This window comes from Stenella coeruleoalba (genome assembly GCF_951394435.1).
Source record: "Stenella coeruleoalba genome assembly, chromosome: 10".
NCBI classification, from domain to species: Eukaryota; Metazoa; Chordata; class Mammalia; order Artiodactyla; family Delphinidae; genus Stenella; species Stenella coeruleoalba.
This window is the reverse complement of record NC_137156.1, coordinates 34,658,827-34,719,774: the sequence shown is the minus strand read 5'-3', so window position 1 is coordinate 34,719,774 and position 60,948 is coordinate 34,658,827. Positions and strand designations below refer to the sequence as shown.

The 60,948-nt window shown below is 56.9% G+C and overlaps 2 protein-coding genes across 4 annotated transcripts; one reads left to right on the top strand and one right to left on the bottom strand.

The window, feature by feature from the left end:
• Window positions 1-539: 539 nt before the first annotated feature.
• MDFI (MyoD family inhibitor) lies at window positions 540-14,424 on the top strand. Of its 3 annotated transcripts, none has more exons than XM_079934382.1 (5): window positions 540-750; window positions 886-972; window positions 8,024-8,201; window positions 11,270-11,494; window positions 14,016-14,424. In XM_079934382.1, exons 2-5 carry the CDS (start codon window positions 943-945, stop codon window positions 14,270-14,272), a joined length of 690 nt encoding a protein of 229 aa, XP_079790508.1. In that variant the 5' UTR covers window positions 540-750; window positions 886-942; the 3' UTR covers window positions 14,273-14,424. The 3 variants fall into 3 exon arrangements, with proteins under 3 accessions (XP_079790508.1, XP_079790506.1, XP_079790507.1); XM_079934380.1 differs by having other exon boundaries at window positions 8,019-8,201; XM_079934381.1 differs by lacking the exon at window positions 540-750 and having other exon boundaries at window positions 812-972; window positions 8,019-8,201.
• A 24,302-nt stretch (window positions 14,425-38,726) lies between these two features.
• Window positions 38,727-45,145, bottom strand: TFEB (transcription factor EB). The gene is made up of 8 exons (XM_079934075.1): window positions 44,930-45,145; window positions 44,595-44,849; window positions 43,941-44,018; window positions 42,293-42,413; window positions 42,146-42,202; window positions 41,563-41,638; window positions 40,805-40,952; window positions 38,727-39,808 (listed from the first exon to the last, which is right to left on the bottom strand). Exons 1-8 carry the CDS (start codon window positions 45,131-45,133, stop codon window positions 39,320-39,322), a joined length of 1,428 nt encoding a protein of 475 aa, XP_079790201.1. The 5' UTR covers window positions 45,134-45,145; the 3' UTR covers window positions 38,727-39,319.
• Window positions 45,146-60,948: the final 15,803 nt, after the last annotated feature.

Genomic DNA, 60,948 nt, shown 5'->3' with positions numbered 1-60,948 from the left:
GATTTCCCGGAGGGACAACTTCTGGTCTGTGCCCAGGCTTAGGACCCCGGGGCAGAGACCAAGGGGGTGGGCAAAGGGTGCCTGAGAAACTTGATCACTCCCACCTTTGGGACAACGAGATTTGGGGGCCACAAATATTCAGACAATTGGCTCGAGGTGGTTGTGGTCACCATGGTTTCTCTCTCTCTCCCTCGTTCTCTTGCTTTTTCAAAAACTTTCGCAGAGTTTAGGACAGGCGAAGGGGAACGCGCGCGGCCCCTTTTGCACGCCCCCCGGGGCGCTGGGCCTGGGAGGGGGGCGGGGATCTGGGGAGACTGGGCCCAGCTCCGAGAGCGCGGAGGAAACGCGCGGAGCCGGCTTCCTGTGGGGGCTCCAGCCGCAGCGCCCCGCGGACAGACGTGTCCCGCCCAGGCAGCGCCAAGTCCGGCGCGGGGGAAGGGACGTGGGTGGGGGGGCGCCTGGGAAGGCGAGGAGGGGGCGGGGAGAGGGTGGGCCGGGGAGGAGGGGAGGGAAGAGGAGAGGCAAGCAGGGGAGGAGCGAGGGGGCTACAGGGAAAGGAGGCAGAAGGAAGCGGGCCAGCGGCGCGCGCTGGCGCCGAAATGGGAGAAAGGAGCGAGTGAGAGGGAGGGGCGCGGAGCGAGCACAGTGGCGCCGAGTTGCCCCTGGGCTGGGGCGCTCGCGGCCGTCGTGCATGGCAGGCCCAGCGCAGTGATCCCCGCGGCGCGAGAGAGCGGCGCGCAGCTCGCTCGAGTAAGTCGGTCGGGGGCCGGACTGGGAAGGGATGGGCGCACGGCTGCCGCTGGATCGCCCTCTGCCCGGCCCCCTTTTCCACTTTCGCGCGCGCGGGGACCTTCCGCTCCGCCCGCTGAGCCCTGTTTCCCGCAGGTCCCGGGCCGATGTCCCAGGTGAGTGGCCAGTGCCCCCCTCACTGCGACGCGCCCCATGGAGCCCCCAGCGCAGCCCCCGGCCCAGGTAGGACCGGGGATGGAGAGCTAGACTGGACGAGAGCCGGGTAGGGGGTTGGGGGCGGTGGTCATTCTCCCCCCTCCTCCCTGAGAAGCGGGGAGAGGGTTCGGGTAATCTTGAGTGGAGGTGGAGGCGAGGAATCTGGGTATCGGGGACCGGGTCCAAGGAGAGTGGAGGGCTGAGGCGATGGGGGTAGGGCCCGAACGGAGGCGGTGGCCGCGCCAAGTTGGCTCCAACTCCCCACTCCCAACACCAGACACACACACACCGCAGTGTCTGTCTGTCCGTCTGAGATTTGTGTCCCAGCCTTTTCTGCCCAGTGTGTAAATATTTATGGGGGCCTCAGGCGGGGTGGGGGTGTCTGAGTCTTTCTCTCCTTCCCTTCCCCCAACCCAACCAGAGCCTAGTGCTTCCAGAAAACTTTTGTCCGACAGGACCCGGCCCCTCCCCTCCTTGCCATTTCGTCTCGCTCGTCTTCCTCCCCACCGGGGCCCGGCCAGTCCCCACCACCCCTACCCTGCAGGGACACGCGCGCGCACACACACACACACACACACACACACACACTCACACACACACGTTTTATCTCCTTCTCCGCCTCTCTCATTCACTCACCCTAATCAAGTGCTCACCACCCGAGTGAAACACGCCTTCCCTCAACTCACAGGGTCTGTAACCTCCCTGGGATTCCTACAGGCGCCTCCCAACCCGGGAGGGTTTGTGACTTCCTGAGGGGGTCCAAGGAGGGGGCAGAGGGGAGTCCTGGGGCTGTGGCTCTCAGTCAATCCCCTCACCATACACATGTGAGCTGAGGCTCACAATGGACCACAGGGACAGGGAGAAGTCAGGAACATCTGGGATTTGTTGCGGGGGGCTGGAGGGGTTGCATGCAGGAGTACAGGCCCAGATTTCATGCCTTTAATCCCAGCTCTAGGTTAGTCTAATCTTCTGCCTTCCTCTCACCCAGCCCCATTCGCCCTTTCTCCCCTCGTTGAGTCTCTGAATAACGGAGGTCTGGTCCTGGACCTCTGACACTAACTCCCTGCATGGCCTTGGACAAGTTCCTTCCCCTCTCTGGCCTCAGTCTCCGTATCCGCCCATGGGAGCTGGTCTGCCCGTTTGGAGAGGCCCAGGTCTACCTGGTGTGGATGCTGGCCCTTTGGAGACCCAGGGCTGTGGAGGTGCGGGGTGAGGCTGGGGGTCTCCTAGAGTGAGGACAAGTGGGAGACGTTTGGTCAGGGGCCGGCGTGTACGTGAGACTAGTGTGTCTGCTGTGCATCCCACCAGCCCTCAGATTCCCCCCTCTGTGGGGACCCTGGAGTAGGGACTTCTGGGGAATAAACTCCGCCAAGAGCTGGGCTCCTGCAGCCTGGAGAGAGGGCTAGGGGCAGAGGCCTGGGAAGGCTCTTTCTCTGTCCCTCGCCCCTCCTCTCTTTCTCAGCCTCCTGCTTCTCTCCAACTCTCCCATTCTTCCCCTGCTTATCCATTTTCTCTGCTCTCGCCTCCACTCCTTCCTTCCAAGATCCTCGCCCCTGTGTGACCCATTTCGAGCCCCAGTAGGGAAAGAAGGGGCTGAATGTGCTGGGGGCAGGGGCAAGGGCCAGGGTGGGCCACTGGGAGGGTTAAGCCCTGGGCTGTAACTTGAGGCCCCCCAGTGCCCCAGCGAGCCCCCTCCCCAGCCTGGGCTGGGCCAGACAATGTGGCTTTCATAACACGAGGAGGCCTGGCTCTGCTGCCTTGGGAGAATGAGCCTGCTGCCCAGGAAGCCCAAACCGCAAGAGACCGAGCCAAAACCCCACAGACGCCTAAATCGGAGCCCAGAATCCCCCACGCTCCCTGCTGAGCGCTGACAGAACAGCACGGCTGAGGCCCTGCTGGCAAGCTAGCCAGGGAGCAAGTCAGCCCCTCCCGCAGCCACCCAAGATGCAGACAGGGGTGCAAGGGGACCCAGGGCAGCTCTGGTAGGGGAAGGTGGCCAGGCCCGCGCACCCTTGGCTCCCCCAGTGGCCTCTTCCCCGTCCAGCCCCGAATGCCCCAGGAGCCTGGCTCCCTAACCCACAGATTTCTGTCCAGCACTGTGGCGTCACGTTCCTGCTCTTGGTTCTAAATTGAATTTCCTGGGGAATTGGAGCCTTCAGACCTAAAATAAAACCAACTGGACCCAGCCTAACTGGCCATCTCAGGCCCTCACAAGTCCTTAGCCTGGTGACCCGAGCCTGTGACCTGTGTGTCACAAGTGTGTATCAAGCGAGTCCACATTCTTGCCTTCTTGGTGCTGGGCGCCAACCCTAATTCTCACCTTCTCGTTCTCTCTCCTCCTGACCTGGGGCTCCAGGCCCCAGAACTCAATCCTCAGCAACAGACATTTGCTAAGCAACTCCTGGGGGTGCAGAGACAGACCGGGGCTGCAGTCTGATTGAGGACCCACACTTCACTCCCTAGTTACTGTTCACAGCAGGGAACCCTGGATGCTGAGTTCTCAGTAAGTGGCCACTCCGAGGAGAGACTATTGGCTCGAGGGTCAGGGAAGGCTTTCTGGAGGAAGAAGTGAAACTCCAGCTGGGTCACGAAGGATGAGCTGGATTTGGGGAGAGGGGAGAGGTAGGACATTCTGATCAAGGGGAACAAGATAAGCTTCCCCTTGTTGGGGAAGCTTGGATGGATGGGGCAGAAGTCCCTGTGGTGGCCTGGGGCCATGGAGAGGTCGGCCGCCCTGGAACATAGGATCCTGGTCCATTGAGTAGGCTGAAGATATAGACCAAGGCCTTGGATACCAGGCCAAGGATAGATTGGAATGTGGGGCTTTGGTCACTACTCTCTGAGCAGATCAGATCCTGGCCCTCTCTCTGCAGAGATGGTCGGAGCTCCAGAGGGGAAGGCTGGGTCCACTGTCCACGAAGACACGAGAGGGCTGGGCAGGAGGCACCAGGCACTGGAACTTGGGGACGAGGGCCCTGTGGACACTTTCCAGGCTTGGAATGAACGCTTCCCACCTGGAAGAGGTCCCCCGAACTCCTTCTCCATCCAGGAACAGCAGGCGGAGGGAGCGCACAGGGTCTGGCTGAAGTTTGAGTCTCTCTGCTTCGCTCTCGGGCTTATGGATTTAAACGTGACTTTTCCACCCTAGAACTCAGGGCATTGACCTGAACCTTATCCCGTGTTGGGGATGAGAATATGTCGAGGCACACGGGCTCTTGCCTTTCTGTGTTTCCCCCTTGGAGATGGGGACTCTTGAGAGAAGTGCAGGGCTAGGGCTTCTGCTCAGAGACGCCACCAGCGTGGCTGGCCCGCTGTGCACGTTATTATTTTTTTAAGTTTATTTATTTAGTTAGTTTTGGCTGCACCGTGCTGCATGCAGGATCTTAGTTCCCCAATCAGGGATCGAACCCGTGTCCCCTGCAGTGGAAGCGCGGAGTCCTAACCACTGGACCGCCAGGGAATTACCCCCTGTGCACATTAGAAAAAGGTGGCTCTGGTGGGGCCCCAGCCAGGGACTCCAGCCCCACCCCCACCCGGGGCAGATGCCTTCACACACAACTTGCGTTTCTTGTCCACACAGTGGCCCTTGTCCTTTGCTGGCCTCCCATCCTCCTGGAGTTTCTCCTCAGAGATGTTCTCCTCTCTGTGGCTGGGCAGGGGTCTCCTGGTCGCAAGAAGGAAAGCTGGGCTCTTTCTGTCTTCTGATGGTTGAGCACGTGGGCTCCGCCTCTAGTCTGGTTTTTCGGCTCCGTGTGCTGCAGGGAGAGCCAGTTCTTCTCCAGCATCTTGGCGTCGGGGCCCCTGGGCAGCATGTCACCCGCAGACCAGGTCCTCCTGCCACTTCTTGCTCCTTCTCTGCCTGCTCCCACATCTCTGGGCCCTCAGCACAGTTTCCCCTTCTGCCCTCAGCGCTGCTCCCCCAGTGTCTGCTGGGTCCCCTCCGCAGCCCTTCCGGCTCCAGGAGGTCTGTCCCTCAGTGTTTCCAGGTCAAGATGACTGGACTGGACCTGGTTTCCTTCCAAGGTCTGATGCTCACCCCAGAATGGCAGGTTTCCTGCAGGAGGGGCCTCCTCGGGACTTTGTCTGTGCTCTCTGTAATTTCCTGTTCCCACCAGATTCAAGGTCACCAGCCCTATAGGTGACTTAAGAGAGACTACCCAGAGAGTGGCAGGCCACACAGGGGTAGGAGGGCCCAGGTGAGGACCAGTCTCCTGACTCCTAACCTTCCTCCCTCTTCAACCCTGGGGCCCAAGACGCTACAATCCTGGCTCCTTCCACTGCAGGACTGACAGTGTCACCTCTGTGTGCCCTGGTGACCCCAGGAGAAAGCCTGGGAAGTGACCACAAGGCCCACCGTGCCTCAGTGATCATTCTAGTCTCCCCTCGTTCATGCCGTAGCTGTTCACACTGGGCTCTTGGCTTCTGCTGGTTTTCTCGAAAGGTCCTCTTCCCCTTCTTTGCTGACTGATTGATTATTTAATACCCAGCGTAGGCATTGCCTTCTCCAAGCAGCCTCCTAGACACACACACACACACACACACACACACACACACACACACCCCTGGGGTAAGTGCCCACCTTCTGTGCTCCCACAGTTCTTAGATGCCCCTGCTGTAACTCTTGCCCTGCGGTGTATGTGACCGACCCCAACCCCGACAGAGAACTCCTGGGGGAGTGACCAGGTTTTCTCATTTTGGTCCACCCAGTGCTTGACGTATTGAGAGGTGCGTCGTAGCTGTTACACCAAACAGCACAGGAAGGAAGGAGGAAAGGAAGGAAGGGAGAGCAGGGAGGGCAGGCAGGGGGATGGGCAGGTGGAAGGGTATGTGAGTGGCCCCCTGCATGCCACGCTCTGCTGAGCGTTTCATTTACTCTTTGAAACCCTGAGGGACGAGCATGGTGAGCCCCCTTTCACACACGGTGACCCAGTTCCTGGTAACTCGCCCAAGCTGGTATCTGGTAAAAACCAGGGCTTGGGTCTTCCAGCTGCTGGCTCAGACCTTTGTCACTACACCACCTGGGAGAGCCAGCACTCCGCTTCAGGGCTTTGGCAAGACGCCTCTAGGGCCAGAGGCTGGAGCTGGGCAGCCCCCTCCCTTTCTGGGAATTAGGACTCAAGCCGTGAGCCTCCCTCTCCAGGCCAGATTGGTCGTGGCCCTCCACTGTCCTGTCCCGTCTGTGCTGCTGTAGACCAGGCTCTGGGCTGGGAGAGGCGCCATGGAGCAGGTGGCCTGGATCCCCCTTGGGGGTCATCTCTGCTTCCCTGCTCCCCCTCGTCCGAGCCCTGCGATCTTCCCAAAGCCATTTGACCTCTCATTAACGCACAGAGCTCTCAATAGGCCCAAGGAATGGATGGGGCTGGAGGGACCTGCCCCCTGCCTCCCTGGGCACCAGGAGGGGTTCCCAGCACAGAACTGCCACCGTTCAGGAGTGGTGGGAGCCCCAGCCCTCCCTGCACCCTGTCCCAGCTCCAGGCAGGGTCAATGGTTTCCCTAGGCAGGTGGGAGCATGCCGGCTGCTCTCTGTACCACCCACGTGGGGTCCCTGGGGCCTCGGTCCCCCTGGCCGTGGGGGACCAGGGTCTTTGGAACGAGGATTGTTCAGGGGTCTCTGAGCCCCTGGATCGTCCCCTCCCCTCAGGATGCTCCCATCCCCCAGACCTACTTGCCCAACCTGCATTGGTCCCTCTAATGGTCTCCTTCCCTACCCCTCCGCCCCCATTTGGAGACGGCTCAGGGAAGGAACCCCTGTGTAAGGCCCTCTGCTCTGATTCGTTCTGTTACTGTTTCCAAGACCAGCTCTCGTCTCTCTCTGTCGCTGTGGGCGTGTCTCGTGATTTCTGTGTGTGGTGTGTACGGGTGGGCGCTGACCCGTTACTCTCTGGGTTTCATCACCCTTTCTCTTCATCTTTCTCTGTGGCTCCCTGTGTCGCTCTCCTCTCCCTGGGCCCTTTGGTCTCTGTGTCTCTCTGAGTCTCTCATTTCTGTCTCCCCTGCTCCCAGTGCGGCTTGGGGGAGGGGCACCTTCTTGAGGCCCCTGTCATTCCCACTGCACGACCTGGGGGCTGATGGGAGGCCCAGGCTGCACCCTGTCATTGCCCAGCCTGGCCCCTGGCCCCATGACCCTGGGCTTCACCCTTCCCGTCCACCCTCAGGCCTTCCCACGCCCAGTCACCTTTCTGCCACCCTGCCCCACCTCTCAGCCCCCAGAACTTTCCTCCCCTGGGCCCAGGGGCCCCTAGTCCTGCTGCTCAGGAGCCGTAGGTGGCTCCGTTTCTGCCTTCCGCCCACCCTGCACAGAGGGGCCGAGCCATTCACTGTAATTACATGTGGCTGCCGTAGGCCTCTTCCAGCCCTCTTGGGCCGTCTCCCCGTCTCTCTTCCTGCCCGGAGCCCCTCCGCCTCACCCCCCAGGGTTCTCTGACTCTTTCTCTTGCTATCATCCTCTTTCTCGGCCCCAGTTGCTCGCTGTCTGTCTCCCTCTTGCTCTGTCTGTAGCCCACTCCCTCTCCATCGCCTCTGCCTCTGATCTCACCTTTATCTTTCTCTCCATCGCTGACTTTCGCTCAATTGCTGAGTCTCCTGCCTGTCCCGGGCTGTCTGTCACTGGGCGTCTGGGGCGCCCTCCTCCGCGCCCAATCTCCCACGTTCTGATGCACTGTCTGTCTTTGCTTCTACCTTCCACTGTGCCTTCGATTCTTTCTCTCTCCATGTCACTCTGGATGCCTGTCCCTGTCTCCCCATCACTGCCTGTCTCTTCTCTCCTGCGCTGTGTTTCTGCCTCCCCCCACTTCCCTTATACCATGCATCTCGGGCCTCACTCCCTGACGGTGCGCGCGCACACACACACACACACATGCACACGTACACACCCTTGCTCGTTCACGGGCTGTGGTTTGGGAACTTTCTATTCTAGAGTCTGGCACTGTTGCCAGATAGGGTAAGGGCTGTGTAACTGGTACTGAGTCCGAGAATGAGGGCTCACGGCATTCTGGGCCACGGGAAGGGGACCAGGGCTGGGCAAACAGGAAGGCACCAGGAAAATGTCCTTCAGTCGTCTTCTTTTTCCCTAGCTCAGACCCTATCCCTCCTGCCTGGGCTGGAGGTAGTGACAGGATCCGCTCAACCTGCGGAGTCAGCGCTAGAGGAGGGCTCCCTGGAGGAGGCGGCACCCTTGATGCCCCAAAGCAATGGCCCTGGGGCCTCCCAGGCCCTGGACAGCACTGACCTCGACATCCCCACAGAAGCTGTGACACGTGAGTCCTAGGGGTCAGGGGATTGGGATGGCAACATGTAGGGGTTGCTCTAGGGAATCCAATGCAGATGGGCTGGCAGAAATGCCGTGGGTGCCTGTGGGAGCCTAGCGGTGGGCCAGGACCTTGAGGTGTGGGCAGTGGAAAGGTATAGGACGTTGCCCTTTCTGTCTAAGAAGAAGACCTCCCCATACAAAATGATTCGGATAAATTAGTTCAAAATGAGTGTGGACAGGCTCCAGGCAATGTGGTTCAGGACAAGAGAGCGTGAGGCCAGGGCCAGGGAGCCAGAGCCTGAGGCAGCCCAGCCTTCAGCGTGTCAAGAGCAAACCGGCAGGAGAGACACCCGCAGTTGCTCTCTGCAGAAAGGAGCAAAACTCAGCTCTATTCCCAGGTTTAGCTCAGTGTCTCCAAGGAAGTCCTGGAGGGGGAGAATTCGCCACTGTCACCCTCAGAAGCAGGGGAAGGGACACCCAGAATCATTTTGTGATTACCAGTAAGATCCGCAAGATCTACGGACGCATCGGCACTTCCCAACTTTCTTTCCCTGCGTGATCTCACGCACTTTCCAAATTGGCCTGTATTGAGGCAGCAGGATAGCCCTTGCCGAGCGCGTTTTACAGATGAGGAAACTGAGGCACAGAGACCCACTCTCCCTGAACACAGGCTGCGGAGCTCAGGTCTCCTGGCCCAGTGCTCTTTCCTACGCCTGCCTGCCCAGCTGGCCTGGCCGAGGGTGGAGCCGCCTTCAGCCAGGGCATCTGGGGTAAGTCAGGGTTACTAAATCCTGCTAGTGCACTGCCCTCCAGACACACCCACCAGCAGAACTGAGAGAAAGAGGTGAATGCCGTGGTCACGGAGGAGGGGGCCTGGATGGGAGTTGGACAGACACCCCTGTGTCTATGGGCCCTGAGTGTTTGCTTTGTGACTCAGCCACCACGACCACTGCCACGGCCATGGCCACAGGCGAGCTCTGTGTCTGCCCCAACTTCCTGGGCCCTTAGCTCACCACACGCTCCCGCCCTCTGGTCACTGTGCCCATGTTTAGGCAGCAGGGCAGGGGGCACCGAAGCTGGCCAAGGACTCTGCCCAGTCACTCACCATGGGGCCAGGAGGTGGGGGCAGGATGATTCAGGCCTGGCCACTTCCCCTGGCCTTACCCCTGTTTACCCAGATGCAGGTCAGCCACTGCTCAGGGCCAGAGGCTCCCAGCACGGTCCTCCCCAGAGCCCTGTCTCCCATTGTATCCCTGACTCCCCAGCTTGTCCTCAGCTCCTTTCTCCCAATCTCCATCCCCTCCCCGCTCCATTTCCTAGCTGTGGAACCTCTGGCAAGTTTTACCCTTTCTGGGCCTCAGTTTTTTCATTTGCAAAATGGGCTAGCAATAGTAGATCTGTTTGATGCTTAAGGAAGTTACTACTGGGAATTGCTGGTGGTCCAGTGGTTAGGACCCAGCACTTTCACTGCCATTGCCCAGGTTCAATCCCTGGTCAGGGAACTAAGATCCCACAAGCCACTCGGTGTGGCCAAAAAAAAAAAAAGCACATAAGGAAGTAGTTACTACACTTAGAGCTCTTAACACTGTGTGTGTCTGGCACCTAGTCACAGCTCAAACCATGTCAGCTACTAGTTATGAGAGTAGTGATCCCGGCTCCTTGCCTCTCTGCTCTCGGAGTCCCAGCTTTTAGCCTCCAGGCTGGTCCCACTTCTGACCCTTCGCTGTGTGACCTTGGACAAGTTACTCTACTTCCCTGGGACTCGACTTCCTCATCTGTAAAAGGAGGATACTGCCCTCTAGAGATACTGAGAACAATTTGCATGCCAAACGCTCCGAACAGTGCCCGGCGCGCACTGCGTGCCCAGCGTGTGCTCCCACCATTACTAAAAGGCCCGGCCCCCTCAGTTAGGGGAAGCGCTGAGGCCCCCTTTCGCTCTCCTCAGCCTCCAGCTCCTGCCCCAGACACCCACTCCTGCCACAATCCAAACCCAGAGACCTGGCCCAGAGGGAGCTGGGGATCTAGACCACAGGGCCTGAGAGATGTAAGTGCCCCACGTTCACGTTTACTGAGGGTCCTCAGGGCCAGAGGGTCCCGCCCAGGAGTCAGGGGCCCTGAGCAGAGGGATCCTCGAACTCTTGTGACCCCTTCTCAGACTTCACACACACACACACACACACACACACACACACACACCCCTGCCCTCATCTCTTGAGACACACACACACACACACACACACATCCCTGCCCTCATCTCTTGAGAACAGAACCATGCCATCCAGGTGGGCAAACCTGAGGGAAGGAACGGGGTGTTTGGGGGGATCTCCAGGGCCAGCCTCCCCACAGCCCACTGATAAAGCTGCTTTGTTTCCTCAGCCTGGGATGGGGACCCAGGGTTCCCAGCTTCTGGGGTCTCCCTGCTTGGCCTCCCTTTTCCCTTCTCCCCCTCCTCAGACCCAAGGGGCCCCTCAGCAAGCCCTTTCTGCAGGTGCCCCACAGAGGCTGGATGGGGCGGGGAGCTGGAGGTGGAAGGAGCGGGAGATAGGGGGCTGCTCTGAGGAGCCCCTGATTCCAGGGCCAGGGCATTCATCTCCAAACAGATGTTTCCAATCAATCACCTGGCACACGAAGGGCAAAAGCAGCAGGGGGCTTGGCAGGGGCCGAGGTGACGCTTAACTGCTTCCCTGCTGCCCCTCCACCCCCAACTGCCACTGCTCTCGCCAAAATCCCAGGACCCCAAGAGCAGGAGAGTGGATTTCACGTCGGGTAAGAAGGTGGGGTCCAGGGCCCTGAGCCTCTCCCTTTGCCTTGCACCTCTGTCTTTTCTGAAATGAGCATGGACCTGGGAGTCAGGAGCCAGGCTCGACTCTGTGGCTGTTTCATGATGTGCCACTGGGCAAGTCAGTTTCCCTGGGCCTCAGTTTCCCCATCTGCAAAATACAGATCAGCTAGATGACCTGTGGTGTACTAGGAACAAAGCAGGCAGGATTCAAGCAGAGCCCCGGGAGGCTGTGCGGGGACTCCCCCCCCACCAGCTTCCCCTTCCCCCATTGCCCTTTCTCATCATCTTCCTAGGCCAGCCTCAGGGGAACCCCTTGGGCTGCACCCCACTAGTGGCGAATGGCTCTGGCCACCCCTCGGAGCTGGGCGGCACCAGGCGGACAGGGAACGGTGCCCTGGGTGGCCCCAAGGCCCACCGGAAGTTGCAGACACACCCATCTCTAGCCAGCCAAGGCAGCAAGAAAAGCAAGGGCAGCACCAAGTCTGCTGCCTCCCAGATCCCTCTCCAGGCGCAGGAAGGTAAGCACCCCATCTCGCCTCCCTCTGGGAGAAGCCTCCAAAGCTGGCTTCCTCGAAGTCTGATGCAGGGGCCAGCGGCAGCATCTTTGCAAGGTTGCCGGTTAGAAGTGCAGCATCTCAGCCCCACGCCAGGTCCACCAGATCTGAACCTCTGGGTGGGGCCCGGGAGTCTGGGTTTTAACAAGCCCTCCAGGGAGTCTGATGCAAGACTCTTAAATCAGAGAACCTTGCAGAGGACACGTGTTGGGTAAGGTAAGGCACGTGTGAGTTCTCAAGGCCAACCCCTTCTCATTCCCTACTCTCCCAGAGTTGCTCTAACAAGAAATGGAGCCATCTGGGCTCGTCCAGCTTAAGCCACCTCATTTCTGGAAACAGAAATTTTCCTTGAGGAATGGACCATCTGTTGAGTGAGAGCACAGCACTTAGCGTAATAAAATGACGCACCATCAGATGCTTAATTGGGGGCGGGATGGGGGCTGCAAGTTTCAGTGGGAGGTCAGAGCACCCAGATATACCAGCCATTGTTCCTGCCACACAGAGGTCCTCTGAGGGACTGACCTGGGCAGCCAGGTCCCCCTCCCCACCAGGCATCAGTTCGGCAGGGGTGACGGCTACCTGTAGCCCAGGGATGCTTGACCTTCACCCCAGAACTTTTAAGTAATTTCTGCCGATGCTGGGGGACTCTGGCTGGTCCTCTGCAAACAGGATTCAGTGTACACATTTGCACACAATGTGTTCATGACTTTCATCCCCCAGAGCACATTCTGCCCAGCAGGCTTGTTTATGAAGGGGGTATTCATGCATCTGAAGTGAACTGGGCATCTGCTGTGAGCCAGGCACTGTGCTGTGTGCTGGGTACCCAGGCCATGGCCTCATAAAGCTCTCATCAGAGAGAACCAAACAGGTCATCACTCTGTGATGTGATACAAGATAAATGATGAGTGATGACGTGAACTCAGGGGGACACCCACACCAGCCCAGAAAGCTGGGGAAGGCTCCGCAGGTGTCTGAGCAAGCCTTAAAGGATCCATAGGGGCATCTAGCCGGGGTGCCTTAGCACAGAGCTGAGAGCTGGCTAGTGTGGCTAGATTATGAAGTTCCAGGTGAGGAATGGTGGGAGGTGAGACGACTCCCGCGGTGGAGGGTACATACTAAGCTGGATAGTGGGTCTAGACTTCATCTGGAAGACAGTAGGGAGCTTCGAAGGGTTTTAAGCAAGGTGGTGACCTCATCAGATTTGCACCTGAAGAGAACTTCCTTATCCAGTTTGCCGATAGATGGCAGGGGTTCCAGCTGTGCGGGCCCCCATTCCCTGTACACAGGACTGGGTGGGGGCGTCAGAGCCTGCATAGTGATGTGAGACTCCCACAGGACCAGTAGCCTCGAGCCAGGGGCCCGCCTGGTCAGGGGAACTGGACACTGCCCATGGCCCGACCCCTGCCAGCCCAGCATCTTGGCAGCACGCCAGCGGTTCAGAACACCGGCTGCTGAGCCAGCACCACCGCGTACCAGCTGGGTGCCCAAGGCAGGATCGTGTGTTAATTCGCTTCCTGTGTATTTACTCAGCACCCACGATGTGCCAGGCACCGGTCTAGGGACCGTAACAGCCAAAGACGCCGGCCCCTGCGGTGCTTGCCCTGTAGTAGGCGGGGAGAGCTGTGTAAGCCGCGGGAGGTGCTAAGTCCTGGGCGGGGAGGCAGAGCAGGCGCCGGCAAGGGGGTGGGGCTGGGGCCCGGCAGTATTGAAGAGGGTGCTCCCGGAAAGCCTCCCCGAGAGGGGACATTTGGGCAAAGACGGAGGGGACAGAATGAGCAGAGCACGTATCTGGGGCTGGAGCACCGGGGGGACAGGGGGCAGTGCCTGCATGACCAGGAGTAGCCAATGCGGCCACAGCAGAGGGGTCTGGGGAGGGGCCGTCGGGGCTACTGGGAGCGCTTGGGCTTTTCCTCCTGTTGAGGCGGAAGCCACTAGAGGGTTCTGAGGGCAGGAGGGGTGGAATGCAACAGAGGTTTTTCAAGGGTCCTTCCAGCCTCCATGGGCGGAGTAGGTGCGTGCGGGCCGGCAGCAGTAGTCAAAGGCAGGGAGTGGGGAGACCAGCGAGGATGCAGTTGCTGTCACCAGGCAAGAGCTGAGCAGAGTGGTAGGATTCTGGAGAGATTTTGAAGTGACTTCTCTGTGCCTCAGTTTCTTCATCTGTAGAGAGGGGCTAATACAGCCCCACCTCAAGGAGTTGTTGCAAGTTTAAATGAGTTTAATTCGTGCACACTTAGAACAGTGCCTGGAACACGTCATCCCTCCGTGTTCGTTAAATAAATGACCGAGGGTGGTCAAAGCAGGGACTCGGGATCCAGGCTGCCGGGGCTCAGACCCTCACTCCACGTAACTCTCCGTGTCTCGGGGTCACCTGGATGGTGGGTCCCCATTTCACGGAGCCGGGGGAGGGCTGCACGAGCGTTATCTCTGCATTCAGTGAGCCTGCCGCCCGCGGCTGGTCCCCGGCCCCTGGCCATCTCGCCTGCAGACTGCTGCGTCCACTGCATCCTGTCCTGCCTGTTCTGCGAGTTCCTGACGCTGTGCAACATCGTCCTGGACTGCGCCACGTGCGGCTCCTGCAGCTCCGAGGACTCGTGCCTCTGCTGCTGCTGCTGCGGCTCCGGCGAGTGCGCCGACTGCGACCTGCCCTGCGACCTGGACTGCGGCATCCTGGACGCCTGCTGCGAGTCGGCCGACTGCCTGGAGATCTGCATGGAGTGCTGTGGGCTTTGCTTCTCCTCCTGACCCGCGGTGCCCCCGGCTGTCACACGAGGCTGGACCGCCCCCTCCCCCGGGCCTCTCCCACCCTCCCCGAGCCCTCTCGGAACCCCAGCCCGGTGAGAGGGCGGTGCTGGTCCTCCTTGCTGGTTTCCCTGGACAACAGCACCTAAGACCTGGGGGGAGGGGGGACCGTTCCTGGCTCAGCTGCCAGGGCTGCAGAACACTGTGAAAGTTGGGGGAGGGGGCCGGGACATGGGGGAGGCTGGGGTGCTGGGGCTGTGCGCTTTTCTACCTCTCACTGCCCCTGTGCCTGCCTCCCCCCTCCCCTGCCCCCAGGCTTAGAGGACAACAAAATGTGAAAAGAGACGCCCCACCTGACCTCAGCTAAGCCCCTCCCCGGTCTCCCCTCCTGTGGGGCCTGACCCATACAGTGACCCCAGAGGGCAGGGCTGGGCTTGGGCCCAGGGTGGGGTGGGAGGGGGGAAAGGTATAGAAAAGACTGGTAGGGGAGAGGGAGGGAATGGAGGGAAGGTCTGTTCTATTTGTTGCTGTAAATAAAGATATGGGTCCATCTCACATTTCCTCAGGACTCATGAGTGATGGCCATGGACCACGACTCTGAAAACCAAACACTCCCACAACCCCCTACAAAGTCCCGAGACGGATGGGGCTTTCCTGGCCTCCGAGGTCCCCTCCCTTGTTTCATGTTCCCCCCTGAGGGAGGGAAGGAAGACGGGTACACACGCCCCACCTTTATTTCCTTCCCTGCCGAAGGGACGGAGAAGCCCAGAAAGGGAAGAGTTAACCCTTGGCATAGAATTAATTAACAGCAGATGTGTTCAGGTTTTGATTAATTAATCTCCTGCTGACTCCTGCTTCTCGAAGCCATGGTGGCTCCAAGGCATAGGGTGACGCCTATGTCAGTGGCAGAGAAGGGCCTGGGGAGGGGGCAACCCTGGGCCCCCGCACAGCCAGGGCTGCACTGGGAGGCAAGTTTGGCCTGAATGGAGGTCACGTGGCCCAGCCTCAGTTGTCCCCCTGATTTCCAGGGGCCCTGAGATAGAAGAAAACTGTCAGGGCTGGCGGGAGCCTCAGAGGTCAGGTGTCCAGAGCCCTTGGGTGCAGGAAGGAGGGGCAGACCAGAGCACTGAGGCCGACAGCGGGGAGGGCTGTGTGGACCAAACCCCTCTCCACCCCATCCTGGACCTGGAGGAAGCCAGGAGGGGTCCAGGGTGAGTGAGAGGACAGCTCATGGTTGGACTTGGATTGTCCTGAGGAGAAGACATGGCTGAAGAAGGCCTTGAAAAGTGGAGACCTCATGGGAAACCGGTGGGCTGCTGCTTCCAGGAACAAAGGGTGGAGTGGCCCTGACGGATTCTGGAGGGGAGGAGGGAGCTCAGGAAGAGAGCCAGATGAAATCCGAGCTCTCTTAAGGAATGCCACATTAGGGAACAGCCCATGGCCTTGGGCGTGGGTTGCAGTGTCAGCAGAAGGAGGTGACAAGAGATGGTGAGAGGGACCCCACCCCCCTCCCCTGCAGCCCCTCCCCTCATACACGTGTACACAGGCCTCACTTTGCCAACACCAAGGTTTTCCAGCTTCTGGGACCACATAGGAAACTCAGGACACAGAGAGGAAGTGACCTCCCCAGGGTCACATAGTCAAGATCAAAGCCAGGAGAGAGCCCCATTTTCTTGGCCCCCTCCATGTTCGTCTGTCTCAAGGGTTTTTTGTGTTTTTTGTTTTTGCTTAGTTATTGTATGCTCGAAGTACAAAAGGTTCAAAAGTCTCATCAAAAGTGCACACACAAGCATTTACCCATATCATTTTTCTTTTTTTTTACAAAATGTCAGAATCCCATGCACGTTGCACCATTTTTATCACTTGACCATTTGTTTTGGGGCTCTTCCTTACCAGCACTTTGAAGAGCGGCCTGGAGCTTCACGGAGGGATGAGCCACACATGACCCAGCTGCCCAGCTCCTGCTTACTCCCTTCCATTAATTTCTCTGTTATAAACAAGGTTGCGTGAGCATGTCCTTTTGCACAAATGAGCTGTATCTGTAGAATATTCCTGAAGGTGGGATCACTGGGCCTCAGGGTGTGTGTGTTTGTGACTCTGACCTCGATGAGGGGATGCCAGTCTGCCCCCATGGCTGCGGGGAGCATCCACGTTTCTGCTGCACTCCTTTGTCCACAGGAGGATGGATGACGGTGGGAGGGCCTCCGTTCAGTCCCCGCTCAACCCAGCTTCTCCCCAAGGCTGAGGTTCGAGGGACGTTAGGGAGGACCAGCGTGGGGGGTTCGCCTGACCAGCTCAAGGTCTGGTCCAGGTGGGCAGGAAGGCCCCTTCCCGGCCCTCTCCCCTCCGTGGCGGCCGCTGCAGGAAGAGGCACCTCTGAAGTCCAAACAGCGGTTTCCTGCAGGACAGGGGCTGAAACCCGAGAGGCTGAGCTGGGTAGGGGTGAGACAGAGGCGGGATTCAGCCACACACACACAAACACACACTCTCCTTACAGCCACATACTCACATACATTCCACAAAGACACACACATACCGCACACACACACACACCAGACATAGACACACACATGTGCTCACACACTGCACATTTCAGAACCTGCAACGCCACCAGCCCATTCAGCCTGATCCTTGTGTCTGCTACCCGCCCCCCTGCATCCCACGCCTTCTCCACCTTCCCCAGCCCCGCGTCCTTGCCCAGGGGGCCTCATCTCTGCTGGGAAGCAGACGGCATCTATCTTAGAGGGCACTGACCCACCCAGCTCTGCCCACGTGTCCTTCCGGGGAAGCCCTGGTTCAGGACCGTTCCCCTCCACACCGTGGCCCTTCTCTGTTGGCTCCCAGTCTCTGCTTTCTGACCAGCTGATCTGAGCCGGGTTCTGCTGTAGGTCCTGGGGAAGAGGCCCTTTCACTCTCGGGGCTTCAGTCTCCTTGTGTGTACCATGGAGCAGCGAGGAGGCTCTGGAAATCGAATGGCGGCCACAGTGTCCAGGGAAGTCGCCTGCTTCTCTGGTTTTCTTTCAACCCTGGAGCAGCAGATCAGCACCCCCCTTTGCCCACGAGACTTCCTGAGGGCCACTCTCCTGCCCTGGGTCGTCTAACTCAAGACAGGCATTACCACATTTGTGGGAAGACAAGGTGGTGAGGCCAGGCTGAGCTGTCCCTGGCCAGGACCACCCATGACCCCTGGGTGACCTGGTGTGTTTGCCCTGTAACCGAGCAGGCGGCTGAGCCAGGGGCTGGCTTGTGTGGGGAGGGGTGCTCTGCCCGCCACGCCCCGGCCTCCTGAGCCTGCATCAGCTTCTCCCCATTCTTTGGCACATTTAGTCGGCATTCTCTGTGGTTGTACTCAGAGCTGGGCCAACTCCAACCCGGCTTTGGGCCTAGACACCCCATGTCTCCGGGGCAAGGAGGGGACACCTTGAAGCAGCCCCAAGGCTGGACTGCCTGCAGCCAGCCATGCCCTGGGGCCTTCACCAGCTCCCCGGGCAGAGGAGGCAGTGGTGGGGGACTGAGCGCTGGTCCCCAAGGCTCAGGACAGCTGCTGCAGACACTCCCCGTCGCTGAGCGGGGGCAGCAGAGAGGACAGAGATCACAGACCTGGCCCCTTGTCACTTCCGTGTTTATGTTCCTTTCCACATTCTGACTTTCCTAGAATGATATGGAGACAGGCATGGGATGGTACCTCCCACAGCCCCAGCCCTCCCCTCCCCCCCACCTCCTCCAGAGAAAAGCCCCTCCCAGCCTTCCTTGCCCCGCACCTGGTTTTCCTATCTTTCCCCGACCCTGTAGCGGCCTCTGTACCCCACAATTCCTACCATCCCTGGGTTACAGCCTCATTCCCTTGTGATGCGGACAAGTGTCCAGGGGTGCTCGGGGGCGGGACAGAGAGGTGTGTTCGCGTGCTGTGTCTCAGGCATTTCTCAGTCTTGCCACCTCAGGGGGCCCGGGGAAGGCAGTAAGGCCCATCCCTGGACCAGTCACCACGTCAGGGGACAGAGGGCTACAATGAGCCAGGCCTTTGTGGCCAGAGACGGTGGGCTACGTGGCTGCCCTTCCAGAATCAGGTGGGCACATTTCCCAAAGAAATAGGGGTGCTGTGACAAAAAGTTGGGGGAGGATGGCAGATTAAAACAACAGAGGTCACTATAGGTGGATCGAGAGGAGGCACCTGGGCTGGGGAGGCCTGGCTGGAAACCTCGAGCTGCACAGGGCATCTGGCTGGAGAGGGAAAGACAAGGACAAAGGCTTTCAAAAACCTGCAGCCTGGGAGGAGAGTGAGGCTCAGTCTGGGGCTCCAGTGGCAGAGGTAAGACCCAGAGGCAGAGGTGATGACACGGGGAGAGAGATCCCAGCCCCGGGCAAGAGAGAGAACCGCCCCAAGGAGAGCGCACTGCAGCAGTGGTGGGGGACCTCCCGCTTCCAAAGACTGTTCCAGGGGAGGGGGTGTCCAAGGGGTCCCTGCCCTGGTGTTGACTGTTGGCAGGGAGGACAGGTGGAGGAGGGTGGTTCCAGGAGGCGCCCACAATTCCTGCTGAGTCAGACCCTGTGTGGCTCAACCATGCAGCCAGTGACCGCCTGGTAAGAGAGAAACGGAGACTGAAGGTAGACAGACCGGAGATGGAGTGAGATGCAGAGAAGGAGGGGAGGAGACAGCGAGGCAGACGGGACAGTGCGGACGAAGCCTCCCCAAGCCGGAGACAGAAAAGCGAAGCAGGGAGGCTGCGGGCATGCATCCCTCGGCTGCTCCCAAGGTCACCCGCCACCGGGGCTTCGGGGGCAGTGGCGCCCCTCCTTTTGGTCCCGGGTCCCTCCCGTGCCCGGAGCCTCTACAACGCTGGGCAGTTTGGCACTAATTAGGGGCCTGGCTAATGGCTCGGAAGATTGGCCCGTTCCAGGGACGCTGCTGGATAGAGGCCTCGGTGAGATTTATTCCTAATTATCTCATTTGTCTCCCCCCATTACTCTTTACGGCTGGGATTTATGGGGCCATTAATGGGGCCTGGCCAGGCCGGGATGAGTGTGAGCCTTGAGACGCTTCATAATAATAACAATAACAACTCTCACCCTGGCCAGATTAATGGGTTCTTGCCCTCCCCACCCCCTGTCCTTGGGACCCCAGCTACCTGCTGCCTAGAAGTCCCTCTCGCTTCTGGGACCCCTGGCCCTCAGCCACCTGTGGAGTTTGAGCCCATGGCCCCTCCTCCGCCCCCCTGCACCCCAAGCCTGTGTCTTAGTCCTTCTCTGGTGTCACTAATTGGGAGCTTCAAGGTGGTAGCAGGAGTGTCGAGTCCAACGGTAACACCTCTGGGACAAGGCCTGTATCAGCAATTGATGAGCTCGGCTGCAAGCAGCGGAAAACCCAGCTGCAGGTGGCTTAGTCTATAAGGACATGCACTGTCTCCTTAACAGAAGTGCAGAGGCAGGTGATCCCAAGCTGATTGGGAGACTCAAAGATGCTGTCGAGGAAGCTGGCTCCCATCCTTTCACTCTGTCATCCTCATCGTGCGGTCCAGGTTTCCCCTCCTTGTCACAAAGTGGCTACCGCAGCTCCAGGCATCAAGCTCACACAGCATCCACACAGAACAAAAACAGCTGAGCGGGAAAGAGAGACCTTCTCCTCCTACGCCTTTCACCAGAGGGGCGAAAAGCACTTCCAGAAGCTTCTAACAGGTCTACTTACATTTTTGTCCAGACTGGGTCACATGTGGTCTTAGGTTAGCTCCCCCAGAAGCAGGCCCTAGACAAGGCTTCAAGTGCAAGTAGGTTTGTTCAAGAGGGGATTCCAGGAAACATCAGTAGGGGAGGAGGGGAGTGAGACTGGGAGGGAAGGCAGACAATGAAGGGTGTGTTATCAAATTGGTTACCACTGTGGGTGGATAGCACTCGGTCCTGCCTCTGAGGGAGCTGAGGTATTTATACACCAAACCCACCATCACTGGTTGAAGGCTCTTCCCAATGGAGTGTCAGTTTTCTGGTGCTTGCTGTCTGGTTGGGCTGCTGAAGGAAGCCCTCCGGCAAAGGGGCAGAGCTGCAGAGAGGCAGAGGTTGGCCAGAGAGCTCTTCACTAGTAATGCCTGAGGGGACAGGCAGCCCCATCACCTGCAATGCGTGTGCAGTGACTAACAGACAGACCAACCTGGTCCACTGCTGGGCAGGGAGAAGGGGGCCGGCTGTTGAGATCACCACAGGGTCTGCCACAGCCTTCGCCCCATCTCTCCAGGGCTGAGACTCTGCCACCAGAGGCCAGTCACAGGGGCTGAGCAATTTCCACATCAGTGTGAGGGGCAAACCCCACAGAGAGGAGGTGAGTTTCAGCCCCGGTGCTGTTGGAATGTGGAGCTGTCACCTCAGCCTCCTCTACCTGCTTAGCTCACGAGGAGAGCAAGAGACGGCCCTTCCAGACCCTTCCGTGGCCACCCTCCCTACAGGCTGCCAGTCCCCCTCCATCCCCATTCCCGGGTGTGGTTGCCCCCGCCTTCCCACTGCCACCCACTCTCAGGGTGGAGAAGTCCAGCTTTTTCCATCCAGGCACCAGCTTCCCCCCATTTTGCTGTAGGTAGAGACTGTCTTACCTCATGTTTCAGCACCAAGAACCCTTGTACGCAACCGCTGGCAGTGCATCTCCTTTGGCAGAATAGACATGCATGAGCCATTCAACCCAGCGATTCAATGCCCTTCGGGTGACATATGAAAAAGGTCTAGGTACACACACGCTCCAAAAGGCACAGACTAGGATGTTCACCACAACACTATTCATAGTGACCCCCAAATGGAAACCCAATTGTCCAGTAATGGTGGAATGGAAAAACAAACCGTGGTGCAGTCACCTGATGGAATTTTGCACAGCAGTGAGAATGAACAAACCCGACTCAAGGGAAGAAAGCCAGACACAAAAGAGCAGACTATGTGATTATTTTTACATAAAGTACAAAGACAGTGGAATCAATCCGTGGTGTTGGAAGTCAATTACTCTTTCCCATTGTTTCTTCCTTCTCTGTTTGCTGTACCTATATGAGATGATGGGTGTTAGCTGAACCTATTGTGATAATCATTTCACAATATATGTTAAACAATCGTGCCATACCCCTTAAACTTACATATATCTCAATGATTTCTTGATAAAACTGAAAAAGAAAACATACTGACTGGGCTTCCCTGGTGGCACAGTGGTTAAGAATCCGCCTGCCAATGCAGGGGACACGGGTTCGAGCCCTGGTCCAGGAAGATCCCACATGCCATGGAGCAACTAAGCCCGTGCGCCACAACTACTGAGCCTACGCTCTAGAGCCCTCAAGCCACAACTACTGAGCCCGTGTGACACAACTACTGAAGCCCACGCGCCTAGAACCCATGCTCTGCAACAAGAGACACCACCACAATGAGAAGCCCATGCACCACAACGAAGAACAGCCCCTTCCATCGACAGATGAATGGATAAAGATGTGGTACATATATACAATGGAATATTACTCAGCCATAAAGAGATATGAAACTGAGTTATCTGTAGTGAGGTGTATGGATCTAGAGTCTGTCATACAGAGTGAAGTAAGTCAGAAACAGAAAAACAAATACCATATGCTAACACATATATATGGAATCTAAAAAAAATAAAACAAAAAATGGTTATGAAGAACCTAGGGTCAGGACGGGAATAAAGACGCAGACGTAGAGAATGGACTTGAGGACACGGGGAGGGGGAAGGGTAAGCTGGGACAAAGTGAGAGAGTGGCATATACACACTACCAAATGTAAAATAGATAGCTAGTGGGAAGCAGCCACATAGCACAGGGAGATCAGCTCAATGCTTTGTGACCACCTAGAGGGGTGGGATAGGGAGGGTGGACGGGAGATGCAAGAGAGAGGAGATATGGGGATATATGTATATGTATAGCTGATTCACTTTGTTATAAAGCAGAAACTAACACACCATTGTAAAGCAATTATACTCCGATAAAGATGTAAAAAAAAAAAAAAGAGAATCCCCTGCTCACTGCAGCTAGAGAAAGCCCACGCGCACCAACGAAGACCCAATGCAGCCCAAAATAAATGAATAAAAATAAATTTAAAAAAAAAGAAAACATACTGACTGATCTACTTCCCGTCTTGTGACATTAGTTGCTCTGTGAGAGGAATGAAGAGTTTGCCCCAAAGTCTTACTTTCCTGGCGAGGAATCCAGAGAGCTCTGCATCTACCATGCCGGTGACAGAAATCCTATGCAAACCAACTTAAACAAAAAAGGAATTTATTGGCTCTCATTGCTGGAAGGAACACTCTGGTATTTGAAAAATTAAAGAAAGATCTTCAGCAATCGGTGGGAGCTGGGGACCGAATGCCACCAGGATTCTGTCTCTCTCCTTCCCTCTGTCTCAGGTCTGTGGCCCCCTGAGTGTTGGCCTCAGCGTCTCCTGTTGCAGACACATCTCCTCCATGTTGGTGGAGGGGGAGAGAGCAAGGCGGATAGAAGCTAGAGATGCCAAGAACCCCAGTGAGGAAAAGAACTCTAATCCTAGGATAGGACTCAGGATGGCTCTCTGGGATCACATGTCCATCCTCTGGTTGGATCACTGTTGCCAGAAGCATTGGCTATACTAATTGATGGGCCTGGATCATCTGTTTACTCCTGTTGGGGAAGGGGCTTTGGTACTTGAGAGCCTCATCAGAGCCCCAAGGAGGGGAAGAGGAGCAGTTCCCCAAAGCAGGGACATTATTTTAGAAGAAGGAGAGAAAGGTTGCTGGGAAGACAAAAGAAGAGTAGATGCTTAAGACACATCCACCTGCCCAAGGAGAGAAGCCCCCTCTAAGGGGTTCTTTCTACTAAAATTTGCCCTGCATCTCGCTGGTACATTGAAACCAACCCCACTGCCCAGAGAAGTACTTCCCATTGAAATCCTCCAGGGGCCACTGACCCCTGTGAATGGTGCCTCTTAAAGCCAGACAGTGTGTGGCAGCCCTGAACTTGACCATGTCTGGTTGGACCAGGGATGGCTGGCTGAGCCATGAAGGAAGCATTGAAAACGATGAAATACTTAGTGATAAATCTGACCAAAAATGTGCAAGACTGTTTCACTGAAAAATTAAAATATTCAATACATTGTTGAGAGAAATAAAAGAAGAAATGGGTAGACTGTGTACATGGATCAGAAAACCCAATATTGTTAACATATCAATTCTTCCCCAAACTGATCTATAGATTCAATGCAATCCCAATCAAAATTCCAGCAGGCTTTTACATGGATATTGACAAGCTGGTTCTAAAATTCATATAAAGAGACAAATGACATAGAACAGCCAAAACAACTTTTAAAAGGAGCAGCAGTTTGGAGAACTTACACTCTTGGATTTATAAACCTACAGGAATCAGGACAAATTGATGGAACTGACAGATGGACAAATGAATCAATGGAGTAGAATAGAAAGTCCAGAAATAGACACATGCATATATGACCAATTTATTTTCAACGAAGTTGCCAAAGGCAATTCAAATCTCAAAGGTGGCCCCTTCCTAGTCCCTGACATACAGTAATTCTATGTCACCAAAACCTGGTGGGATGCTACAAAGGCAAAAATACAGATGACCCCCACATCCCTGTGGTGTCGCCTGATGGTTTCCAACTGGATTGCCAGCTTCTGGAGCTCAGGCAGCAGGACGGGGACACAGACCGGTGGGAGGCATGAGGAGGACCAGGCCTCCGCGGGATATCGAGGGATGCGGGGTTAGAGGCAGGAGAGCTCAGATCATCTAGCTTGTTTTCTGGGCAAAGCCCCCAGGACAGAGAAAACCAAAATGTTCTGATAACATATTCCTTCCCCAGATTTCATCCTGGTAGAATTACTGGCCAGTAATTACCTAGCAAATTAGAGAATCTACCAGAACTGGTCCCTAATTAGAGAAAGTTGTCAAATGGGAACAATTATCTCTGTTCTGTTTCATTTCCTCCCCCCTCAAGCCAAATGTCTCTGCTTCCCCTCCCCCACTGGGCCTTCCTGCTACTCTTGAGACCGGGGGTTGGGGGGCTTGAGGAGGTAGAGGCTCCTGTCTGTCGCCACCACTAGCACCAGCCCGGGAGGTAGTACCAGGGGCCTATCCTGTGTTCCCAGGAGCCCCATGCCCTCACCACCTTGTTTTCGAAGGGCTTGTCTCTTCTCCCATTAAACTACCGGCTCCCTGCGGGCATGGGTTCGTCTTAATTCTCTTCCCATCTCGGGCTCTAGCCCAGGGCCTGGCTTCCAGAGAAGGCTTAGCAAAGATTGTTGAAAGGACGGCTCTGGGTCCCAGAGTGATAGCCTCCATCCAAGCACAGGGGAGGGGCTGATCGCCTGACCTCAGCCGCTCTGCCATAGCCCAGAAGCGCCATCCTGCCCACATCCCGAGGAGGAAGCCTGGCAGGAGGTGTGTGACCTCAGCCAGCCTCCTGCGTTCTGTGTTGCTGTGAAGTTGGAGACGTCGCTTCTGGGTTGAGGGCTCAGGGAAAGCTTCACGGAGCAGCTAGTGTTTGGTTTGGGGATTTTGAGTTCAGAGGAAATGCCCACAGAAGCAGCACACACAAAAGGAGCTTGGTCTGGCTGAATTAGTGGAAGTTTGCAAGAGGGAAGGAAGGCAGGAAGCCACGAAGGAAGGCCGGCAGGCAGGCAGGCAGGCAGGAAGGAAGGGTGGAGGGAGGGTGGAGGGAGGGACGAGGGAGGAAGGGGGCTGGGCTTGTGATAAACCTTCAAAGACCACCAAGGAGTGTGGGCTGCCTCCCATAAGCCTTGGGAAGCCATCCGGCAAAGACACTCCTGGAAGCTGAATCCAGAGTCGATGCTCACGATGGAAGCAAAAGGAGAAAGATGAGCGGCAGAGAACGGAGGCCTGAGGTGGGGGCAGGGGGGAAAGTACAGGAACTAGAGGAAGGTGGCTGTCACCTGTCATGGGGCAGGGATACCCCCAACAACTCTGATCAGACAGTGAAGGCAGGAGGGAGTGGGGAGTCAGTTAAACAAAAAGCCTCAGCTTCTGTCCTAGCAATTTCCCTTTTAGGAATTTACTCTGAAGAAATTATTCAACATGTACGTGAAGATCTTGAGTTCCATGATGTCTATCACAGTATTTTTTTTTCTTTTTTTTTTTTTGCGGTATGCGGGCCCCTCACTGTTGTGGCCTCTCCCGTTGCGGAGCAAGGCTCCGGACGCGCGGGCTCAGCGGCCATGGCTCACGGGCCCAGCCGCTCCGCGGCATGTGGGATCTTCCCGGACCGGGGCACGAACTCGTGTCCCCTGCATTGGCAGGCGGACTCTCAACCACTGCGCCACCAGGGAAGCCCTATCACAGTATTATTTAAAATAGTATTAACAAGAGAGGGGAAAACATTATGCTAAATAAAAGAAGCCAGTCACAGAAGACCCCATCTTGTTTGGTCCCATTTATATGAAATGTCCAGAGCTGGCGTATCTGTAGAGACAGAAAGCAGATTAATGGTTCCCTAGGGCTGGGGTTGGGGGTGGAGGGTGGATTAGAGGGTGACCACTAATGGGTACAGGGTTCAGTTTTGGGGGTGATGAAAATGTTCTAAAATTAGATTATGGCAATGATCAGATAACTCCAAATGTACTAAAAGCCACTGCATTGTACATTTAAAATGAATGAACTTTATGGTTTGTAAACTGTACCTCAATAAAGCTGATCAAATTGTTAAACAGCGCAGGGGGATACTGTGTACTGTGAGGAAAGTGGTTTCTGCTCGAAGCCGTGGTCAGCCCTGGACCCCAACAGAAAACGAAGCCACCTGCATTAGGAGATGGCGCCCCTCTGGAAGAGAGAGGGATGAGGTAGCGGGGGACGGGAGAGCCTCAGGGAAAACAGCTGGCTGGGAGCTGAGGGTGAGAGAAGAACCCGCTGAGTGTGATGCTCCAAAGATGACTGTTATCCCAAGTCCCTCCCTGTGGACAGCCAAGCAGTTGGGGCCCAGCTGCCATGCTCTACTGCACGGTGGCTCTGCACCCAGCCACCAGGTCAGGTCCTGGCTGAGAAACAGAGGAAGGTGGGGTGCTCAAGTAGGGGCAGAAGAGAGAAAAGCAAGAAGAAAGAACCCAACAGTCTTGGAGTTGAATCCCAGATCTGCCACTTAATTGGCTGTGTGACCTTGAGCAAGTTACTTAACCTCTCTGTGTCCCTGTTTCCTCACCTTCCTCAGAGGAGAGCCGCTGAAGTTACTGGCTTTAGCAGGTGTAGAGAATGGGGTGCAATGCCTTAAGGGCCCTCTGTCATAGGAGCTGTGCAGGGACCTCATCACTCGCTGGAGTGAGCAAACCCTGGTGATGGGGGAGAGCCTCATGAGGTCGCCAAACCTCCATGACCAGAGTCAGTGGGGGGTGGAGCCAGGGGTCAATAAATCACGGATCCCAGAACTGCAGGGGGCACAACAGGAGGAAGAGGGGCTCCCCTGAAATGCCTGATGTCTCTCCTAGAATCCACCTCCCCACCCCACCACCCCCACCTGCCATTCCAGAAGCTTCCAGCATGAGGGTCTTTCAGGCTTCTCTGAAGAAGACACTAATTAAACCTTAATTGACACAGCACTAATTAGCTTCTTAATTACATGGGCCCACATGATTAGCCACTCAGCAGACACTAATTGCTCATTAGGAAGCAGCCTCCCCTCTCCCCCTTCCCTTTTCTAGACCCTACCAACTAAGGCACCTGAGGGGCCTATGGTAGGCGGTGCCCCCGGAGCCCAGCCCAGCCTCTGGGCCCATCCTGATGGTAGAGGGGGGCAGCTAGACGAGCTCACGCTGCCTTGGCCTGAAGTCAGGTGCCCTTCCGTGATGATCTAAATAATAACAACTTCTACCATTTTGAGCATCTCAGATTCAGGAGCCTGTAGCCTTCCTCCTTCAAACCCCTGGCCCCGAATCAGGATGGAACTGTGGACTCTGGAGCCCCGAGTGTTGGCCTCCTTGGGGTGAGGGGAGCCCAGGGCAGGCCCAGCTTGGAGAGCAAGAGGACAGGGACCAGTGTGCCTGAAATACCCACCTTGGGCCGATCGATCACCTCCCACAGCTTAGTGTCTGGAGCCTCTGACACCCAACAGAACAGTATTTTCCAGACGGGGAGACCGAGGCTCCATGAGCGTGAGAAGTGTACCCGGGGGGTTCACACAGCTAGTAAGCGATGGAGCCAGAGTCAAACACGGGTCTGACTCCAGAGCTGAGCTACTTTCTACTAGTCTTGCTGCTTCCTGCAGAATTTCCCAGATCTCACGATGTGCAGAACTGGGAACATCGGCCTCCAGCGACACAGTTTAACTTCTCTGTAAGCCGGGAGCAGGGCCTCAGAGAGCAGGGACGGGCCGCCTGCGTTCAGAGCCCGGGTCTTTCTAAGTTGTGTGGCATGGGGTGTGTTACCCTCCAGCTCTCTGTGCCTCAGCTTTCTCCTTTCTAAAATGGGGATAATAATAGTACCACCCCCACCCCCAAGGCTTGCTGTGAGGATTAGGTGAGTGAATGCATGAAAAGTGCCCAGAAGAGTGTCTGCCTTGCAAAGCCAGTGCTTTATAAGGGCGGTGGTCACTATTTTCTGTAATGGAGGTTGTTGGTACCTCCAGGAGAGCACCTTGGGATTCCCCCACCCCTCCTTCCTACCTCTCAGATCTTCCTCTCCACTGTCTAGCCTTGGAAGCCACTCCCAATAGCTAGGATGTCACCTCCACTTCCTGAGATTCTGCCCCCAGCTGTGACCCTCTCTATATGCTTCCCCGGGTCCAGGTTATGCTGGCTCCTGAGGGCCCCAAGGTGGCCAAGCCTACTGGCCAATGGGGGCACACAGATGCCCCAGCGCATCCTACCAGAGGTGTGGGCAGGAAAGGGAGCAACATCGCATATAGATCTAGTGACCACACATCTTGCATATCCCAGGACAGGCCTACTTTTTGCCTGTTGCCCTGATGTAATTATTCATAGGGCCTCCTTCCACTTTTAAAGGGCCCAGATTTGGACAATAAATGATATGATCCTGGGACTTCCCTGGTGGCGCAGTGGTTAAGAATCTGCCTGCCAGTGTAGGGGACACGGGTTTGATCCCTGGTCCGGGAAGATCCTACATGCCGCAGAGCAACTAAGCCCTTGTGCCACAACTACTGAGCCCTCGTGCCACAACTACTGAAGCCCACACGCCTAGAGCCCATGCTCTGCAACAAGAGAAGCCACCGCAATGAGAAGCCTGCGCACTGCAACGAACAGTAGTCCCCGCTCGCAGCAACTAGAGAAAGCCCACATGCAGCAGCAAAGACCCAACGTGGCCAAAAAATAATTTTTAAAAAATGATATCCTGAAACGGAGCAGGACCCTATGGTCCTTCCTCCCCTCATGCCCTCCACCTGCCTTTTGTCTGTGGAAAAACTTTAGCCAAAGAATAAGTTTAATCAGAGAAGCGAGCAAATGCAAAAACAAAGGAAAACAGTCCAGCAAGACTAAATAATAATAGTGTAGTCATTATGCAGAGTCAAGGACCTTTAGTTCCTCCTCAAGGGCTGTAGATAATATTCTGAGCCATGCCCTGTGAGCTCTTATGGATACTGGAACCCCCAGCAGGTGGAAGAAGTTAACTACATGATGACCAGACGGTAGCCATGATATAAGCTGCCACAATTCTGAGAACTGGCCTCAAGGAAATGGGAACAAACCAACCCTGGAAATGAAGATTAACTGTACCTAAAACAATCAAGACGATGCTAGTTAGACCACCGCATGACCAACTTCAAGATGACTGTCAGAGCTGACTGTGCGGTTTCGGCATGTAACCCCCTCCCTCAGCCTATAAAAGCTCTTGCCCACTGGTTGTACGGGAGGCGGAGTCGGCCTTTGGACAGGCATCTGCCCTCCCCTCCACCCTGGTTGCCGGCGTCCAAAGTAAAGCAAACTTTCCTTTCCACCAACCTTGCCTCTTTATTGCCTTTGGAGCAACGAGCAGCCGGACCCCACTTTCGGTTACAATCCCACAGTGTACACCCCCCGCCCCCGCCATCGGCCAGGTGCTGTCCACACCAATGGGCCGGAGGCAGTGCTCACCCATCCCAGGGACTCCTCAACCTGAGGGGTAGGGTTGTCGGGACCCCCTCCCCTGACAGAAGAGGCAAAAACAAAAGCGTGAAGATATGGGTGGAGGGCTTCCCCAAATTCCTACCACCAGAAAGGGGAGGAGTTGAGGTGCTAACCCACGACTGGGGGGGCCTCGGAAGCCCACGCCCCTTCTCCTCCCGCCCTGCCACGCTCCCTCTCTGACTTGGCAAGAGGGCACTACGAAAGAAGGGTCATGTGGGATGAGAAGGTCTAGGGGTACATGTGGGGAGAGTGGCTGGCGCACACTGGGATTTATGAAGAGGAGTTAAAGCAACTCGGCGTCTGGAGGAAAGGCTGCTGGGGGCGGGCAGTTCTGGGGGCGACAGGTAACTGAGCGGATTGGGAGCAGGTGAGAGAGAGGAACCTGGGGACAGGGGCTTAGGCCAACTCTCCAAAGAACCACCCGACCAGATGAAGCGTATTCCCTTCCTTGTGTTCCACCACCGGCCTAAGGACTTGAGATACGGGGGTGGGGGGTGGGGGCAAAATGCCTGAACCGAGAGCTTCAGGGAGGATGGGGCACTGATGTGGGCTGGGTATCGGAAAAGGCACCGCAAGTGGGAAGAGCTTGTGCAAAAACTGGAAAATACATCTCTGATCTCTTCGAGGATGACGAGTGCACCAGCTTGGCAGGCCTGGGACGCTTTAATGGACGTGAAGCCAAAGGGGATATTGTGGCCTGTTGGGGAAAGCTCTGGGTGCCCTGGTGAGCATTTATTCCTTATGGAGGAATCCAAGGGAACCAGCCCCTTGGGTGCGGCCATGCTGGCTTCAGGATTGTGGGCAGAGATTTGCTCATGGCCCCTCAACACCTCCTCCCATGCCTTCTTGCCCTCCTGAGTCCTCTTCTGGTCCCTTTCCAGAGGGCCAGGCCCGGTCTCCAGGGCCAGGATGCTCAGGACGACTCACCCCTTCCCTAACTGGTCCTTGGTTGCAGGAGGAAGAGGTGAAGATGCCCCAGCATCTTAGGGAAGTGCCGGCCACCCCACCCCCACCCCCACCAGGTCCCTGGTGTGGCTGCAAGAGACACAGCAGTTAGGGGAGAAACCCCTCCAGATGCTGTTACAGTGTATCAAGGAAAGCCCTCTGGGGGCGTTTTCCCATCTGTTGCTCTATTTCTTTCTTTCTTTCTTTTTTTTTTTTTGCAGTACGAAGGCCTCTCACTGTTGTGGCCTCTCCCGTTGCGGAGCACAGGCTCCGGACGCGCAGGCTCAGCGGCCATGGCTGAAGGGCCCAGCCACTCCGCGGCATGTGGGATCTTCCCAGACCGGGGCACGAACCCGTGTCCCCTGCATCGGCAGGCGGACTCTCAACCACTGCGCCACCAGGGAAGCCCATGTTGCTCTATTTCTGACACATGCTGCTCGCCCACCTGGAATTCCGGGGCCCTCCTCTCCTCTCCTCTCAGCCCTTCCTGTCCTTGGACAAGTTACCTAGTCTCTCTGGGTCTTTTTCTCCTCATCTGTAATGTGGACATGACAGTACCCACCTCCTGTGAGCCACAGAAGATTCAAGGGATTAATTCGTACCAAGTGTTTAGTGCAGGGCCCAACATGCAGCCTTTAGACACATTTCTGCACAGACATGATCCACGTGCAATGACCACAATTAGGTTGCTCAATTAATGGTGGCTACAGTTCTTCTCAAGGCCCAGCCCAAAGCCCTCTTCCTCCAGGAAGCCCTCCCTGACCACCCCAGGTTTAAGTGGGCACTCTGTCTTCTGCTTTCCACTGCCTATCCTTCACTGCTTGTCACATTCTGATGTGCACCCTTTGTTGCCGATACACACCTTGCCCCGACATCTATTGGGAGCTTACCATGTGCCAGGCACAAGTGCTTTACATCTGTTAACTCATTTAATACTCACAACATCCCTATCCCATTTTACAGAGGAGGAAAACAAGACACAGAGAGGTTAAGTAACTTGCTTAAGGTCACACAGCAAGTAAAGTGATGGACCCAGGCCAAGAACCCAGGCAGTCAAACTCCAAAGTCCATGCTTTTACCCTCTACTATAATCAGGTTGATGAACATTTGCCCAGGGCGGGGGGGGGTGGGGGGTGGTAGGATATACACATGACAAGTACCATGGGTTTTGTGGAGTTTCCGTTTTCACTGCTATGCACACTTGGGGCTCTATACCAGGGCTGTGCATGTGTGGTCATTGCACGTGGATCATGTCTGTGCAGAAATGTGTCTAAAGGCTGCATGTTGTATGCACAGAGAGCTTATACACCACACTTTCAGAGTGCGTGCACACCTGTACGATGTCTGTGTGTGCACCCGGTGTGTATTTCTGCACGGGGGCGGGGGGGGGCGGATGTTGTAAGAGGGCACGTCACACGCCTTTGTGTAGCTGTCATTCTTCCTTAGCAATAGTTAACTACTTGGGAGGGAAGTGGACCAGGACTTACTTCCCTTCTTTAGAAGTCGAGATGCCAGAGCCGGGAGCAGCTGCATGACTAGCGCCCTGTGTGCACGTGGAGTATGAACAGCATGTGATCCGAGCACGTACGCACGCGTGTGTAACCGTGTGTGTGCTAAGTACACCCACGCATCTGTGTGTCGACAGTGGCTGGGTGAATGTCCACACAGTACATTGGTAGCCGTATTTGGGTGCACAGAGGTTGTATGTGACCTGGGTGTGATAAATATACGTGCATATGCAGGCGTGCAGGTGTCTGTACTCGGAGAGGTGTATAAGCAGGCACACACGAGAGGAAGCGTGGTGGGTGCCGAGGCTGCAGAGTGAGACAGACCTGACCTCCGCTCCCGCCTCTGCCGCTGTCCAGCTGTGTGATCTTGGACAAGTTGCTTATCTCCCGAAGCTCAGGGTCTGCCTCATAAAGTGGGACTCAACCTCCCCACTCAGGAGAGTTCGGAGGATGAGAGGCAACAGACCTGAAGCACAGTAGACACTGAACATACGTGCGCCATTTAAGGACGTGTTTGTGTGCACACGTACGTGTGTGCCACGAAGGTGTGTACGTGGATCTTTGTGTGTTCCCAGGGTACGGAGTATCGGGGGGTGGGGAGCATAATGGGTGAGCACGGTGTGCTGGGCACACGACGGGTGTGTGCTCAGGCTGCGAGGGGCACAGTGGTGTAATTGCAACGCGTGTGACTGTGTGTGCGCTGTTGCACACAGTGTGTGCATGGGGGGGCGGGCCCCAGGCCCCTGCTTTTGGGAGGGGCTAGAGTTGGGGGGCCTGGCGGGGCGTAGGGGGGTATCTCTGGCTGTCAGGCCCGCGGTGGGTGGGGGCGCCCCCGGCGGCGGTGATGGAGCGCCCCGCTCTCCCGCCAGGGCTGCCAAAATACAGCGAGACAGGGTGTAATTACCGGCACTTACCGCGGCCATTACCCCCCTCGCCGCCGCGCGTGACACACGACCCGTCAGCTCGGCGTTCGCACCATTAAGGGGCCTCATTAGCATCCCGGCTCAGAAGCAAAATTACCCTCACTGCTCATTTCAAGATGTCATCAATTTTAATTTAGGGCCCCAAAGATAGTACAAAGGGAAGCCCTCCCTGCCCGCCGCACACGGAAAGGGAGGAGAGGATGGGGGAGGGGCGGGGGGCAGCCAGGCCAAGGTGCGAGGGGAAGGAGGAGAAGGACAGCGGTGGGGCGGGTAGCAGAGGCCCAGAGGGGAAGGGAGGAAAGCGCTGGTCTCCCCCTGCCCCCAGAGAGGTCCCCAGGCTATGGCCTCCGCTGGCGGCCCCTGGGGAGGAAACCGGAATTGCAGGGACAACCAGGGACAGGGCCCTGACCCACCCGCCCCTCGAGGGCCAACTGAAAGTAAGTCTGGACCACACCTTGACCAAGATGCTGTGCCTGGCATTTCCCTTCAGTTATTCCTTTAATTCCCACAACAACCTTGGGAGGTAGAGATGGCAGTCCCCAGTTACAGAAGGGAAACCGAGGCAGAGAAAGTCTCCCCCACTCCCCTTAACACGGCAAGCCGCGGCACAGCCCACATTTCAACACAGGCCCGTTTAGTTCTGCTGCTCCCTGCCTCCTGGACCCAAAACCTGTGCCTCGTGGAATAGTCTTCTGGTCAGTGTCTGGGCCCCCCAGCTTCATCTGCTGCCAGTCTCCGCAGCCCTCTGGTCCACAGGCAGCCTTCGCACACTGTGCCTGGAATGCCCCCTCCATCTCCTGGCCAGCCTGGTCCCTCATGATTCAGTTTCATACCGCCTCTGCCTTCCTGTAACCCCCTTGCTGAATCATCATGGCTGTTCATGTGCCTGTCTCCTCGCCCCCACCTGCCTGGGGACTGGCTCCTAGAGAGTAGGGACTGTCCCGTATCCACCAGGACATCCCCAGCACCCAGCACAGAGCTGGCTCTAAGGAGTGCTCAAGGTTTGCTGAGGGAATGAATAACCACTATCTCGCAGCCCTCAGGTGGAGGCGGGCTGCTGTCTGGGTGGAAAGGGACCACAGACGTCTCCCCAGCCCACCCTCCATCGCTCAGATGAGCACCTGGGGCTCAAGATGTGGTCGGTGGGCCCTCCAGAAGGGCTATTTCAGTCTGTCCGAGATGGCACAAGAGTGGGCATGCCACAGATGTTTGAGTGATTGAATGACTGAACACATGAATGAATGCACAAGTGGGTGAGAGGCGCGCTCCCCAGGGTGCTTTCAGGGCTCTCCAGTGTCAGAAGTCTTAGCTATTTCCTCTCCAGGCCTCACAGCAACTTGACTTATCCGCACTCCTGGGACATTTTCATTTTACAAGCAGAGCCTGGGCACATGCTATGCCCTTAAAGAGCCTCTTTCTTCTGAAAGGGGAACTACACAGGCCAATGGAGGTTTTCCAGGAGGCAGGGGGAGCCTTCTTATTATTCCAGCCAGCTCCACCACCCCAGTCTGTCTTAACTCATAATGGGGTTCAGGTCAAGGCCCTGAACCCAGTGGGCCTCGGTTTCTCCAAGTGTAAAGGAGGAGGCCATAACCCACACTGCAGCTTCTCAAGCTATGGCGTGTGGCTCAGCGACCAGGCAGCAGGAGGAGGGCCAGGCTGAGGGCAAAGGGCACTGCCAATCACCGCACCTGCCCCGGCCCAAACCGGGTCCCGCCTGCCTCCCCTGCTACCCACAGCCCCTCCAGCTCCCTGGCCACCTCCAGAGGGAGAGGAGGGGGAAGGATCCCCTTCCTGAGCCCTGAGACAGGGTCCTCGCTTGTGGCAGGTACCACTCCCCGGCCTCACAGAAGACAGATCGCTCCCTTAATCACTCTAGAAAAGAACCCCAAGCCGATATAATATTATAATTAATTAATTCACTAAAAAGGTATTAAATTTCTCTCCCCCCTGAATATTATCTGAATTCATTGACCTTTAGAAAAATCACCCTCTAATTGTAACCAGGTCCAAAAGCATTTGCAGCCCGTCCCTTTTACATTAATAATATCTTCCCGGACTCGGCTCTGGCGGCTTAAATATTGTATAAATTTCACTGCCCCCCTCAGAAAAGAGAGAGCAAAGAAAAAAGATGAGGCTGGAGGAGCCCAAGAGGGGGATGGGGCTGGACCCTGGGAGGTGAAGGTCTCAGGAGGTGAGGGACAGGAGGTGAATTGAAGGAGCTCTTTCTAGCTGCTCCAGCTGGCATGCCAGGTGGTGTGGAGGGGCCCGGGCTCTGAGATGGGGAGGGAGGCATGGGTTGGGAGCGGGAGGGAGGCATGGGTTGGGAGCAGGAGGGTTAAACTTAGGGTTCGTTGTTAGGAGGCTATGTGGGGGGTGATATCCATAGTGTATATGAGACGCTCATCCAAGCCAGTATCTCCAAACAGTGAAGAATCTCCGATTTAAAGGAACGATGGGTGAAACACCTACAAACAATAAATGCTCGAGAGGGTGTGGAGAAAAGGGAACCCTCTTGCACTGTTGGTGGGAATGTAAATTGATACAGCCGCTTGAAGAATAGTATGGAGTTTCCTTAAAAAACTAAAAATAAAACTACCATACGAACCAGCAATCCCACTCCTGGGCATATACCCTGAGAAACCATAATTCAAAAAGAGTCATGTACCACAATGTTCATTGCAGCTCTATTTACAATAGCCAGGACATGGACGCAACCCAAGTGTCCATCGACAGATGAATGGATAAAGAAGATGTGGCATATATGTACAATGGAATATTACTCAGCCATAAAAGGAAACGAAATTGAGTTATTCGTAGTGAGGTGGATGGACCTAGAGTCTGTCACACAGAGTGAAGTAAGTCAGAAAGAGAAAGACAAATACCATATGCTAACACATATATATGGAATCTAAAGAAAAAAAAAGGTTATGAAGAACCTAGGGGCAGGACAGGAATAAAGACGCAGATACAGAGAATGGACCTGAGGACACGGGGAAGGGGAAGGGTAAGCTGGGACGAAGTGAGAGAGTGGCATGGACATATATACACTACCAAATGTAAACTAGATAGCTAGTGGGAAGCAGCCACATAGCACAGGGAGATCAGCTCGGTGCTTTGTGACCACCTAGAGGGGTGGGATAGGGAGGGTGGGAGGGAGATGCAAGAGGGAGGAGGTATGGGGATATATGTATATGTATAGCTGATTCACTTTGTTATACAGCAGAAACTAACACACCATTGTAAGGCAATTATACTCCAATAAAGATGTTGGGGGAAAAAAAAAAAAAAGGAACGGTAGGTGATGGAAACTTGAGAAATTCCAGGAAGGACATACTGAGGTCCTGCTTCTCCCCGCTCCATCCCCACCCCAGGCTTCACTTCACTTCTGGCTTCCCAGACAGCCCTGTTCTACAGATGGTGGAGCAGGCCTTGGAGGAGATGCTGTTGGACGTCCAAGACTTCCCCGTGCTGAGGAGGTGGGTATAAGGAGCCGAGAGCCAGCGCCACCCCCGGCCTGTCCTCAGCAGGGCCCGGAGTCCACTCTTGGCCTTCTATCTGAACAAGCAGGGAAACGCTCCACAGACGTCAGGGGTAGAAAGCCACCTTCCTGTGTGTGCACTCCGGTGAGTGTGTCTATTTTCCTTCATGGGCCTCGGATCCCGACTTCCTCCCAGTACAAGAGGTGAGAAGCCAGCAGCTGGTGGGGGAAGGACAGGCAGATACAGGGGGTGGAGCTGGGGATGGCAGGACCCTCACACCCAGTATACCTGCTTGGCTTTGGGGCTCCACAGGGGACCCAAAGGAGCTGCAGCTGCTTGTCCTCCCCCCAACCTGGCTTGGACCCCTTCCCAGACCCCATGACCTTTTCACACTTTGGCTTGTTCTCAAGGCCGTGGGGTTTTCCTCAGTGAAACGAGGGGGTTTCACAGGTGCGTCTCTGCCTTCACACCAATCCCTCACCCACTCCACCTTTTTACAAACAGTTTCCCCGTCGTGGACCCGACGTCTGGAAAGGTGTTGTCTACCAAGTAAAGGGTGTGGATGAAGACTGCATCCTCTTCTTACTTAATCAGAGATGTTCATAACCACCGGTTAGAAGCTGGTGGCCGACGCCATTCCAGCCACAGGCTAAGGGTCATGCAGACCAGTCTCAGATGCACGAACACTTTCTGGTGGCTGGCTGAAATTCTGGAGGTAGCCTCTGGGCCTGCTTGAACCAAACCTGCAGGGCCCGCAGGCACACAGCTTGAAAAGCACAATTAAGCTGAGACATCGGCCCCACCCACCCCTGCCAGGGGAGACGGCAGCTGCCCGCTCCTGGCTCTGTGGCACCCTCCTGTGGGCAGAACCGCCCCCCCCCCACTTACTCCCCAGTGCTGCCCCATGGGCTGGCTATCCAGACCCTTCTTCCCAAGCTGCAGGTGGTGGCCAGGCTGAAGGAACCTCGGGGCAGCAAGCCTGCAGGCAGGTGGAGGGGGGATACCATGGTCTTGAGGGGCTGCTTGAGGAAGCAGGAGGGCAGCTCTCTCCACTCCACTGAGTCAGTCCCCAGGGTGAAGGGGGAGAACAGATGGGGGTAGGAGAGAGCCCTCAATGGCCTGAAGGATGGCCTTGAGATTTCCACACCCCCATGCCTCCCCCATCAGGTATCTCCCAGCCAGAGTCCAGGACCTGCCCCAGGAGGGGCTGAAAGGGAGGTTCCCAGGCTGTGGGCAGGTCCGGGCAGTAGGGTGGCGCCTGGAACTGGAAGGAGGTACCAGCACCTGGGCTGGCTCCAACTCACAAGGTCATCCACGGCTCCATCTGACCTTGAGATTAATCCCCAGCCCAGCCGCCATCAGCACCCACACACCCGGCCCCCTTTCCTTCTCTCCCGCACACATTAATTGTTCCATCGTTGATTCAATCTCCCATTCTGCAAGGAGGAAATTGCCCACTTAGCCATTTTCATCCTGGGATTTTTCTTTTTCTTTTTTTTAAATTAGGCCCCTTTGGCCTCATAGGGCCCCATGAGGGGGAAGCCACTTTGGCCTTTGCCTGAAGAGACTGTGGGAAGTCGAGGGAGAACCAGGGAAAGCCCCCAGAGACCCTGTCCTCCCTCCCTCCCAGGAACCCAGGGCTCAAAAAGCTCCCCCTTCACCCCTCTCTGCCCCAAGCCCGTTTCCGCTTCCTGGGTGAGGTCATGAAGTCCCAGGATCCCCTTCCTGGGTGAGGTCATGAAGTCCCAGGACCTTGGCGCAGAGGCCCCAGGAACTACTGAGCAGTGAGGGAGCGTTAGCCCAGAGAGAGAAAAGGGTTAGTGGGGGCCTGGCTGCCTGATGGTTCCAGAGCAGAACCCACGCCCTGGGCACCACCCAGCATCCTGGGCTCCCACCTCCTCCCAAACTGGTTTACATGGTCCCTCTTTCCTCAAACCCATAGAAGGATGTAGCCCCTCACTTCCTAGGGAGCCTGTCCTGCTAGAGACACTAAGGCAGAGGGCAGAGGGCCTTGTCCGCACAGATCAGGCAGCCCACCTATGGAGGGGAAGGAACTGGGGGTGGGAACAGGAGAAACAGGAGAAACATGCCCCCCGTCCCCGGCCAGGAGTAGCCTGGACCCACAGCGCCCAAGAGCAGCAGTGAGGAGCAGCAGACTTGGTTTACAAGCAACGGGGTCTCCCACATCACCCGGGTCAGCGGTCTCAGGCCACAGCTGGAGGTGTGAGACCAGCAGGGCTGTGGCGCCACCTTGTGGCCGCGAGGAGGGACAAGGCCCCCCGGCAGCTCCCGAGCCACCTAAGTAAGGCTAGATCTCCAGCTTCCCATGGGGCAGGGCTGGGGAGTTGGGGGAAACTAGGTGATGGACTCAGTCCCTCCTGCCTGTATCCCCCTTCCCTGATCCCCATGGGGGCGTCTGAACTCTGAATCCAGAAAGGAGCCCACTGGGTTGAATCCTCCCATCTCTGTTGTCCCCAGACCCCCCTCCAAAGAGACAGGACAAACAGGTACAAAGCACAGTGTTTACTAAAGGCGCAAAGTGGGGAGACTGGAGGGGAGCTGCTCTTCCAGCAGTGACCCCACTCTAACTTGAACCCAGCGCCTCCTCTTCTGGCCACCCCCGCCCTCACACCACTTGGTGGAGAGCTGTTAGCACCAAAGGGGGGTGCGGGGAGTGCCAGGCTGGAGGACGGGCTTGTTGCCATCAGAGTCCAGAAAGGCAGGCCTGGGCACCCCCTGGACCAGTCACTGCCTCCAAGAAGGAACGTCTGGACCCCTGGTTCCAACGAGTCCTCCTTCATCGGTGGGGGGACCAGGCTCAGAAGGTAAGACCTCGTCTTACCTCCAGCACACCCTGTATCCTCCCTCACCCTCATGATGTCACCTCCGGGAGCCGGGCTGAAGGCCTATCTCTGCCCAGCCCCATCAAGAGGGCTGCCCCTGGGTGGGGGGCTTCCGACCCCACGGACTGCCAAGGGCACTAAGCCCAAACAGGGGGCCGACAGGGCGGAGTGAGGCAGGGCAGGGGCTACTTCACACACAAGTACAGGCTGGAGGGTGGGAGGGAGGTGGCCCTGGCTCTCCCCCCCCCAGGCCCACCCCCGTGGCCCCGGTCACAGCACGTCGCCCTCCTCCATGCTGAAGCTGCTCCTGCGGCTGCTGGCTTTGGAGGCCGCGGGGGACATGGTGGAGAAGAGGGGGTCGGAGGCCAGCGGCAGCAGTGAGTCGTCCAGGAGCATGAGGTCCAGATCCTTCTTGGACAGGTTGGGGAACGGGGAGCCATGCTCTGGCCCCAGAGGTTCGGGGTAGCCCGGGGGCCCTTCGTTGCCCCCGCCCCCAAAGCTCAGGCTGTGGCTGAAGTCCAGGTGGTGGAATGGGGACGGTGGCTGGGCTGGCTGGGCTGGCGGGGGCAGCTGGGCCTGGGGGGGCAGAGCCGGCAGTGGCTCAGGGTCGGGGACCTCGGCCCCCAGCAGCAGGGCCTCCCCCGGACCCTCCTCGCTGGGTAGCTCCTGCTTCACCACCTGCTGGGCCAGCTCAGCCATGTTCATGCCCGAGGGTGAGGTGGTGGGGAGGCCGTGCACTCGAGCCTGCATCTCCAGCTCCTGCAGGTGCGGCAGACAGAGGCTGGAGGCGCACACCCGTGGGCACCCGTTGCCCGCCCCCCACCTCCACTGCAGCCCTTGCCCCTCCCTTTGTGGCACCCAAGACCACAAAATGTCTCAGCTGGGAGGAAGCACAGGGTAGCTCTAGAGTCTAGACCAGCGTTTTTTCAAACTACAAGTCGCAACTCATGAGTGGGTTGGGAAACCACTACAGTGAGCCTTAGACCAGCTTTCTATTTTTTTAATTGAAACAGACTTGCCTAGATTAGACTAGACGAGAAACTATCAGAATGCACTTCATCTATTAAGGATGAGGGTTCTTTCATGAAACTTTGGTTTTTCACTTTGAGTATGGCCATGTGTGCTGGACTGTAATGTGAATTGTATTATCTACCATAAGAAATAGAAGAATTTTAAGCTGTAGTCCAGCTGCCCTTTGTATAGGTGACCAGCCTCAGGTCCAAAGAGAACAGAGGCCTTCAACACAGAGCCAGGATTGGCAGCTCTAGGTGGTAGGATGGACTCTCCCAAGCCTTTGTTCTTTCTCTTGTCCCCTGTGGTGATTCTTAGCATTACCCACCATAAAGTCCCAGCTCTCTGCCTCCCACAGGGGTAGGTTTGCCCTTTCCTGCCCCCTTGACGTTAGGTATAGGCATGTGCTTGCACTGATGGAGGAAATGTGAGCAGAAGGGACAAGTGTCACCCTAAGGGCGACACATGGCTTTAAGAGCCAGCTCTAGATGTGCCTGTCCGTCAGCTTGGGTCCCAGAATGAGGGTCTCACGGAACAGGCCCTCCAACTGACATCTGTTGCTTAAAGCTGCTGGGGATTGTTTGTTACCAAGCTATAACATCCTGACTGATACGTCCTCCCTCCTCATGGGCATCATCCCCATGTCTCCAACTTCAGAAGTATAAGCACTGCCCCTGGGGTCAGGACTCAGGCCAGGGGTCAGGAGTCAGAGCTACCCAAGAAGTCCAAGTTCAGGGGCCAGACCTGGATGCGGAGCCAGAGCTGCTTGTTGGTCATCTCCAGGCGCCGAGAGTGGTTCTCCAGCTCCCGGGACTTCTGCAGGTCCTTCTGCATCCTCCGGATGTAATCAACAGAGGCCTTGAGGATGGTGCCCTTGTTCCAGCGCACATCCCTGTAGGCCAGGTAGAATCAGAGGTGCATGCTCAGGGGAGGGGGCAAGTATTTGCCAGGAGTTTAGTGGGTGGAAGTAAAACCCTGTTCGGAGCTCATGTCGCCTCTCCCAACTTTGCCCCAAATCCCAGATCCAGCCAACCCCTACTTATGAAGGAGGCTGATCTCCATCTGCACAGAACGGCCTTCCCAGGTAACTGTGGTGCTACCACCCACGTCACTAATCCCAGGAACCAAGCAATTTGGAGCAGCCTCCTTCCCCAGGCCTCCCATTCCTGCCACCAAAACCCACACCCACAGTCACCCTTGACTCTCACTACTCCTGTCCCTGGACCACCTCTGCACCAGTCCTGTGGCCTTGCCAAACTTTCCCAGCATGACTCCTCCTTCAGGAAGTACCCCTGACCCCACCCTCACTTCTGGGACATCTGCTCCTCTAGTCTTGAGCCTTCCTTATTTGGGGGAGGGAGGAATCTTCTTTCCCAAATAGATGATAAGCTCTTTGAGGCAGCAACCAAGGGATTCTCTTCCCATCCCTTCCCCCTGGCGACCAGCAGGTAATACCTGTGAGCTGCTGCCCTCCCTTCCCTTCCTCCAGGAAAGCCACTCACAAGTCGTTGGCCTTGGGGATCAGCATTCCCAGCTCCTTGATGCGGTCATTGATGTTGAACCTCCGTCTCCTTTCAACTAAAAGTAACAAATTCCAGGAGGGGCCATTAGGGGGGTGAGGACCCCACCTGGGACGAAGGGTCCAGCCCAAGCAGGGATGCCTTAGTCCTTCTGGGAAGGAATGGGTGACCAACCAAATGGGATTTCTACGGGGGTGAGGGGGTCAGGGGCAGGTCGGACACAGCTAAGGGGGTCAGGCTGTAGCGGGCGAAGCTGCCTGGGGAAGACTCTCTCTCTCTCCACTGCCCAGAACTCCTTCCCAGACTCCACGTCCTAAAGAAAACAATCTGATAAACTCATTCCCTCTGAAGTGCTGGGAATTTCATGAATATCCCCTCCCTGGAGTGCCTCTCCCACCCCTTCCTAGAAAGGGCTAACGGGAAGAGGGCTGTGCTGAACCCAGTCGCACCAAAGCCAGGATTTTAAAGCCTTGGGTAGGGAATCCTTCCTAGAAGCTGTGCAGGTCAGAGAGTGGCTTTTGAGCCAGCCCAGGTGAGGGGAGGAAGAGGGGCTGGGGAAACTCACTGAGGTTGTGATTGTCTTTCTTCTGTCGCTCCTTGGCCAGGGCCCGGCTCTCAGCATCTGGAGAACAGGAGAGGAGAGAGGAGCTGGGAGGGGAAGGGCAGCGGCAGGACTCGGGAGCTGGGGCGCAGGGAAGCAGCGGGCTGGTACCTGTAAGCTCTCGCTTCTGGGTCAGGTCGGCTGGGCAGGAGCTGCTGGTGACGCCCACCAGGGAGGTGGTGACCTGGGGGTCTCCACTGTACACATTTAGGTGACTGCTGGACAGGGGCAGCTGCAGGGTGAGGTGGGGAAGGGTACCCGATGAGCAGCCCCCTGTCTTCGGGGGGCTCTCCCCAGGGCCCATCGTCCCAGGATTCCCTGGGACACTGGGGGAGGCTGTGCTGGGGTCACCCAGGGCAGAGTCCAGAGCTGAATAAGAGGCAGCCCCTGCCCTCAAGGAGCAACCAGCCAGCGCTGGGAAGCAGCTGGAGAGAGAGGAGATAGTGGGTGAGAGGATTTCCCCCAGGGCCTTTGGAAGTCAAGGGGAGGGGCACCTAATCTATTCTGGAGTATCTGGAAGGTTTCCAGAGGGCGTGGTGAGGAAGGGCACTATGGGCTGGGGGATGGCTGAGCAGGGAAGCAGCCTGGACACAGCATGAGGTCACAAGCACCTCATGCCAAAGGAGCGCAGTGGTGGTAGGGGAGTGGGGGGAGATCCTGCCGGACTCCGGAGGGCAGGTTCCACCTGCAGAGACCCCGGGACTTGGTGATGAGCAGCCATTGGGGGTTTAAACGGGCCCCACAGGGACAGGTTTGAGCTCTGGAAAGATCTTCCCAGTTCCTGCCACACATTCACGCAGAGCAAATCACAGGCCCAGAACCCTGCAGGGTACCCTGGCCCCCACTAAAGGGGCCAGACGCTGTGCCCTCCTCCCTGGCCTCCCAGCCCCCGATGCCCCTGCTGGCAGCAGGCTTCCGACCCACTGGCCCCTGCCAACTCCTGATGAGCCCCTGGGCACTGTCACCAGGCAGCGGGGATTGAGGACTGACTCCTTGACTTCCCTCAGCAGCATGGGCTGGGGCCCAAGGGGCAGGAGTGAGCAGCTAAGGTTCAGGGATCTCCAAAAAAAAGGGAAGGGGACGCCTGCAATTCCACCTGCTCAGTGTAAGTACCTGTCCCCCTTGTGCAGAGCTAGCCCCCAATTTCTTGCCTTATCTAATTTTCCCACCAGCCCGTGGGTAGAAGGCATCATCCCCAGGGGCTCAGAACACTTAAGGGACTTCCCAGAGTCACAGCCAAAGCCAGAATCGAGGCCTCTTGATTCCAAGCCTGACCCCTTCCCACCTGCCCTGTCACCTCTGCCCAGGAAGCCCAGAGAGCATCAACGCTGCCAGGAGGCTGCCAGAGGGAGGGAACCGAACCAGCCTGAAACCACTTGCCCCTCGGAGTGAGGGACACAGGCCTGTGCTTTCTGGGTCCTGGGCTTGGTAGAAGAGGGTGCCCCATATCTCAGAGAAACTCATCAGCTCCAGGCCTTCCTGGGGCCACACTGCTCCCCTCAGTACCAGTGCCTCCTGCCCCAGCTCCGACCCAGGAAGCCCTCCCCAGCCACCTCTCCCCCCAAGCCCCACCACGCACGCAGGCTACGGTGCACTCTCTGGATTCACAGCTCTGCGGGACCCTGGGCCCTCGTCACATGATTTGATGGAGGTGACTCTCATCTCTGTAGGAGATATTCTAGTTCTCTCCAGGCTCACAGCCGCTGCAGGGCCACTGCCCCTCCCTCTGACACACCCACCCCGCCCTGGCCAGCAATACCGTATTGGGAATCTGAGTTTCGGGATTGATGAAGCCCAGGACATCGTCCAGACACATAATGTTGTCGATGACATCAAACTGAAAGGGAAAAAATAGTCCATATTGTGGGGTGCCTACTCGGAGAAAGGCAGGGGAAAGGGGGCACTGGGACAGCCACTGACCTGAAGGGACCTTGGTGCCCACCTCACCCCATCTGCTCACCTGGGGGGAAGGAAACAGACCCAGAGAGAGGATGAGCTATCCAGGTCCCCCAGGCCCCAAGGCCTAGGCCAGGGCTCTTCCCAAGGAGCCAAGCTGGCCAGGCAGACGGCTTTATATACCTGCTGTCAGGACATGGCTTTGCAAGTGTGCTGGGCATTCCTGCATGAGTCTCCTGTTTCTCCCCAGCAGAGGTTTCCAAAGTAGGGGTGTTTCTCCTGGGAGACTGGGGCTCCCTGAGGGCGGGGCCGCGTCTCCCCTCAGACGGGGGCTCCCTGAGGGCGGGGCCGTGTCTCCCCTCAGACCTGGGCTCCTCGAGGGCGGGGCCGCGTCTCCCCTCAGACCTGGGCTCCCTGAGGGCAGTATCTTGCCTCTGCCATTAGACTAGGAGTCCCAGGAGCACAGCACGTGGCCCCAGCTCTGCTGGTGGCAGGCACCGGCCAGCTCCTCACTCACCTCCCGCTCAGGGTTGGAGCCGATGTGCAGCATGGCCATGGGGCTGTTGGGAGCACTGTTGCCGGCTGAGGACGACAGCACGTGTCCGGCCCGCACGCCCGGGGAGGCGGCTGGCAGGGGCTTTGGGGAGCCCTGAGCAGGGCTGATGTGGGCAGCAAACTTGTTCCCGTAGGTCTCAGACAGGTACTCCCGCACCTTCTGGTCCCGGGACTGCTGCAGGTGGTAGGAGGTGGGGTTCTCCAGGTAGGACTGCACCTGGAGCGGGGAGGAGGTAAAGGGCTCAGGGCGGGGGCTCCAAGGACCGGGGCGAAGGGACAGGGTGGAGCAGGCCTTACCTTCAGCACCTCCCCGGGCACGGGTGGCGGAGACTGGAAGTGGACGGGGGTGTTGATGGCGGGGGTGGGCGGCGCCCCCAGCTGCTGCTGCTGCTGCTGCTGCATGTAATGCACGACGGCCTGCTGCTGCATGCGCTCCCGCTGCTCCTCCTGCTGCGCCTGCTCCCGCATGAGCTGCATGCGGAGGCCGATGCGTGACGCCATGGTGGCCGCTGGCTCCCTGCGGACGGGAGGGGGCAGTGCTGTGAGGCACGGTCCCCTTCAACGCGCATGGGGTCTTGGGACTTCCCTGGTGGTCCGGTGGCTAGGATTCTGTGCTTCCACTGCAGGGGGCCCGGGTTCCATCCCTGGTCAGGGAATTAAGATCCCCCAAGCCACGCCGTGCAGCCCAAAACAAACAAACAAAAAACATAACCAAGTGCACGGGGTCTCGGGGAAGGGGCCAGGACAAGGGCAACCACATTTTACAGGAGAGGGGGAGGGATGTGCCCAAGGTCACCAAGCAAGTGGGTGACAGAGACTTAAACCCAAGTCTGCTGGTTCTTGGGCCAGAGGAGACTCCCTCCAGGTCAGCCTCCCAGACTTGAAGTCAACCTTGACTCCTTTCTCTCTCTCACGCCACCTGGTGAGCCTCCAGAGCTGACCTCAGATACATCCTCCTCTGCCACTGCCTCGCTGCCACCAGCGTGAGCCCAGCCTCTGCTCTGCCTTACCTGGCTTCCTGAAGGCGCCGCCTAACGTCACACTCCCTCCTGCTCCCTCCTGCCCCGTGACATTCTACTTGCAACTCAGTAATCAGAGGGGTGCTGTTAAAACCCAAGTTGGATCCTCTCCCTCCTTCGGCTCAGAACTCTCCATGGCTCCTGCTTCACTCAGTGTAAAAACCAAAGTCCTCACCATAAAAAGCCCTCTATGATCTGTCCCCACCTCATGATCCCTGTGACCCCATTATCTCTTACTCTCCTCCGTGTTCCATCTGCTCCAGCCACACCCAATCCCTCAGACATACCAGGCATGTTTCCTACCTCAGGGCCTTTGCACCTGCGCTTCCCTCCGCCTGAGGTGCCCATCCCCCAGACACCACCATGGCTCATTCCTTCACCTCCACCACTCAAGTGGGTCACCTCCTTACAGAGACCTTCCATGACTACCCTATTTAAAACTGCAAACCCCCCACCAGCCCGCCCCCCACTTTATGCTCCTTCCCTGTTTTGTTTCTCCACGTCACTTACCACCATCTTAAATATTACACATTTTTGCTTAGTTATTTCAATTCATTCTCTATCTCTTTGTCAATAGGAATGCAAACTCCCCTGAGGGCAGGCATTTTGTCTGTCTTGCTCACTGCTGCGCCTCAGGCTTCTATGAACGTGTGCAGGGAATGGTTACTATTTATGAAGCAGCATTGGCCATACAGCAGCGAGCCAGCTGCAGTCCCTGAGCTCCTGGCATCTACAGGCCAGTAAATGAGAAAGGCAAGTCCTCAGGCCACTGTAACCCTGCGCAGGGAGGGCCACTGCAGGGCACCTGGTCCTCCCAGGGCCCAGGGAGAGCTTTCCACCACCCAGCACATCAGCCCTGATCTTTGAAGGGTCTCAGGAGGACAGGGGACTAAGGCCTGTTTGGGAAGGGGGCAGGACAGGACAGAATGAGTGTTGCAGCTGGTCGCACTCTGTCCCTAGCTCACTGAGTGACCCTGGGCACATCCCTCCCCCTCTCTGAGCCTCCATCTCCCCATCCACAAGATGAAAACGTTGGACTGGGTGATTTCTAAGGTCCTTCCCAGCTGGGATGGGCTGAGGCTCTCTGAGAGGTGCAGGGGCCCTGGGGGTGCCCAGATGCCATAAGGTCCTGACAGGGGCTGCAGGGTCCCCTCTCAGCGATATTGCAAGAGGCAGTACAACTTTGTAGTTGAGCAAGTGCTACAAACAGGGCTTGAATCTCAGTTCTGCCACTTCTTTGCTGTGTGACCTTGGGCAAGTCACTTAACTTCTCTGAGCCTCAGTTACCTGACCTGTAAAGAGTTTCAGAAGATTGGTGAGAGCGTTAAATGAAAATAATGTGTCTTCAACAGTGTGCAGCACTTGGCAGGCTAAGCGGGTGAGCGATGGATCAGCACAAGATTGGAGGGTCAGCCACAGCGTAGACCAGACGCCAGAGCTGTGCCCAAGGTCCTAAGGATGAGACCAGACCTCTGGGGGTGGCAAAGGAAAGCAGCACAGGCTGACATGTTCTGTCTAATGCCAGACATCAGACTAAGTCAGCATTAGCGGAAGGTACTGGCATATATTCAGTGAAAATCACCGGATCATGGAAATAATAGTAATTTGCATCTATCTGAGTATTTACTGTGTGCTGGGCACTGTTCCAAGCACTTTAACCTCAAACAGCCCCATCTGGTAGCTTTGGTTATTATTCTCCTTCTACAGATAAGGAGAAACAGAAGCACAGGGAGGTTAGGTCTCGGGCAGCGGGGACAGTGCTGGGACCCAATCCCACATTCTGGCTCCCCGGCTCATGGTGGGTGAGGGTGAAGCGTCTTCAGACCATCATGTCTCCATTTAGAGCTGGGAAGGCGTTTGTCCCAGGTTGCACATCTGGTTGACCCAGGGCCGCCCAAGCCACCTGACCCTCGAGCCAGGGCTGCTCCTAGTCACCCTGCAAAGTGGAGCAGCGCTACCCAGCTGGAGGGCTGAGTACTCAGCGGCCCTAACCTTACCTCCCTTCCTCCCTTCTCTGTCCCTGTAGGCCACGAATTTGTGACGAGGCTGCCTCAGCCCCAGGGGTCTCTCCGCCCAGTTCCCTGTGGACAGTTCCCAAGGAGAAAGGAGCAGACACACCCTTTCCCCCCCTCCTCTGTCCTGTAGCAGGGACACATCTGCAGTCTCCATCTCTGTCCTGTGCTCCTACAGAGGGGTAGCCTGTCTTTGCCTGCACTGCAGCCCTGCAGACCTCACAGGCTCTGACCCCAGCCCAGCTCACTCCCCTCGCAGCTGCACCCCCTGCCCGCTCACAAATGCAGCGAGCCCCTCCCCCTCAGGAACAATCTAACTTCAGTTGGCCCATGGGGGCAGGGGTGGGGTGAGGGTGCAGACACCGAGCCTGGCAGTGCCAGCCGGCACGGGGAGGACTGAGGGAGAACGAGCCCCTTGTTTCTCTCACAAAGGGCTGGGCGCCCATCCTGTGCTGGGTGAGAACATGGGCTCAGCCTGCTCAGCCTCTCACTGCCTGCGCCAGCCTCAGTTTGCTCACTTGTAAAATGGACGCAGGAATCCCTGCCCCACCACCCAGCCGGGGTCTGTGAGAGCCTCCTGGGGGAGGATATTGAATTATGAACCTCAGCTGTCTGTGTATCAAAGAGTGTCAGAAGCCTTAGCCTGTCCCCGGTCCTCTGACAGAAGGGGACTCTCCCACCCCCAATCCTGTTGTTGAAGTTTTCACCCCCCTCGCAGAGCTGCTGCTACCCGCAGAGTCCCAGCCCCCTGCCCTGGCTCCCAGCCTGGCCAGGTGGGATGGGTGTGGGGTTAAGGGCGGGAGTTGAGGGGTGAGGGGATCCAAGGGCGATGGGGTGGTCCAAGAGAGACCCTGGGGGTGCTAACACCCCCCCAACCCCCAAGCACACCTGCTCACTCAAAGCCTAAGGGCCACTCGCAGCCTCCCCCGGTGCCCAGTCTGGTCAGGAAGGGCTGAGAGGAGGAACACGGGAGATCTAAAATGCCCCAGACCCTCCCCACTGTCTGACGTCAGACCCACCAGGCCTGGAAAGGGTCCACCGTGCATGTACTCGGTAACACCGGGAACTCGAGTGCCCACTACGATGCAGACCCTAGGGCTAGGGTGTTTCCCTGAAGAACCTTCGCCCCTGTCCCCTCCTCCTGAGGGGACCAGGGGGTCTGATGCTCCAGAGAATTCCTGCCTCTGCCCAGTAGCATGGAAAACATAGCAGGGGCTTAAGTTGCAGCTGAGGCCATGAGAGCTGCCCCCATCTGCACCCTCAGAGTCCACAGGTCGCCTCTGCTGAGGCTCCCCCAGAACCTCCCACCTGCCTCTACCTTCCCTAAGCTGCGTCGGGGTTCTAGTTTAGTTGTGACCAAAATGGACTTCACAGTCGACAGAGGTGGCCGAAGTGCCTGCTCTGCCCGTACTGGCTGGGTGACTCTGGGAAAGCCGCTTAACCTCTCTGTGCCTTGGTTTCCTCCCCAGTAAAATGGAGCCAGTAATGGCACCTGCCTCTTGGGGTCGTTGTGAGGATTCAAGGAGACGCAGTGAGTGTGCAGAACGCACCTAACAGAACAGCCCTTAGGCGTTGATAACGGGCGGCTCCCGGCTCCCCTCCGAAGCTGTGCCCTCCTCTGGTCAGGGGCCTGAGGTGGTTTCACACCAGCCTCCCTCGTCAGTCATTTACGCCTTAGTGTGAACAGGCTGGTCAGAACCTTTTCCAAGGGAAGATGTGGACAGAGGGAGGGGAAAGATGGGGAGAAATCAGTGGACTCCATGAGGAGACGCAAGGAGAAAGAGGGTCCCAGAACAGAAAGGTCTCAGATATAGGAAAGAAGATCTCAGAGATACAGCACTGAGTGGACAAATCAAACTGCAGAATAAAATGTACAGCCGGAGCCCACTTAGGCAGGAAATGAGTAAAAGTGTAGAAAAGACTAGAAGAATCAAGATGCTCTGAATCCGTGCCATGGGTCAGGGCTGGGCTAGGTGCTTTTCCACTATTAACTCATCTGTTCCTCACAACAACCCCAGGCAGTGACTACTATTATTGCCTTCAATTTTCAGGGAGAAACTGAGGCACAGAGAGGTGAAGTCACTGGCCCTAAGTCACACAGCTGATAAGTGGCAGGAGGGCAATTGGAACCAGGCAGCCTGGTTCACAGCCCCCACGTTTTATCCACTCATCCGGGCACCCCCAACCCCCAAACTGTTCACTGTGCTACCTCTGGGGAGAGGCAGTAGAGTGGGGAGGGGGAAAGAGGGGTTTTTATAGTTTCTCATTCCACTTTCGAAGACTTAGCTCCTAGGCTGTGAAGATGCGTTACTTGTGCGACTCTTTTAAAACAAGGGAAAAGGAAGTAGGGCAGCTTCTAGGGGTTTGTGAGGGGCCCAACCTGCTTCCAGTCATGTCCGAAGTTGGGTCCCCCCAGCTCCACCTGGAGTGTGGCCCGAGCCCTGCCCTGCTCAGCGCGATGGCTGTGAGGCCAGCTGAGGACCCCCGGTGAGGATACCGAGTGGCCTCTGGAGGCACAGGCCAGGGTCAGAAGCCACATGCCAGCTGGAGCTGGAGGGCCAGGACCCAGGGCCTAACTCAGTTTCCACTACAGCCCTGACACAAGCCTTCGGAGGGGACATGATTTTCATGGAGGGCCCCCCAAAAAGCCCTGAGCCGAGGCACCTCCCTTCAATTAATTGTGGGGCCTGAACTGCCCTGGGGATTTTTCTGCCTTCCAGATGATTCTTTAAAAATACGAGCAGAGGGCTTCCCTGGTGGCGCAGTGGTTGAGTCCACCTGCCGATGCAGGGGACACGGGTTCGTGCCCCGGTCCGGGAAGATCCCACATGCCGCGGAGCGGCTGGGCCCGTCAGCCATGGCCGCTGAGCCTGCGCGTCCGGAGCCTGTGCTCCGCAACGGGAGAGGCCACAACAGTGAGAGGCCCGCGTACCGCAAAAAAAAAAAAAATACGAGCAGGAAGCAGAAAATACATAGTCGCCGCCATGAGCCAGCAACTCCCTTCCTAAGTATCTGCCCATCAGAAAAGCATCCGTGTGGGCACCAGAGGACACAGACCGGAAAGTTCACAGCAGCGCTATACATAGTGACCAAAACTGGACACCACCCAAACGTCCATCAGCAGGAAGATGGATAAAGAAGTTGTGGTACCTCCATGCCCTGGAACGCTGCTCAGTGATGGAAGTGAACCAACTACTGCTACACACAACTCAGATGACTCCTGCAGACATAACAGCAAACAAAAGAAGGCAAACACGCACACAGCACGATCGATGTACAGACGGTTCAAAAACGGGGGAAGCGAATCTTGCGTGTTAGAAGTTAGGATCCTGGTTACTCTTGCAGGGGGAGTGACAGGGAGGTGGCATAGGACAGCCTGGGGTGGGTGTGGGGACTAGGAATGTTCTGTAATATGATGCCGGGGTTGGTGACACGGGAGTGTCCAGTTTATGAAAATACATCCAGATGCTCACTCAATAGTTTGTACACTTTCCTGTAGGTGTGTCCTACTTTCACTAAAATTTTACGTAAGAATGAGGGCAGACCTTAAAGAATGTAAAAGTTGAATGAATTACCCTCTCCCCTCCCCCACCCAAGTGTGGCTACGACTTTAAAATGTCTTTGGTACCAGGCAGCTTCAATGCAACTGCCGGAATGTAGCTTGGGACATCCTCTTTGGAAGAGCAGTTTGGCAATATGTATGAAAACCTGAAAAAATATCCACTAGCCTGAGGAAGAAATCTCAAATGCAGAAAAGGCTTTTACGCGTAAAGATGCCCATCACACTATATAGCGAAAAATAAAAAATAATCTCAATGTCCAGCAATAGGACGGTTAAATTATGTTGTGTTCAGGAATTCCCTGACCATCCGGTGGTTAGGACTCTGCGCTCCCACTGCTGAGGGCCCAGGTTCAATTCCTGGTTGGGGAACTAAGATCCTGCAAGCCACGCAGTCAAAAAACAAAAAACATTATGTTGTGCTCCTCCTCATCAAATGTTGTATTTACAATCAGTAACACAGGGATATGGCAAGTGACAAAAAGTAGGATGCAAAAGTGTATATAAAATCTGATCATCATGTACAAATATGTGTAGAAAAACCTCTTGGGAGGAAATATACTAAAATATTGCTGACTTCTTTGGATGATGTAATCATGAGTGATTTTTTTTTCTTTTTTGTTTTTTTTTTGTTTTTGCAGTATGCGGGCCTCTCACTGTTGTGGCCTCTCCCGTTGCGGAGCACAGGCTCCGGACGCGCAGGCTCAGCGGCCATGGCTGACGGGCCCAGCCGCTCCGCGGCATGTGGGATCTTCCCGGACTGGGGCACGAATCCGTGTCCCCTGCATCGGCAGGCGGACTCTCAACCACTGAGCCACCAGGGAAGCCCGATTTTTTTTCTTTTTACCTGTGGAATATTCTTCTCTTTCTATAATGAAAATGTATATCTTTCTTTTTTTTAATTAATTAATTTATTTGTTTGGCTGTGTCGGGTCTTAGTTGCGGCGTGTGGGCTTCTCTCCAGCTGTGGCGTGCGGGCTGTAGAGCACGCAGGCTTAGTTTCCCCGAGGCATGTGGGATCTTAGTTCCCCGACCAGGGATCAAACCCACGTCCCCTGCATTGGAAGGCAGATTCTTGACCACTGGACCACCAGGGAAGTCCCTGTATATCTTTCTAATGAGGAAAAATATTTTATACTAATGCTTATGGAGTACTTACTATGCGCCAGGTATGGTTCAAAGCACCTTATTTAATTATCACAATCACTTCATGACATGAGTACCAGTACTGTCCCCCTCACACACACAGATGAGGAAACAGGCACAAAGAGGTGGTCACTTGCCAAAGGTCACAGAGCTAATAAGTGGCGAGGCTGGATGCTGGCAGTCTGGCTCCACCACCCTAGTCCTGGGACTTAAGAGTTTGGCCTTGGTCCTGCACTTGGGACAAGGTAGCCACATTTTATTTCAGGGATTTCCACTGAAGATGCGCCTCTCCCCCCGCCCCCCACCAATCAAAGTGTTTCAGCAGCCGATCTCTTTCATTCCAGCTCAGGGGGCCAGAGGGTGCCCAGGATGAGGGAATGGTCTGGAATCCCCAAACACAAGCAGAAAAAATTCTGCCCTCCCTCAAAGGGCAGAGATAATTTCCTGTATTCCCAGAAAAAAACATATGTCTGGCGGCTGAAACAACAAAGTGTGGAAGCTCAGAGTCCGGGATGCTTGGTTAAGCCATTTATCACATTCTGCACCTCTGTGGTAGGAAGAAGTTTCCTTCTGACCCAGTCTGTTACAAACTACCAGTTGTGTGGGAGCTGCCCAGTCGCGGCCGAGGGGAAATCAAACCAACCACTAAAGGAAGGCCTCCTGAACAGGTGCCGAGGCCCCCGGAAGCAGGGCGAAGGACCCCGAGACCTCCTGGGTGACCTTCCAGCCTTGGGAAGGGAAGAGAGGGGAAGATTCCAGGTCTGGGGTTTGTTTTATCTGCTCTGAGCCCCCTCTGGCCGAGGATGTGGCAAAGGAAGGCCTGATGAACTAGGAAACGGAACGAGAATGTCCACGCAACCCCCTCGCCTTAGGACAGGGCCGTTCCAAATTACCAAGGCAGTCACGGGTCCCTGCAGGGCCTGGCGGGCATCAGTCGGGCCAAACCCAAAGAGAGCTAAGGGTAGGGAGGTGTCATGAGATCCCCAGGAGCCAGCATGCCTTCCCACAAGACGCTATGGGAACTTGGCATCAGAAGGCTTGGGGATGAATCCCAGACTTGGGCCTGACTCAGTGTCTGAGCCTAGCCTCAGCCTTTCCAACACTCAAGTGGGGCTTACCAGTAGGGGAACCTCTCCCAGAGAGCTGCTGTGATCTAAGTTGGGATGCTGGGTGATTTCACCTCTGCAAGGGTGAAATCACGGGCAGAAGGGTGATACCATTCGGTCACTGGTTACTCTCGTTTCATCCATGCCCACCGGGGGCATCCCTGGGTGAGTCTCCTCTTTCTATTCTTAAATTTCTTTTGAGAAAAGGGTCCCATCCATTCCCCCATCCATTGACACACACACACACGCACACACACCCCATAACAAGGCCCCAGGTGGGGGGACAGCACTGCCTAGTGATCACCAGCTTCTGTCTCTCCTTACAGACTGGCCAGAAGCAGAAAGGCCTTGGCCAGCTTTTCCCAATACCAGGCACCCTCTTTGTTTCCTCTCGAAAAGCCTTGGGTTTTAAAAGATTTTCTTTTCTAAAGCTTGTATATTATACATAATTCACTGCGGTGCTATGGGAGAGGCAGGTGGGGAACAGTGAGACCCACCTCTCTAAGTTCTAAAGAGAACGCTTAGCACAGGGCTCAGCGCTGCAGACACTTAGTCATGTGGGTCCTTATTATCTTAGCTGATCCGTGGTTCCTTAGGGGTCATGAAAGGCAACAGTGGGCTCTCCGGATGCTTCCAACATTGAAAAAAAGCAACTGGAATTCACACTTGCCCCGGGTAAGTGTGCACCACAGGACGCTGCAGAAGGCCCGGGGGTGGGGGGAGTACAGGCAGGGGCTTGTTTCAGACAAGCCTGAACACAGGCAGGAGGTGGGGAGGAGGGAGAGGAAGGAGAGGGGAGACGAAGGGCAGCCACAGGAGCTCCCGGCCTGCTGAGTGGCCTCCAGGGCCCAGAGCTCAGGCCCATCAGCCTGAGGACCCAGCTCACATCCCACAGGAAAGGGTGGGAGCCGGCACCTCCTGGCTGGCCTGGGGCGAGGCAAGGCGATTGTGCGGCAAGGCGGGTAGCTTCAAAGGCAATCCCAGATCAGAGAGGTGCCTGTCTTGTCCCATAGGGATCAGCTGGACCCTGGCATGAGGCCTATCCCCGGAGGGCTGCCACTGGGCTTTGAAGGATTGGGGGCCAGGGGGACATGTGGCTGAGGGAAGCACGGAGGGAGAAACCAGAAAGGTCCTGGGAGATGTCCACCCTGGGATACGCAGAGACTCAGCCCAGCCACACATGCAGACCCTCTGCTGTCTGTCTGTTTCTGTCTCTCACACACAGATACACACGTTGCAGAATCCCTCGCCCTGCCGCTCAGTGGGCAGCCACCTGTCTCCTGGGTTAGAGTAGGGCAAGGGGGCTGAAACCCCCTTCTTCCCCTTCTCCCCTGCACCCCCAGTCCTGGACACCCCATCCCCTTGAACAGCCTGCCTGTGGCCACACTGCTTTGTTCTCCAGTTGTTTCCTAATCACCTCCAGTCTCCCCAGCTACAAGGAAGCTCCAGAGAAATCAGCTTTCTTCTTTAGAACCTCCACCCGATCCTAGCCGGCAGACTTCCCAGAACAAGGCTCAGGGCCCTGGGAGGCTGCTCATCCAACCCCCGTCACGTGCTCAATTACCACCTGTTCACGCATTCAGCAGACACTCCAAGGCCCCACGATGGACCAGGCACTGCACTCAGCACATGACCTCTATCAGATCTCACCAGTCCCCCACAGACACTTCACGGGACAAACAGAACCTCTGCAGATGAGAAAACCAAGACTCAGAAAGGTTAAGGGCCCTGTGCAAGGCCACACTGCAAGAGCATAGTGAAGTGTTCCTGGCCAGCCCAGGTCTCCCTCAGGTGTGCGACCACCACCAGCTCCAGTCCCATGAGGTAACCAGGGGTCCACAGGGAAGATTCCCCGTAGATAGATGGATTATTGTTCCCGTAAACTCCCAGCCCTGCCTCACCCCCTCACCCCGCGTTGCCCTCAGTGAACCCTCCAGAGGGTCCCAGAGAGGCCTGCACACCCCTCGGCCCTCCTGGATGCCCAGAACACAGGCCAGGCCCTGCCCACCTGCAGGCTCTCCTCTTGCCGAACAGCCAAGACAATCCAGGCCCAGGGCTCAGGAGCCCACATATCTGGACCTCACTGAGGCGGTAACGTGGCCACACGAGGGCCTCAGGGGGAAATTATATCAAACTGGCTGGACAGAAATGCGATTACATGGACCAGAGATCTGGCACTGGACGGCAGCAGAGCTGGACGTGCAGAGGGAGGGGCAGGGTGGGGAGTACAGCCACAGATGGCACCCCAGACAGGAAAGGGGCCTGGAGAGCAAGGGGAGGATTTCCAGACGGGTCTCCGAGGGCTTCAGGCCCCATGTGACCTCCCCCGCCCACCCCAGCCCACCTGATCCCATCCCCCTGCTGAGGGAAGCTCAGCTAAGTTTCGGTGGATGCTAGGTCCACCCATAAGGTCACCGATACCCCCACCAGGGAAGATGAGTCCCAAGGCTCCGCCTGATTGGTCACCGTGTACCATCATGGATCTGGGGCCCGGGAGTTCGGACCCTCTGGAATGAGTCTGTTCCGAAAGGGCAGAGTGGGATCGAAAAACCGCGTCTGGCTATATCACGACCCAGCTGTGTGACCTCAGACACGTCCTGCCCCCTCTCCCAGTTGGACCCCTGGTTGATCACGTGAGGAGGCTGGAAGGGCCGTGGTGGCCCCCTTCCTGCTCTGTCCAGGAAGGTGCAGGGTTCGGGCAGCATGGATGGGTCTGGGGCCGGGTGGCCGGGGAGCCAGCCTACAGGCCCGTGACAGGGAGAGCCGGGCGCTGCTTTCCAACACTCAGGAGCTCCCTCTCCAGAGCTGTGGCAGCATTGGAGACCCAGTCTTCGATCGTCCATCTCCTCAGAAGAGGAGGATGCAGCCCAGGGGCAGCGAGGAGCGGGCAGCCGGCACATGGAGAGGCTTCTGACTCCCAAACCTGAGCTGCCCCAGGCCGGGCGCCTGGCTCCTAACCCCCGCCCTTGGGGGCTTCCTCTGCTTCCTCCCTGCTGCGAAGGCCTCTCCAATCTCTGTTTGTCCACTGCAATGAACTCCTACTGCTTGGCTTCCTTTTTAAGAATTTAATCTGCCTCTGAGGACTTCAAAAACAACCTCTTTAAAACTGAAGTATCCAGGCTTTGCCTAATAAAAGAAGGTTTTGGAAGACTGCAGGGGAGAAAGAAGGAAGAAAAACACCTAGGAGCCCTGACAACTGCGTCACATTCGCAGAAGGTGGCCTATGGTCTCCGGGAACAAACCAGCAGGCGTTTGTTACTACCGGCACTGAGCGATTCCTATGCACCAGGCGCGGTTCTGAGTTGATACATGTTACTGACGTAATCCTCCGAGCACATACTACTGGGGAAGTAGTAGTATATCCCCCACTTCACAAGGGGACAACTGGGGCAGAGAGGCTGACAACTTGCCCAAGGTTGCACGTTGGTAGGCAGTGGAGCTGGGGAGCCTGGTCTGCGTACACAACCTCCGCAGACACAGGTGAGTGCACAGGGGCACGGCAGCAGGCTGGGTGCCCAGGCGGGGAGTCAGTCCAGAAAGGGCCTGAGGAGGCAGGTAGGGAGTCGTAAGCCCATCAGCGGAGGGGCCCGGGGCTAGGCAGGTGGGGCTGGATGTTCCCTGCAGCTGCAGTCCCACCCCTCACCCACCCCCCCCCCCCACCCCGGCTGCATCTCAGCCTTCTGAGTCCGCTCCCCGGAAGATGGCTGGGTTTAGTGGAATGCTCATATGCTCTGGACCTGACAGACCAGAGTTCAAGTCTGGTTTTGCCACTTTCCAGCTGTGTGACCTGGGACAGGTACTCAACCTCTCAGAGCCTCAGTTTCCCCATCTGTAAAACAGGATGGCAGTAATGCCACCTCCTTCAGAATAGGTGAGGGGATCAAAGGAGCTGAAGTGCACCTAGGGGGTGGCCCCTGAGGGTCAGTTCCCCGGCCGGATGAGCAGAGTCCATCCGGATGGCGTTTGGATGGAAGAGGGCCATTTAAGGCTTCACCACTCAAAGCAAGAGCCACAGGCATCACATCCCCGAGAGCTGGTTAGAAATGCAGACGCTCAGGCCCCAGCCGAGACCTACTGAGTCCGAATCTGCACTTTAACATGGGCTCCTAGGACATCTGTGGGCACGTTAAAGTCACTTGACTTGCTGCCTCCTGGGGGCTCGATCACCGGCTGCCTCCAGGTGTGACAGGTGGGAGGGGAGAGCTGGGAGGTGGAGAGAGATCCTTTAAGGGACAGGCACAGGCCTTCTGAGCAGCACAGTGAACCTGAGCAGACAACCCAAACTCTCAGGCAGGCCTAGGAGCCAAGGTGGAGGCGGGAATGCAGGGCCCCAGGCCATCTCTGGACTCGGGCTTACTCGGTGCTGGGGCTCTGGCTCGGGCAGGAGGGGCAACAGTCTGCAGGAACTGACTGGAAGCTGATATGGTTCCCAGTGGGAAAGCAACCCAGACAGGCCGTGTGAGACACACCTACTCACACACGCTCAAGCATCTCCTAAACACACACACACCACCCTAGGACTCAGCCCGGAGAACAGCTCCAGCAGAGAGCAGACAACCTCGAGGACAGGCTGTGTCTGCACGCTGTGCGTGAGGCGTGGGAGACTCTGGGGCCCTGCAGCGGGCCTGGGAGACCACTCTTCCCCCAACACTGCTCTGCCCCTCCCCACCCCGCCTAAGCCCCAAACCCTGCTGAGTGACAAGAAACCCAAGTCCTGCTCACCTGAGCTTAAGAGGGACCCACATTCTAATTGGTCACCTGCAACATGCCTGCTGACAGTCCCCCGCCCCAGTGCATGAAACCCACCACCCCAGGTTGCTGGGGGGTAAATAGCCGGGTGGAGCACTGACCTCAGGGCCCCCCCGAGAGGCGGCAACACACTGCGGATAGAGGCCGCACCCATCTCCCACGCACACAATCACGCGAGCATAGCAAAGCCCACCCTCTCCCTGACCACACAGCTTCAGGAGTGGCAGGGACCCCCATCCCCCTGGCCCACGGGTGGGTAACACTCTCACCTATACACCCTCATCTTCAGCTCAGAAACACACACCCACTGACCTCTGTCACCTCCGCGGGCTGGACGGCCAGGGGCCCCCAGGCTCACACGGGCTCCAAAGAAATCCTAAAATGTGGGGCCTCAAGCAGGCCTAGATGCCCAAGAAAGAACCATTGACTAGGGGGTCAGTGGGGGCTGCTGCAGGGTGCGTGATGTCACGGGTTCTGGAAAGGCCCTTGGCCCCAAAATACCTCCCCTCCGGGTCTGGAAATCCCTCCCAAACCTGTAAGAGTCACTGCCGGGAGAGGCTCCCACCTGAAGCCCTTGTCAGCTCACAGCCCTGGGAGAGGCAGCTGACAGCTGGCCTGAGAGCAGCGGAGGAGGGGCAGCCACCGACCATCCTTCACCCGGTCTGCTAGCTCCCACCAGGAGGGGGCACCCTGCCCTCCCAACACCCCAGAAGGCCGGTTCCAGAGAAGCCAGCAAATCTTGGCCAGGCAGGAGGGGTCCAGCAAGCAGAGGAGCTTTAAGCAACACACCCACCCCCCGACATATGTGCCAGGGGACATCAAGTCTCGCCCCAACAGTCCCCTCGAGGAAGGCAAAGAGCTGGTGACAAGGAGGTGGGGGGAGCCCTGAGTGATGAGCGCTGGGGGACAGAAGGGGGAATTAACCAGGTTCCAAAATAGCACTGCTGGTTCTGCCTCACTTCACCCTGCGCACTGTCTGCCAGCTTCTGCTTTCGGTCTGACTCATGCCCGGTGGGGGCAGGACAGGGCAGCCGGAGCAGGCAGGGGCCACTGGACAATCACAGACTGACTCCCTTGCTACCCGCACCCACCCGGTGGCTGGGCCTCCTCCCCAGCCCCAGCCCGGTGTGAGCTGGGCTTCTGGGAATGGTCCGTTGGGGCACAAAATCCAGGGGTCCCTTGCCTGGGTCCTTGCCTAGCCCTCGCTCAGCCCAGGACTTCCCCAGTGGCAGCCGCCCCAGACCCAGAACTCAGCTTCTCGGTTGCCCTGCCCGGGTACCCGGCTGACACCTCTACCCCATCTCCCTCTGGAAGCCAGAGGAGACCTCTCCCCCCAACAAAAGAAATGACCTTGTACAGCAATGTCCCCCCACCCCAGGCACCTGGAGTGAGGGAGCCGCCTCCACCTGCCCCATCCAGCCCCCCCAACACACACAGGTATGAGATGAACCCTACGGTGGTCTCATTCTCAAAACGCACACAGCGGCCCACCCACCCCTTTTGCTGTCCTGAAACGCCACAAGAAGCGCTTGCCCTTTGCCGGGCAGGGAGAGGAACCCAGTGCCCTGGCTTTTGTGGGTGTTGGGTGGGGGAGGAGCATCAGTCACTCTGCTCTCCCCACTCACCGTCTCCCCCAACCTGTGTCCTTCTGTCTCCCCAGCTTCCCCCATGGGGGTAAGACTCGGGCAGCCGAGCTGCAGCTGCAACTTCTCCTCCTCCCCCGATCAAAGATGCTTAAGCTCCGTCCTGAGACAAAGCGAAAGCCTCACCCCTCACCGTAAGCGCCCCCTTTCTGACCTCGCGCGAATGTCTCCGATGTCCTCCCAGCCCTCACACCGACACGCCTGCCCCGAATAAGTACAGCCATCTTTCTATCCAAGTGGGGCAGGTACACGATTGACGTTTGCTCTGCCAGCGCTGGCCCTGCCCACGGGGTGGGAAACAGATGCCACGGGTAAGTAGGAGGAGAATGTCAGAGGGAATGAGCTTGGCCAGCCCAGGTCAACACACTCCTGCCCCCGCCGCCCTGGCACACGCGCCCTGACCAAACCTGGTCTGGAAGCGAAAACATCAAGGGGAAAGTCTGTGGGTGGCGGCTGGAGAGATGAGTCAAAGGGACTGGGACTTGGCAGTCCTGCCTGTGGCCCAATACGGAGTTTGGAGCATGTGTTGTGTGTGCTCCCGCCAGGCCCGGCACCTGCCCCAGCCCTGTTGCCTGCCCTCCCCTGCCCCTGCAGCAGGCGGCCTTACCTACACACCACCTCCCTTTCTTAACTCTGCCCCCTCCCGGGGCCCTACAAGGCAGGAGAAAGTAGTGGGAGTGCAGTCTGAGGGGTGGGGGCAGGAGTCAAGAAGGAGGAGGCCCCTCTTCAGGAAGCAGGCACCAGGCAGGGCTTTCACCAGGGACAAAGAAGGGTGCCCATGAATAAACTCACCCCCCCCTTCCCCCTGCCATTGCACCGTGAATTGCATCCTGTTCCCCATAGAGACTCGGAGGGAGGGCGCTAGAAGGCTCAGTTCCCGACTGAAGAAGGCAGCCACGTGGCAGCCATGGGGCTAGTGGCCCCATGAGGGAAGAGGCAGGGGCAGCGAGAGAAAGGAAAAGGAAGTCAGAAAAACCGCTACAATCACAGTCTCGACAGAGCCGGGAGGTGACTCAAAGGTGGCCCAAGCTCTGTGGCCACCCAAGTCTGTCGGCCCCGCCCCCAGCCTGTTGGCCCCGCCC

Excerpts from the sequence above, each read along its gene's own strand:
- TFEB (XM_079934075.1), bottom strand. The coding sequence starts at position 45,133 with ATGGCGTCACGCATCGGCCTCCGCATGCAGCTCATGCGGGAGCAGGCG. Across the intron at positions 41,639-42,145 it reads GAAAGACAATCACAACCTCA|TTGAAAGGAGACGGAGGTTC; the intron begins GTGAGTTTCCCC and ends TGTTACTTTTAG. Across the intron at positions 40,953-41,562 it reads ATCCCCAAGGCCAACGACTT|GGATGTGCGCTGGAACAAGG; the intron begins GTGAGTGGCTTT and ends CCTGGCCTACAG.
- MDFI (XM_079934380.1), top strand. The coding sequence starts at position 897 with ATGTCCCAGGTGAGTGGCCAGTGCCCCCCTCACTGCGACGCGCCCCAT. Across the intron at positions 973-8,018 it reads CAGCGCAGCCCCCGGCCCAG|CTCAGACCCTATCCCTCCTG; the intron begins GTAGGACCGGGG and ends CTTTTTCCCTAG. Across the intron at positions 11,495-14,015 it reads CCCTCTCCAGGCGCAGGAAG|ACTGCTGCGTCCACTGCATC; the intron begins GTAAGCACCCCA and ends TCTCGCCTGCAG.